Genomic DNA, 72089 nt, shown 5'->3' with positions numbered 1-72089 from the left:
TGGTTTCGGGACCATAATTCTAACAAGTGTGTCATTATTTTATTAATTATTAATTATTTATAGGGTTACTACAAGGTCGTATTCAAATTTAATTAAGAAATTTTAACGTTTAGATAGTTAATTAAGTAAAAAGGACTCAATCATAAAAGCTACAAAAGTTAGTTTATATTAGTCAGATGTGTTAAATGGTTATGGAAATGAAAATTTATGGGCTTAAATGGTAAGTATATCAATTAGATTTTTAGTAGACGGTTTTGGTGGCTATTAACATGAAATTTTATTAATTTTTAAAAGGTAAAGTTGTAATTTGATAAATAAACAAATATTAAGCAAAACAAAAGCTTAATTGACTATCATCTTCTTTATTTTATGCCTATAAAAATCGAAACCACCATTGAAGCTTAAAGAACATTCGACCAAGCTTGTCTTTCATGCATGGTATGTAATTTTTGCCTGTTTTTAGTGATTTTTATGTTTTTGAGTTCGTTTTAGCTTAATTTAGCTAACCCGGGACTAATTTGTAAAAATGTTAAACATTTTGGATTATGTCATTGATGTGTTTGTGGAGTTTTGTGGTAGATTATTAAGCATGGTTGATAAATAGGGCTATTTTGTAAAGTGATTTTTAGTAATTTTGATGTTAAAGAATTAAATTGTTAAAAGAGTAAAACTTCTTGGAATTATTATGAAATTTTGATAAATGTGACCTAAATAAGGACTATATAGAAATCAACTAGCTTGTATTTTGCTTAAATGTGGTTAATTCGTAAGTTTCGTGTGACATTCTATGTCCTAGGTCGCGTGCTCTAAAATTTGCCTTCAAATTCAAGTTTACCATATTTAACCTACTTGGACAACAAGTAACACAATTACCATCAATCATACCGACTCAAAACATGATTAAACAAGCTCAAAACATGTCAAAATATCCATCCTAAGTGCCTAACCAATGTGTCCTCATTGACATCATAATTCAATTAATCAACCAAGTTACAATTCATAGATCTCATGATCACACATAAATGACCATAGAATAACCATTCACTAATAGTATATAACAATAAGACCATATCACATACTTATGAGCACTTATAAATCAATCATCAAAAGTATATATATACTTGAACTAAGAGTCCATCCATGACAAACATCATTAACATGTAACAACACCACAAATAACAAGTAACTCAACTATTTATATATCACTTATTACATACCATATAACCATAAATAAAGTGCTCAAAAGCTACCAAAATATAACTGGATAGTGTGATTTTCCTTGAGTTGATCCGATCGCTCGATTTCCATAAAACGTAATCTACAAGGAAATAAAATAAAAACACGAGTAAGCTTCTATAAAGCTTAGTAAGTTCAATCATTAAAACGATAAAGCTTACCGAATTTAATCATAACAATTTTAATAACAAGATTAAAATCAGAGTTTCCTGTCAACCACAATCCATAACAGGTGAGTTTATACATAAAAAAATACGAGGTCATTCACTATCAAGCCACAATGCTATCAGGAGATTCATGAATAATCTTTCAACAATTCAATAATAAGACAATTAACATAGGGAAACATTGCCCGATGAACGATATATGGATATGAGCACACAATTATCCATCCAAAACACGCAAAACACTCAAACGAGCTAATCCAACTGATAACATGCCTTGGCATCAAGTGCCTAGCCTGTAGGCTAACATCCTTCTAAAAACACGCTTGGACACTAAATGTCAAGCCCGAAGGCTTTACATCTGCCCCCGGTAACACGCCAGAATCACTATAATATATAGCGATAGTCCGCAACAAATGCTGGACTTCGATATATTAAGTGTAAAATCACAAGTCAGGAATCATCGTCTCATCTCAAATCAAACTCGTATTGTGCGCACTATAACCTATTGGCATGCCAATCGTACTCTATCCTTCGTTCATCTGGCTCAAAAGTTATCATTGCTAAACAGTGTCACAAAAAATTCACTATTCCAATTCTCGTTAATTTAATATCAAGTATTTAAATCTCCAATTTTCAAACAAGTTGTTCATTTAATATGCATTTCCAAATGTATTAAACTAAACCAAACGAACTTACCAGGGCTAAACTGCAATAATGGCAAAAGTCTAGGGATTATTCTGCAAGCTTCCCTTTTCCTCGATTATCAACTTGTTCTTGATCTATAATATAATTTTATTACAATTATTAACCTAAATTTCATATATTATTCAATTCAACACACACACACATATATATATATTCTTATTTACAATTTTACACATTTGCCCCTAAGCATTTACATTTTATATAATTTAGTCCATATTACTAAACAAGCCAATTTCCACATAATACACAAACCCAATACTGCCGAATATTCAATTCTTTATATACAACTAATAATTCTAAAATTTCTAATGAAATCCTTCTCATTTTACAAATTAATCAATTAAATCCCTATTTTCAAAATTTATACAAATTTACTTTATAAAATAACTTAAAATCAACATCAAGCACCCTAACCAAACTCTTTCAAGTAGAAAGCTTCAAAAACATCCATAGTAAACTTTCTAAACTTTACTAACTTAACAAATTAGTCCCTGAATTAGCTATATATCAATACAATGATGGCAAAAAACATAAAAATGGGACTAAAAAACTCACACATGCAAGGAAACACCCTAGTCGAACCTTCAAGCTCCTCCTCCCATGGTATATTCGGTCCAAAAATGAAAAATAAAGAAGAAGATGATTGTTTTATTTATTTATACTTTAATTAACTATTTATCATTTTGCCCTTAATTAAAATCATGCAAAACTCAATATTTATAACCCATAACCGTCCAAATTAATTTTTATGGTTTAATTACAACTTAAAACCTCCTACTTTAAATATTTAAGCCATTATGTTAAGGAAATCAATAGTAAGCAATCTTTTTACCTTTTACAATTTAGTCCTTTTTAATTGCTAAACTAACCAAATGAAGAAATTTCTTAACCAAATTTTAATACGACCAAAATAACCTCGTAAATATTAAATAACTGAAACATCAAAATTTGCGGTCCCAGAACCACTATTCCATCACCACTAAAAAATAGGCAGTTACAATTTACCCAGCAGAACATTACAAACTTTGAGTGGACCATCAACCACTTGAATGCCAAGTATAGCACGGTGTTGAGCCCATTTAAATGTACTTTTAACCTTAGCTTATGTAGTAGCTACGGCTTGCTCAATGCATCTTTCTCCTTTTTGAGAGCTTCAATTGCAGCTTGTAGATATTTGATTTCAGCATATTTTTTCTAGCAAACTCTCATTTATATCTTTCTTGATAGCATCAATGTTTGCTTTATGTTGATTTTTCAGTTGAACAACTTCTCCATCATCAGGTCTCTTCAAAGAAGCAATTTCATTACCATGCTTTGAAGTCAACTCTTCCATGCGAGCTTTGAACTCAAGTTTCTACTTATTCAAGTCCTCATTTTCTTCTGTCAGTTTTGTAGCCTCTTTCTTCAATTTTACATTTAATTCCTCAAGAGTTTTAAGCTTTTTCTTCAAAATAGCTTCCATTGAGGTAGCTTTAATAGCCAATTTCTTCAAAATTTCCTTCTTAGTATTTAAATTCTGCAACTGAACTTCTTGATGCCTTAAATATCCACCTAATTTCTGGTGCACAAAGTTCTTCTCATATTCTAGACTTTTAATGGTTTTCTATAAATCCATAGTATTATAGGTGGACCATTAACCTGTTTCGAAGGAAACTTTTCGAACATTTTCCAGGTTGCTTCATTAGGATGAAATAAGGTGGTTGTTCCTTCAAACCCTCACCAAAGAAAATAGCAGGCATAAGGGTTTGTAAGACTCTCTATTATCCGACCAAGGTAAATTCTAGAGGAAGTACTACTTATGGAAGGAGCACTTTGAAAAAGTTCAATAGATGTAGGGAGAACACAAACAAAAGGAGAACTTGTTTAAGTAATTGAAGCACTAATAAAAGAAGGAACTAATGAAGTTGAGGAAGTTGATAACATAGGCAAAGTGGGTGACCCTGAGTTACATGTATTTTGGTGAATACATTGGGGATAGAACCTATATAAAAAGAACAAAATCAAATTGTTAGTTTTAGATAAAATAGTTGGCAAACTAATAAAATGGATAGTGTATCATAATAGACTTATTACCAGAAAATTTTGAGGAAATAGAGCCACTGAGTAAGCTCTGCAAACTTGAAAACAAGCCTCCCAAATGAGCAAACTTATTGCATAAGCTTGATGAAGCAAATGAATAAAAAGAGTAATGCCATAAAATCTGCACGTTCCATAAATTTTATCATTAAATATAAATGAACGTGCACATAATAATAATTTGCCCCCACCATAAGTTTAATGAAGTTAATCGTTTCAATTATTCAAAATTCAAAGTTGAAATTAAATTATTCATATACAAGAGAAAGAGACTTAAACAATATACAACACTTCAACATAAATAAGAGAAAGACAATTATACAATATATGACACTTCGACTAGACTTCCTAATAGGCTCGTGAAGGTCCCTTTATAACCTTCACTTGCTTGGGGGTAATTGTTATACATTGCGTAATGGGCTTTGCTAACCTTACAGGGTACCTTGCGAACTTGATCGTGTATCCATAAAAAATGAACACATGCGAACCTAGGCTAGTTCGCAAATTGGTTCCCAAACTCTAACTTGACAAACCTCTAAGACCATGTGAAGGCCACATAGAGAATCAGGGTAATTGATTACTAGTCGCCCTAACATGTCTTATCTTAGAATGTCACATCACTGTCATTGTCAAGGGTATCAAATTAGACTTCCACGCCAATAATCTCAGGACACGTAGCTAAGTTTGTCTCCCACTATAAAAAGAGTCATGCAAACAATTCACGTAAGCTCTCTTCATCTCATTCTCCTTCCTCTGGAGCTTCTCCTAACCTTCATACTCCTTTCGTTCATTCTATCATCATCTTCTTCTCTTGTTCACTTCACTGGTTAATAATTTTTAAATTATTTTCATCTTAAAACTATTTTCTTGTTGTCTATCTTAATAAGATTCTTTTAGCATATTAACCATAATAATGTAGATACACATAAGCGAAAGGTAGATAGAAAAAATAGTAAGGTATTGAAGAGGGTTAGAGTGGGTATTAAAAATAAATTATATCTCAAAATATTTTAGATAAATTAAGTCTAGGGTAAAGTACAAAAATGATCATCGAACCATTGACTTCGTTCTATTTTTGTCACTCAATTATTAATTTTTTTCGAATTAGTTAATAAACTTTTCAAAATTAAATATTTTAGTCACTTTCTCGTTAGTTGCAGTTAGATGAGTGACAAAAAGCTGACGTGGGCTTTTTAAATTGATTTAATAACAAATTTAACCCTCTAATATTTACACATTCTATCAATTAGATCCTAAATATAAAAAAAGTTTAACAAATTTAACTCTTAATGTTTATAAAATTTGTCATTTTAGTTCAAATTCTAAAAAATTCAATAAATTTAGCCACCATTTAGGAATGAAAATTTTTTATTTTTAAAAATTTTGTAAATGTTGAGGACTAAATTTTATTTTTGATAACTAAAGAATTATTCTGTTATGGTTTCTAGACCAAAATCTTAACGGAGGTTATAAAAAATTTGCTCGCTATTTTAGCCAATATATAAATAAATGCTTAAAAATGTGTACTTTTTAATAAAATATATGAAGTTTATTTTATCAAATAAAATTTAAAAAATTATAAAAAAATAAAAAATATATACATAAAAATAGGAATAGTTGTATAAAAATCCAATATATATTATATACACGCATTTTTTGTTGAATTTTTATATTTGGATAGAACGTGTAAACAATAGATCAATAAAAAGTCAACATCAACTTTCCACCACTCATTTAACGGCAACTAGCGCAATAGTGACTAAAATATTTAGTTTCAAAAAATTTAATGACTAAATAAAAAGAGTAACAAGTTGAGTGTCTAAAATAGAACAAAATAAATAATTTAATGACGACTTTTATACTTTACTCTTAAATCTATTAAGTATAAAACCAAAATACCACTATTCCTATTTTATCCTTTAATCTATTTATTTCCTAAAGCTTCCTTTTTCTATATAAGATAAAGATCAAGATAAAGGTTAAGGATTTTATAAACAATTAACTAAAAACATGTCATAAATGGGCTTAATATAATTTTGAATATATAAATATAAATAAAAAAGAAAATTGGGTATAGTACAGTGTAAAGGTCACTTCTAATTTAACCCAAGACACGCTTCAATCATTCAACTTCGACTTATATCACTGCTATTATTGTCATGGAACTAATATTTTAATTTAATTACGCCTCTTTTGTTGACGGAAAAAATTCATAGTCCCACGGGTGGTGTCGTTTTTTATTATACTCTTCTCTTGAGCACCTACAATTAAAAACTAAAGCATTGATTTGATGGCATATTTGGTCTGCCATACACCAAGCCTAGTGTTTAGATTTTAATTACAAAAGGTGTCTAGAATGCCAAAAAATGGGGTGTAGCATTCACATTTTCAAGGGATTAATAAAATAATAAAACAACCTATTCATTTCGCTTCTGAGGTAAATACAGCGGTGATAGTAAAATTAAATATTATAACATGAAAAATTAAATGTTTTTCTATTACAATCACAATCTCCATTAAAGTAACAGTAAAAATAACATTGAGAATATCCTAATAAAGTTCAATATAAGTCAATGATCTCCTAACTATGTTGTCAAGTCAGTCAATCTAATTTCTTTAAGATAATTCAATTGTTTGGTCTAATTTAATCCAATTTCAAGATTTATTTCTGAATAGAGATCAATCTTCAAAACTAACCCAACACAGCCAAAATAGCATCAGAGTCGCAACCCGAACATTTTGTTTCAAAAGATTACAAATTTTAAATAAGATAAATTATAAAATTCAAGTAGTGCTAAATGAAATTGTAACTTCTAAATATCATTACTCTCATAATTACCTCAACAATTATTATAATTACGAATTTATATTTATTTAAATAGATAAATTATTTCTTTACAATTTTAAAACTCATATTATAACTTCCACTGTCACCAAATGGATGTACAGTTTAAGAACAAAAATTATTTAAAAGAAATGAAATTTTGATGTCCTTTTCTAGCTTGAAGCTGATCGAATTAAGAGGATGCATTAATTGAATCTGGACTAGGCTACTTGACTTTTTTACCTTCATTTTGACATACTCATAGATAAGATTATGAAATAAGAATTAATATAAAACTTAAATAGTTTGAAATAATGTTGATTGAGTTTTAGCTTGATTGGTCTAGACATTATTGCTAATATAAGAGGACGTGGGATTATAGGTAGTTCTAGACATTATGTCAAAAAGAACAGATATGATTATAATCAATAATGAGAATAATGAGATTGTTAAAAAAAAATTATACCCAAAATATATTTATTGATTTATAAAAATAATGAGATTTTGATAATTCTACAATTGAACTAAAACTCCATTAATAAATGAGACTAACTCAACCAAACTCTCTTAAATAATAGGTTATATATATATACACATATATATCATTCTTAGTTTATATATATATAGGTAAAAATACCATGGAGGCCCTTATAGTAAGAGTTAAATTGTACTTGCACTCTCCAGTCAAAAAAAAGGGTAAATTAGTCCCTATATATACATTAGATAAAAAAACAAATTGGTCTTTCTGTTAAAATTTTCATCCTTTTCTACTGTTAAAAATTGATCCCTATATATCAGAATGAAGTACACATGGCATGCCATGTGTAATTATCTAGTTATTGTGTTAGCAGTGCCAATTATTAACAGTTGAAATGGATGAAATTTTTACTAAAAAAGACTAATTTACTTTTTAATCTAACGTACATAAATTAATTTACTCATTTTTTGAGTAGAAGAGATGAAGTTGTAATATAAGAGTCTCAATGGTACTTTTATCATAATTTGGATAGTGATTTGGTCAATCATTCAACATGAAGATGTATGTTATATAATATGGGATTCTACCTCTCATATATATATATATATGGAATGCATGGTTGCATTTGGTTATTTCGTATCCCTCAATGCTATAAATACTGTATTAGTTTGTGCAATTTAATTAATCTATTTTCAAAATTTTTAAATTTCATTTTTAATTTAAATGATAATAATTAAATCTATTACTTAATAAGTTGTCGTTAAATTTAATATTTTTTAAAATTTAAAATTTTAGTGATAAAATTGGATGGTTAAAAATTAATTAATTAATTAAAATATGGTGAAAGATGAGGTTAAAAACAGAATTTGTCCTCCAATAACTGAAGATGGGAGAATTTTGATTATAGTTAAAATATAAATGGGAAACACACCGTGGGGGGGAGGGGAGACAAAGGCTTAATTAATTAATGTTAAAAGAAAAAGGCATGGGATAGGACATAGGAGTAATGCAGGCGTGCGTGGAATGTGTAAAGAGGTGAAGGGACATTAATAATGAAACGGTGCTAGTCTTTTCCTTTGCTTCTTTGGCGGCTTTTCTATTAAAATTAATCAAGGTCTTCACTATAGCCTAAGTTCGAGTTGCAGTAGCTGTCTCGTTGTTACCACTTTATCTTTCTTTTTTATTTTTTATTTTTTATTTAAAGAAAACCTCAAATACAAAACTATGCATCTCTTAACATATAATGATTTCTATGTTTTATATATACAAACAGTAATCAGAAATATATTATAAAATATTTTTATAATTCAATTTAAAAAAATATTTTTTTATCTTTTTAATATCTATATACTATTAATTTAAGTTTGAGATTAAGTTGGTGTCGTGAGTCAACCCGACGCTAACTTATCAAGAAAATTACTAGAAAAGCCTTATAAGTTAAATTATTAGTTGTCATATAGATGAGGATAAAAACGAACTAAGAGAGAGTAAAAGTATCATGGAGGTCCCTGTACTAATATTTGGATTTCATTTTACCCTCTCTACTAAAAAAAATAAACAAATTAGTTTATGTATGTTAAATCAAAGAGCACATCGGTTCTCTTGTTAAAAATTTAATGAAATTCTAATGTTCAAAACCAGTCCCTTTACGTTAGCGTGGAGTACACATGGCATGCCACGTGTTATTGTTTGGTTATCCATCAATCACGCCGATTTATAATAGTACAAATTGATGAAAGTTTTAATAAAAATGAGGAATTGATTTTTTTATTTAATATATAGGGATTAATTTATCAAAATTTTAATAGAAAAAACAAAGTATAATTTGACACCAGATAGGAAGTAAGATGGTAAAAGGATAAAAGTTTTGAAACAGCGGCTCTTACTTAATGATTTGGTCATGGTGAATTGAAACTATAATGAAAGATACAATGGATTGATATAAAATTTCAAAATTGAGGCTGTTTTTCAAATGTCTAAAACTATTATTTTCTTTGACAATTGTGCCTAAACTTCTTTTAGGATTACATATATAAACGCATGCCTCAAAAAAGAGTTCGTAGAAATTGAGAGAAGGCAGGGAAAAAACATTACAATGTTTTCAACACGTTAAGTTTGGGTCAAAGACGCTTCAGATTTTGAAGAGTAATGAATATTAATTAGTTATATTATTAATAGATTTTTGTGATTCAACCCCATAAGCCCATAAAACCCGGTCTAGCTTTTTGACGAAACACCTGCAGGCATCACATTTTGTTTTGAGTGTCAAATTTATTCTTGATTTCCAATGTTAGAACTATCTCTTTCTCTCTCTCTCTCTCTTTTTATAAAAAAGAAAAATTATTAATAGTGAAGAGAGATCAAACTTATTTCGTCTTTCGAGTTTTATTTGCTTAGAGTCGATAGGTGAATCATATCTTATACATTGGGGGTTCAAACCTTATCATAGGCAAATGATCATCATGTTCTTTGGTAGGTGACTGTGTGCCACACATGATCCAATCCAACGAGACACTTTTGCTTTGTGAACCCGTCGCTTCTTCAAGTAGCTTCTCAATGTATACAGGCTCTCCGTAGAGTCAAGAGGCCAAACTCCGACTCAACCCAAGGATAACACTAACATGTTGAGGAGTTTCATTGCCTCCAAACAGACGATACTTTGAAAGCTTTTTTGGAAGGTGTCTGACCTCCCCTCAACATTAGCAAAGACTAAGTCTAGAATCTTAAGTATCGAACCTTAAGTCTCATAATGTGTGAGTTTATATACCTTGCAAGACATGTTCTTGGTGTGTTATGGGAAAATGAAATTAAAATTTTAAAAATGATATTTAAATAATTTATATATAATGACCCAATTTTTTATTTTAATTATTATGATCTCTACAATATGAGATGAATTCAAACTCAATTTAATGTAATAATTAAAATAATTAAACTATGAAAAATAACAACTTTTTAACTTAGTGGTAAGAGTATTAAATTGTAGGCAAGCTTGATTCAATCTCGTCCCTTCCCCCAATTATAAAAAAATACATGAACAAAAAAAATAAATAAATAGAATGGGTCGATTTATACTTGTTTTGACACATTTTTGTATATTTTTGTGCGACTAATATTTTGGCGATCCAACTATTAAAAGTATTAATATAATTGTACTTATCATACATGTAAATTTTCAAACTGATCCAATATCTCTATCATATCAATCTAAAATATCGTATATATTATGGTTGAATTTTTTTATATAAAATAAATAGTCAAAAAAATTTAATTTACGTCAAATTTGATATGCATTATTTATATAAAAAGAGTATAAAATGAAACAATTATATTAATTAAATATTGATAGTACAAAAATATACAAAATTGTATAAAATTACTTTAATTTTACATCGATTTAAATAATCCCTTCTTATATAAATATAATATGAATATACAACTTTTAACATCAAAATAGTACAGACACCATGTCCAAATTTAAGTACTATAAATGTGAAATTTTATGGTAACATTTTCAATAATATTAATATGAATATGAGACTAAAAAGTTACATGAAAACAAACTGGACATAAATGTTTCTTTTTTCAAATAAAGATGAAAAATAAAAGATAAAAAATGAAAACATGATTATTAGTTATAGATTAATTAAAGGATAAAATATATCGTAGGTCACTGTAAAATAGTATCGTTCTTATTTTGATCATTTTAAATTTTTTTATCAATTTAGTCATTCTGATTAAGATAATTACTTGAATCAATCGCAGCTATTAAAAATTTTGTTAATTCACTAACGGATTATTGACATGACATTTTTTTTTTTACTTTTGACTAAATGTAGGACTTCTCTATAATTAGTCCAAAACACTTTTTTTGGGGGTTTATTTGTAACATAAGAACCACCAATCTTCGCCACCGCCCAATGCTCAACATAAAAGAGGTAAAATGTCATGTCAACAATCCGTTAGTGAATTAATAGAATTTTTAACGACAGTAATCAATTTAAACAATTATTTTAATTAAAATGACTAAATGAACAAAATAATTTTAAAATAACCAAAATAAAAACGACCTCTATTTTAAAGTAACTTGTTGCGGTATAGTTTACGCTTAATTAAATAATCACGACTTTTAACTACAAATTCCATAAAATTGTTGCCCAAGCTACTTGTTTTACCAATAAAAAAAAGAAGGAAACAATGTACTTCAGTTACAAGCGTTTAGATAAAGGTGTAGATATATTCTAATATAAGCGGTAAAAATTTTCAAGCCTTCAGCGATTCACTAAACTGGCTATATAGGTTCTTGAAATCCCAATTCTAGGTCTTTTCTGTTTGTGGATTCATCAAAATTGGGGTCTATATTTGCACTTGGAAATGTAATTTTTGTCAATATATATAGAGATGTGGCTAGGGAAATATTCCTACAACTTAGATAGCAACAATTAAACAAAATATTCCTACAACAACTTAATATGTAGAAATTAATATACCTGTTGATTATAGTTTATAATCAGATATGTTTCCATTCGTTTTATTGCTTAAGAATACTCCTGTTCGGTCGGAATAGCATTTAGGTAAAACTCTTTTTAAGCAATGGCAATTTTAGGAGGTTGGCATGGGTCCTAGCCCCTTAAAATGAAAAAAAAATCTATTTAGGTTTTTTTATAGTTTATAAAATTTTAAATTAGTAATGGTAAAATATACTTTAGCTCTAAAAAATGATAAAAAATTGATTTAATCCTTTAAAAATTATAAAGATATAAATTATTAAAATGATAAAATTATATTTTTACTATTTTAAAAATATATAATTAAATTACTATCCCAAAATATTTTTTTCGCTTCCCCCTACTTCTAAGCAATGACTACAAAATTCGAACATTAAAACGAATATTTGAATATGGTAATTATTAGGTGGGTCCTTGGTTTTTTTCACTGTAGTATATATATAGTTAAATTATGGTTTGAGTCCTTTTATAATTTTTAAATTTAAAATTTAATCCTTATCCTTTAAATTGACACCAATATTTTCACTGCTATTTGAATTAAATAATAATATTATAAACATGAACACACTAAATTATATTAATGCAAACAAGTAATTATGGTGACGCATGAGAAAGTCCAAAAAAATCCTTAAACAAAGAAAAAGAGAAAAAAAACACATTGGTCCTACTACAGAAAAACAACTAAAGATATGTCCCCTACAACAAGAGACAAATTAAACATATGGGACTTAATTGGATATAAAAGCATATGTATAGCATAAATATTATAAGCATTACCAACTCTTATCTCTCATATTTTTATGGTTATAGGCTATAACACGTGATGGTCATGTCATGTCATGAATACTTTTGTCTTCTATTATATGTTGTTTTAACTACAACTTTCTTTTTAAAGAATGATCCGACAACATTATATATTGTTGCATATACACATATAAATATCCATAAAGGTAGGTTCATGTATCTAATCTTAAAACTTGAATTGCTTGATTAATATTTGATGAATATTTGTTTTCATAATGTCTTTTCTCTCTTTGTTACATTGTTTATTAGTATATAAACTATAGCTACACGTGTGGGTAATAAAAGTATATGCATCCATCCATTAATCTTTAATAAACAAGGTAGATTTGGTATATAAGTATAATAAAAAAAAATTATTCGAGATTTCACCTAAAGTCTGACTCGGGATCTGACCTTATATAAAAATTTTGAAAAATCTTTCTTTTCTTTACTAAATTATTTTTCGACTAAATTAACAATAGTGAGTCATTTTTTCTGTTAAAACCATGACCCATCATTTTGTTAGAGTTACGGTAGAAATTAGTGAGTGAAGTGTTTTTTCATTTAGTTGCATGTTTTAAGATGATGTTACGTGAATGAAATAAGGAGACCACAACATAGGTATATTTGGGTGAGAAAGAATTAAGTATATTTGAGTAATAACGATCATCAATTTATTGATGCTCGTATGAAGCATGAGGCTATAACTCATGGAGACCATATTGAAGATTTATCGAGCATTGGATAAATTTCATATAGATTTCGTGAAAAATATTATTATTGTTTCACGAGCTACAACTCCTATTATTGACGAGGTAGCTTTTAATCTCATCCTTTCTAAATAATGTGATACAAGCTTGTAGGGGATGAATAGAGTCAGAGGGGAGTAATGATGTCGATTTGGTGATATTGTCTACTTTGGTTTATAATTATGGATGGTTTAAATTGTGCATTTCAAATGATTTTTTATATGTTGGCTGAATTTGTGTCGGCAAGTTGTTGGCAAGTTGTTATTATTATTTTTTCTAATAGGATCCGGTTATTATTGGAAGTGCATGCTAAGGGGAATTTGAGGCGGGTGATTTGTCTCGATAAATAAAGGTCTTTTAGTGAGGTGGACTTCCTTTGACATTTTTGCCAAAAAAGGAGAGATATATGGCCAACAAATGTCAATGGTTATGTTGTTATTTGGTTGGTTTGGTTAATGTTGAATTCAATTTATTTGTTATTGATGCCTTGATTTTGTTGTGAAAATTGTGATTGTATGGTTTAGTGTGTGATACAGAAGCATGACTTGGATTGGGTACTTGAGGGGAAGTATGTTTTCATTTGCTGGTTGATTTTATCAAAATGCTAAAGGGGAAGATTGTTGGAAACTTTGATCGCTTGTTGCACTTCATGTTGAGACAATAAATAGAACAATAGTTTTGGTGCAATCAAAATTCTTTGGTTGGCATATTTGATTGTTACATGGGCCTTGATTATTGTATCTTCTTAAACCAACAAATGAGGAGAATTTCATGTTGGAATATGGATTAAATATTTTCATCCGTTCGACTAACTTGAAGGAGAATGGAGGAGTTTAAGTTGCCGAAGTTTCTTATCCTTACCATTGTCCTTATCTTGATTAGAGCATTTGAAGCTATTAGGAAGCTTATTTATGAAGGCATTTATAGATTAATTATTCCACATAATTTAATGGATAAATCTAACTTTTAAATAAGAGTTTAAAGTCTATCAAAGCACTATGAAGGGACTTTTGTATCATCCATTTTTGGAGGGCCTATGTTGCATTCTTGATTCTATTTTCTTGCTAATAGTTGAACACTCTGTTTAGGATTCCTTGAAGAGTATTTTGTTAATCGTATGTGAGGATTATTTTGGGGAATGATTTGCAATAATTTCGGTTCAATATAACGGTCACAAATATTTGTTGGGATAGTTTGAGCTTTAGTCGGTTGTTGTATCAAACAAATTGTTGAATAAAATTATTCTTTGAGCGATATTCCACAGATGTAGAATTAGTGAATCCGAACTGCACTAATACATTCATTACTCTTCTTACTTTATTTCTTATTTTATCTTACTGAAAATTTGTTCTATCCCAACTTTTATTTAATAATAAAAGCAAAGAAAAAAGAAAAGCAGAAGACGTGTGGAAAATTTTGGTAGCATCTATAATTTAAAATATATCTTCCAATCCATGGTATTATTGGTACACCTCAGTGCAAACCAATCATCCTTTTATTCTTTTTTATATATTACACTTGAGGTTTTATTGAAACTTTATTTATTTTAATGTATAGTTTTGGGACTACATTGAATTAATACAATAATTTAATGAAGCTTTTTTCTTTGGTTACCTTGTGTGCCGGGCGCTTAAAACATTGAATTAATCCCCTTTATTCATACTTAAAAAAAAAAAAGTTAGTACAGAAATTAGGTATAAGTTGATACATTTTAGTGGTATTGATTTCATTTATTAAAATTATTATGGGTTCTTTTTATCAGGAGTGAAATTAGATTTTTTTTATTTAAAAAGTAAGTAAAATAAATTTTTTACATTAAATTAAAAAAGTAAACTAATTTTTTCAGTTAATATTTTCATCCATTAATTTTATTGTTAGACATTGGTGTGGCTGACAGAATAACAAGACGGTTTTACACCTGACATGTCACGTTACCTCGTGTTAATATAAAGAGATTACTTCTTAATCCAATGTACATGGACTACCTTACTCATTTTTTAAATAAATGGACAAAATACTTTTACCTTCAATAAATCTATCACTATTATAAGTACGAATATGAATAGAAATAGCCATGCCCACTTAGACACCGATGTTGACAATTATAATAACTAGGACAATTAATTGTTTAATTACTTGTTAATTGAATTTAAAAAATTGTATCCAAGCCTTCAGTTTAATCCAGTTAGTGTTGAAAGAAGCATATTAATATGAGTGTAAATACAAGTCCTTAATTACGCAATTAATTTACTTTTCAAAAATCAGCAAATAAAGATAATCAATGATAGCATTAACTATTTTCATTAATACATATCACACATGTCATGTAATAACAAACACCATCATTGATTGCCCTTATTTGCTTGTTTTCAGAGGGTAAATTACTCCTTAATTTGTCTAATTTCAAATAAAAGGATATTTACACCACTAATTTGGTAATTTTTTATGTGTTTAAAATTTTAGGGGTTATAAATATTGATTTTTTTGAGGTTTATGATCATCACTTCCAATGATATCATTTCTACGATTTGAGTTTAAATTTTTTCGTAAAACTATACCTATAAATTATTATTGGTGTATGAACTGAAAATTGTATAAGTTTGCTAATTTTTATTTACATAAATGGATAAAAATATACAACTTGTTTGAAAGATAACAAAATAAGTTGCTTTTCCCAAGGAACTGATAGAACAAACATAAAAAAAAGAAGGTGAAATCGTCAACCTTCAAACTTACAAACCCTGTTCCTATTCGCAATGTCCTGAACACTATATATTAATTAATTACTTTATATTAAAGCTTAAGTGATTAATTAATTAATTAAAATGAAGCTCCTATTGCGGCTCTCTCACATGTTTACTACCTTTAAGTTGAACCCCCATTTTTCAAACCAATATCCTTTTCTACTTCTATAAAAACCCCCACTTCTCTATCTTCCCATCCACTATCAACCCATCTCTCTTTTTTAGTCTCCATTAAAAGAATGGATGTTAAAGCAAGGAGTAGTAGTGGTCCAAACATGGTAAGTACTGAAGAAGAGGACTTGAAAAGAGGTCCTTGGACTATTGAAGAAGATTTTAAACTTATCAACTATATTTCCATTCATGGCAAAGGTCGATGGAACTCTCTTGCTCATTCTGCAGGTAATGTAATATATATATATTCTAAGCTTTCATGAAATTTATATTTGTTCAAGTAGTCACAGTTTCTCATCAAACATTTTAAGAGCTCTCGACGAAGCCTTTTAATACAGTACCACAAGTTGGTTTTTCATGTCTTTTCTTTCTTTCATGAGTGCAAAGTGTTTTTCTTTAGTAAAAAAGAACAGATGTTTGGGGTTTGTTTGTTTTTCTGCATATTTAGACACTATTTGTGGGTTTGGAATGAAGTTTATTGATGATTGCTTCTCAATCAATCATGAAAAGAAGACAGAGACGTATGGGAGAAAATGAGCTTTGTTTTCTTTCTTCTTTTCCATAACATTTATTTTGAGAAAGAAAATTTCATACCAAAAGCAACCCTAGAAAAGAAGACAGAGACGTATGGGAGAAAATGAGCTTTGTTTTCTTTCTTCTTTTCCACAACATTTATTTTGATAAAGAAAATTTCATACCAAAAGCAACCCTAGAAAAGTATAAACATCTTCCTTTTCTACATTAAAATCATGATTTCGCAAACTAAATTTAAAAAAGTTTTGTCTTTAGAAGTCTTTTTTTTTTAATCTAGTTGGCTTTATGATTGAAATAATTTTTTTATTTTTTATTTTTAAGTTTTTATTATTTGGTATACTTGTGATGGATTTTTTAAACTTTAGAAATAGTATGTAGAATTAATAAATCATGAGTCTTAGTTTTTTTAAATATCAATTAAATATATACGGTGGTGTCTTAACTTCATTATTAGAGTTGTCGGTTGAGTTTTAGCTTGATTAGCATGTGCATTGCTGTCAATGCAGGAGGACGTAAGTTCGAATGCGCTGAAACACATTATCCTCTTATTTATAGGTTGGGGAGAGGCTATGGGTAATTCTAGATATTGTGTTAAAAAGAATAGATATAATCAGAACCTATAATAAAATTGATAAAAAAAATCCATATTCTTTCATTGAGAATGTAATGTATCATACTATTACACACAACACTTGTTGATTAAACCAAACATTCTTTTTAGCTGAACTAAACTAACCCTAAAATTTTAATGTTAAACAGGTCTTAAACGAACTGGAAAAAGTTGTAGGTTGAGATGGTTGAATTATCTTCGGCCTGATGTCCGACGTGGGAACATCACACTTGAGGAACAACTTTTGATTCTTCAACTTCACTCGCGATGGGGAAATCGGTAATATGTTTTAACCCATAACTCTCTACATGATCATTTCATAATGTTCTTTGAGTTTTTTTATTCAATTTGTTGTGTATTTTACATATTAGATGGTCCAAAATCGCCCAATTCTTGCCCGGAAGAACCGACAACGAGATCAAGAACTATTGGAGAACTCGTGTCCAAAAACATGCCAAACAACTCAAATGTGACATCAACAGCAAAAAATTCAAGGACACCATGCGTTACCTATGGATGCCTAGGTTAGTTGAAAGGATTCAAGCTGCCACCACCACCACTAACACCGCGTCCACTTCGGCTGCCACGACGAGCAATGCGAGCATTGAGCAAATGATGTTGCCTAATCTGAGTTATTACACTCCGGACAACGCTAGCACTACTGCCTCATCAGACTCTATCGGGACTCAAGTTTCACCAATTTCAGATTCAATTGATTATTACAATGGTGTCTCGACTAATTATAACCCAAATCAAGATTATTTGCAAGCTAACCATGAATCCTTAATAAGTCCCATTGGGAGTTATTGCAACAATGGCGATGGCATGGATTTTGGGTTGATGGAGTTGAACCACCATTGGGCAAGTGATGGTGATGGTGATGGATCGCATAATTTATTGAACGCTGAAGATTTTTTCTTCTTACAGCACCAGTTCAACTTTAACATGTGAAATGCAAATATGTATCTTCAAAAATAGATTGAAAATGGGGGAAATGGAACTTAATTATAGAGGGACCAAAAAAAATATTCACATTAATGTTTTAGAACATATATAGAATTTGTCTTAGTTGAACTTGTAAGAAAAAAAAGAGATTGTCATTCTACTTTTTATTGGATTATTGTAAAAAAGAATTATAAACGAGACTAGAAACATGTTATTTTATCCATCTATTCTGAGAAAATCTATAAACGATATTATATATCTCTAAATATTTTATATAAAATATAAATATGCTCATAAATATTAAAACATAAAAATTAACTAAAAGCGGAATAGAAATTTAACCTCCAATCATTGATGTTTATTTTATGTGTATCAGTTCTACTATGCTCTTAACAATTCACTTAGATAATGGCTGTTTTATGAAATTGTTGAGCATAAGGACCTTTTCACAGCTTTTGTATATATAGGCATGCATATGCACATTTTCCCATAAAAACATACTGCATTCATACATTTTTTGCTTCTTTCAAATGAAGTATTAACATCTTCAATAAATTCATGAGTTATTGAAGAAATTTAAGCATAAATTATGTTAATCAAGAAAGTAAGTTTTCGTTACATCATAACCATCATTAATAAGATTTTTAATTAACATAATTTAAATCAATAAATAAAAAGAAAACATTTGAGAGTTTTATATATTCGGAACACTTAATGAAGAAAAAATTTGCATCCTCCCACTTGGTCAGTATATGCTTGCGTTAGTACTCAAAATCCTCTAAACCTTATTCATGAGAAAAGAAACATAACACATAATACATGATGATAAGTCCTCTGGAAACAAGTATTATCTTCCTTGTATCATTATGCATTCTATTTCTTTAACAATTTCCCATTTACAACTTAATGAATAAACTTTATGTTTATTCTAGGTCCTATAAAAATTGTTATTCTCAACAGAAATGTGTACACCAAATTTGAAAAACAACGCCCAAATAAACAAGAGTTTCATTACTACTAATAATTTATCATAAAACAAAATCATAAGGTGAAACCAAGTCCCATTCATATTACGAGATCCTTAAAGTTCATTGGTGGCATGCCTTTTATTAAAGGATCAGCAGTCATTAATTCAGTGCTAATGTGTTCAATGAACACTTTATTCTCTTTAACACCTTCCCTTATAGGTAAATACTTTATGTTGATGTGTTTACTTTGACTACCACTTTTGTTTTTTTAGCCAAGAAAACATCAATTGAATTATCACAATACATTTTCAATGGCTTAGAAGTAGAATCAACAATTCTAAGCCTTAATATGAGAATTTTCAACCATACACCGTGTGAGGTGCCTCAACACAAGAAATGAACTAAGACTCCATGGTAGAAGTGGCAATCAAGGTTTGCTTTGCACTTCTCCAAGATATTGCTCCGTTAACTAACATAAAAATGTACCCAGATGTTGATTTTCTTGAATCAACACATCTAGCAAAATTCAAGTATGAGTAACCAACTACCTCTAAGTTGGTAGTTTATTTATACATAAGCATGTAATTTTGGGTCCTTTTAAGGTGCTTCATCACTTTCTTTGCAATTCTCTAGTGGTTAAAACCTGGATTACTTTAATATCTTCCCAGCATTCCAACAACAAATGCAATATCAGGTCTAGTACAAACTTGAGCATACATTAAGCTTTCAACAATGGAAGCATATGGAATGTTCTGCATTTGTTCCCTTTCAAGCTCATTTTTTGGGACATTGGTTCAATTTGAACTTGTCACCTTTTAATATGGGTACTACACTAGGTGAACAATCCTTCATTCATAATCTCTCTATTGATATAGGCTTCTTGAGATAAACACAAAAATTTTTAAATCTGTATTTATAAATCTTAATGCCAATGACATAAGATGCCTTACCCATATCCTTTATATTAAAATTCTTAGAGAGAATTGTTTCACTTCATATAGCAAACCTTTATCTTTGGTAGCAAGTAAAATGTTATCCACATACAAAACATGGAAACAAATTTTACTCCCACTAACCTTTTGATATATGCATTGATCTATGATGTTTTCCATAACCAAATGAAGAAATGGCATCATAAAATTTTAAATACCATTGGCGAGAGGCTTGTTTTAATCCATGAATTTCTTAAGCTTGCATAATAATTGCTTACCATCACTTGAGGAAAATCCTTCTGGTTGTTTCATATAAACTTCCTCAAGGTCTCCATTAAGAAATGTTGTTTCCACATCCATTTGATGCAATTCCAAGTCAAAATGAGCAACCAATGTCATGATGACACGAAGAGAATCATTCTTAAACACTAGCGAAAAGGTCTCCATGTAGTCTATTCCCTCCTTTTGAGTGAATCATTTAGCAACGAGTCATGATTTATATCTTTTAATATTGCCTATCGAGTCCTTTTTAGTTTTAAAGATCCATTTACATCCAATGGTCTTTGCTCCTTTAGGCAATTCAACAAGATCCCATACATCATTAGATGCCATAGAATTTTCCACCTCTATCTGATATCATAATTTAATTTGTTTGTTACATTGTTTTTTAACCTGCGCTTTAAATATTCTAAAAGCATCCAACACTTCATCCTTGTTGTGAAATAAGTAGATATACATGTATTATGAGTAATCATCTATAAATGTGATAAAATATTTATGACCATGCAAACTCAGATCAAGATAACGAACATCAGTATGTATGATTTTTTGTACTCTTAACCTCCCGCCATTGATGTTTATTTTATGTGTATTGGGTCTTATATGCTATTAACAACTCATTTAGATGGTATATGTTTTACGAAATTGCTGAGCATAGAAATTTCTTCATAGTTTTTGTATATATAGGCATGCATATACACGTTTTCCCATAAAAAATATTGCATTCATACATTTATGTTTCTTTCAAATGAAGCATTAACATCTTCAATAAATGCAAGATTTATTGAAGAAACTTAAGCATCATTTATGTTAATAAGACATGTAAATTTTGATTACATCATAACTAGCATTAATAATGTTTTAAGTAACATAACTTAAATAAACAAATAAGAGGAAAACATTTATATATATGGAAGACTTAATGAAGAAAAAACTTACATCTTTTTGTTAATTTTCTATTTTATGATATAACGTAAGGCCATGTGTAGTTTCTTGACCGTTTCTTAAAATTTTTTTTATCCTACTAATTATGAATAAGCTTTTTTTTCTCCTTTTTTCTGTTATTAATTTTTAAGGTTATTTATTCGGTAATTGGGTTTATGGAAGGTTTTTTTATTATCTAAAAACTAAAGTTAAAATAATGACTAAATTGTAAATAATGTTAGAATTTTCAAGTATGCAAACTAGCAATAGTTTTATGAATAGAATTTTCAAGTATGCAAACTAGCAATAGTTTTATGAATGTGAACAATACATTGTTAGTAACAACATGTGTGAGTAAGCTGATTGAATCTTAGTTTGTTGGCATCAACATTGTTGTTGGAATAGGAGGACGTGGGTTCGAACGTATTAAAGTGCGTTTATTCTCCTATTTACAGGTAGGTAGGGGTTATATAAAAAAAACATGTGAGTAAAATTCAAAATAATTAGGAACCTCAAAATGAAGTTAATTTTTTAAGTTGCTTAATTTTTTAATGTGGTATATCGGGTTTTAAATATGTTTTCATTTTTTATTAATATTTGATTCAATTGTCGTTAATTTTATTTTAAACATATTAGTATTCAATTGGTTTTGCACTACAAATTGGGATGATGTGCTAAGCAAAAAAAAGCGAGAAATAAAAAATTGATTCGAATTGAAGTATTTGGAATATTTATAAAATATAAATTAAAAAACTACAGTTACTTGAACCAAATCAAATGTTATTTTTATTTTAATTTATAATTAATTTTAATTTTTATGATATAAAAATAAATAATTTACATTTTAAGGAGTGAAAATAACTTAAAAAGTTTATATAAACTTTGTTTTTTTCAAAATAGCATATTGAAGTATTGTTATGACTCTCCATGCATGTATTTCCTCTATGATTCTTACTCTTTATTCAAAATTTTGATTGGATTTTATGTTTTTAATATTTAATAATTTTTTAAATATTATATTTTTAATTGTAGTAATTAACGTAAAATAGTATTTTTATTTGAATTATTTAATATAATTAAAATATATTAATTTATCAATTCAAATTATTATTGTAGAATATTTTCAAATAATAATTAAATCATTTTTAACACATTCAACCTACAATATAGTTATACTTTACGTAATTAATTCAAACTAACATTATTTAAAATAATAATTAATTAACACAATTAATTTTAATATTAATTAAATGATAATTAAGGTGCTTAGAATTATAACTATTTTACATCAATAAAATCAACACAACTATTTTTAAAAATAAAAATAGCACAACTTCTTTTGCATTAAAATTTTTTAACTACTAATTGTAATTATAATTATCATGACTTTGTACCTATATTTTATGCTTAGAGTTCTATTCAAGTAATAACTCTATTTTCAAAATTAACACAATTTTTTAACTAACAAATTTAAATTAAATTATAATTATTTTTAAATATGTAATTATCACAACTTCTATTAAAGTATAATTATTTTAAAATGTAAAATTATCACAATTTCTATTTTATTTCAATTTTTTATTTTTAAATGTGAATTTGATAATATGATGAAAAATAAAAAAAAAGTATTTATGACCGGTTTAAAGTTGGTTTAAATTCATGTTTTTATATATATTATTTATTTTATAGTTGATAAAATTTAATTTTTTAAAAATCGTAAATAGTGTTTCTAAAATTGAAGAGTAGGATGACGAAAAATAAGTTTTTAAAAGTAATAATTATGATTAGAAATGGCGTCATAGCTACTTTAGTACTTTTGAGACATTGCGCATGAAGCTTATAGAGAGCCCTTTTATAAGTGTGAATACATATTTTTCTTAAAAAAAGAGGTAATAAATAGTAAAGTGTTAGACTTATACAATTTTTTTAACATAAAATAAATGGTGACTATCAATAAAATTTGATAATTTACTATTTATAATCTTTTGTTTTTTGAAAGAAAATATGTTCACGCTTGTCCTCACCATTTATAAAAAAGAAGAAGAAGCTAAATCCACAATTATATTCAACTTTTTTTTTTTTACAAATTTTCTTTACATAAAATAATTAATACTAAGAAAAGGAAGTCAACTTCTAATGATACACACAAAGAATTAACAAATATTATATTATACGAAGAAAATGCAAAATTGAGCTTTGAATATAAAGATGAACAAAAAAAATTTATTACTATTTGATTTATCCATTTAGTTTTTGAAATGTTTAATGTTGATCTTAAAATTACGAAATTATTACATACATACGCTATAAGCCCAACAAATTATATTAAACCATGTTATTTATTTTTCCCATTTCAACATAAATCACTAAATCACCTATCTTCTTTATCAAAATAATTAACAAATTTACCATAATTTTTTTCTTCTATAAGAAGTTAGGATTTTTCTAAACAAAATTTTGTTTCTTGGTTTATTCCAAAAAAAAAATCAATTACTAATCCAAAAATTGAATTAACCCTTCACAGCATACCAAACATTTGGGTTAACAACCATGGCGGTGATGATCAATAGAATTTTAGTTCAGTTGGTATCGTTGTTGTTATAACAATCGGGAGAGAACATGAGTTTGAGCGCACTTATGAACATATTATCTTTCGGTTTAAGGGTTTGGAAGGATTACAAGTAATAATAGGAATTGTATAAAAAAGGGGTAAATTACACTCAAGGTTACTAAACTATTAGTAAGTTTATGTTTTGGTCGCTCAACTTCAAATGTTACAAAATGATTGTAACATCTTCAAAAACCCCTTGGTCCTGAATAATATGAGATAAAATTTTAGCGAAATAAGGTATAAGATCAAAGAAAATGAAAGTTACAATATATCAAAAGAGAGTTAAATCAAGAAGCATGACATGATGTATTAAGGAAGGGACTAAATTGCAAATATGCAAAAATTTCTATGGGACAAGCATAAATGTAACATCCTTACAATTGATATATAATAAAAGTAGTAATAAATTGAATAATGTATAATTGATTTTTTGGTAAAATGAGAAATGATATAAAGCGGATAAAAGAGAATATTGATGAGTATAATAATAATAATAATAATAATAATAATAATAATAATAATAATAATAATAATAATAATAATGATTAAGGAGTAGGTTTTAGTATATTGATTTAAAGTAAAGGCTAAATCGTAAATATGTGGAAAGTTTTTGGCTTAAGTGTAAATATTCAAAATTTAGGGGATCAAAGTGTAAAAATGAGAAATTTGAAGGACCAAAAGTAAAATAATCCAATTTACTAAGATATGGAATTGACATGCAGGGACCAAATTGAATAGGTGAAGAATTGTGATGGACTAAATCGTAATTTTACCAAATTAAGTGATGATTCAAGGATGAAATTTTGAAAGATCATAAAGGACAAAATGGTCAATTAGCAAGAGGGAGAGTTCTAGAATGTAATGATGATGTTGATGATATTTTGGTGATTTTTTAATTAGTTAATTAGTTAAATATTATTTTATTAATATTTTACTTATATATTTATTATTATTTTATTTAGAAAAATGGTAGTATTAAAAGAGAGGAATGATGAAGGAAATGGATCATCCTTCCAACGTGAGTGAAAGGGTGAGAAAAGAAGTTTTCTTTTCTTTACAATTTAGTCATTTGCCATGAAAACCTATATTTTTACCCAAAATTTTTAAAAATTTCCTTAGATATTAAAGAGAGAAGATGAAGTAGAGATTCTAGAGAATATGCTCATCAATTTAGAAGCAAGAAAATAGTAGATGAAAGTGGAGAAAATGAGAAGAAAAAGGAAGGAAAGTGGTGAAGATGAGAAATGCATGGAAATGAAGGAGAAATGAAGAAATTCTTGACAAAGGAGATAAGTTTCATACTAAACCTATTTGTATTTCAATAGGTTGAGTTAAAGATGTTTTGATTGAGATGTATGAAATATGTATTTAATCTAAATACTAGAAATAGAAAGTATATGACGAAGAATAGAGACTTAAAACACTAAATTGGTAAGAGAGAATGTGATTTGTATGGTAAAAAGTACTAAGATTAAGAAATGAATATGTAATCTACACATAAACATAAGTGTCTAAATTGTATAGTAATCAAAAGTATGACATTTAGGTGTGAATGAAAGAAAGATAGTGCAAAGAACCATGGAAAAGAAAATATTTTTTCATTAAAACAGTTTGGACAGCATTAGTGACGTAACTTTGAAAATTTACCAAAAATTATAAAAATTTAGTTAGAGATTTAATTAAATATTTAATTAAAGCTTATTGAGTCTAGTTTCATATGGAAGAAACGGAATTTTATAGTTTTAGATATATTAATTTTCGTGAAATAAGGTCGGAGTGGATTCAGGTTCCCCTGTTCTGACTTTGGAAAATCATAAAAAATTGTAAAAAAAAATTATAGTTTTAAATTTATATGTTTAAATTCTTAATGAGTCTATTTTTAAGAAAAACAAACGAAAACATCATTCAAACGCCGTACTAAGAGATAATTAATTTTTAGTAAAGAAATGTCGAAGCCGTCAAATAGCAAAATAGAGACAAATTTGAAGAATTTACTGTACTTATTGGCTAAGTCATAAATTCTGACATTTTTATGGTAAAAAGATATTTGAGTCTAGTTTCAAAAACATCAAGCGAATCTTAATTTTAAATTCTGTAGCTCAAGATATAAATAATTTAGTGACTATGACTCAAGTGGACAACTTTGATATGAACACATAAATAAATAGTGGAATTATAGATAATGTTACATATAAGCATGTTATATACTAAAAGTTAAAGATTCTAACAAATATATACATAAAGGATGTGGAATGGAGAGGAGGAGGAAAAAATATATGAATATATATATATAGTAGATGAATTTGAAATGTTTCGAAATGGTTGCTAGTAATGGAATGATTAATACATGTGAGTATGTTTAAACGAATTGATAAAATAATAAGTGGATAATTGTTAATTGATGTGATATTTAATTCTTTATTAAAATTTTATGAAGAATTAAATTGATTGGCACAATTTAGAAATAAATATGAAATATAGGTAAAGTGGGTAAACCACTTTTGAAAGTGCAAGTCCTCCAATGGTCTTATTTGTAAAATTTTAATATTTGTGTTAATTTTATATACTTTGTTATCTTTGATTGAATATCATGTTTTTTTTTTATGAGGACTTGATATTAGAAATAGATGTAAGTGGATGATATGTAAAATGAAGTAGCGGTTATGACATTTGAATATATATATTCAGGTAATGATATATAAAAATAAATAAATAAAAATAAAACGGGGAACTTGTAAGAAAATGGAGATGATGTCAAGATGATAAGTTCGCCATGTCACGACGTGGAAACCCCAACGTTGCGACGACAATTCATAATTTTTTATGAACTTTACAATTTGGCCTTTGATCAACTGTGGATGTTTTAATGAGCCCCTTTAACTCATTATTAATTCTATCATAAATTCAATTATTACTAAAATGAGTTAATGATCTACATTAATTAAATAATACGATAAATTGATCTGAAATTTTTAGTAGTTGCTTCGGCAACGAATGTGACATCCTGATGCCTTGACTCGACGATCGGGTCAGGTATGGGGGTATTACAATGATCACTAAACTATTTGAAAGTTTTCATTTAAGTTATTAGGTTGTTAAAATCGTTGTTGTATGGCATTCTCTGTTTGCACCGCCTATATCACCTATATCAATCAAAAGCTCTTCTTTCCCTTTTCTTGTAACACCCCCATACCCGACCCAATCTCCGTATCAAGGCATCAGGATGTCACATTTGTTGCCGAAGCAACTACTGAAAATTTCAGATCAATTTATCATATTATTTAATTAATTTAAATCATTAACTAATTTTAATAATAACTGAATTTACTATAAAACTAATTATGAGTTAAAAGAGCTCAATAAGACATCCACAATTGATTAAAGGCCAAATTGTAAAGTTCATAAAAAATTTTGAACTGTCATCACGATATTGGGGTTTCCACGTCGTGACATGGAAAACTTGATGTTTTTAAAACTAGAATCAAATATCTTTTTACCATAAAAATTTCAAAATTTATAATTTAGCCAATCAGTACAGTAAATTCTTCAAATTTGTCCCTGTTCTGTTGCTTGACAGCTTCGACCTTTCTTTACTAAAAATTAATTATCTCTTAGTACGAAGTTGGGATGATGTTTTTGTTTGTTTCTATTGAAAATAGACTCATTATTAATTTAATCATATAAATTTTAACCCATAATAATTTTTTTTACAATTTTTTATGATTTTCCAGAGTCAGAACAGAGGAACCCAAATCCACTCAAACCTTGTTTCACGAAAATTAATGTATCTCAAACTATAAAATCATGTTTCTTTCACCGTTTCTTCCGTATGAAACTAGACTCAATAAGCTTTAATTCCATATTTAATTAAATCTCTAACTAAATTTATATAATTTTAGGTGAATTTTCAAGGTTAAGTCACTGCTGCTATCCAAACTGTTTTAATAAAAATATTTTCTTTTCCAAGGTTCTTTGCACTATCTTTCATTCAATCACACATAATTGTTGTACTTTTGATTACTATACAATTTAGACACTTACTTTTATGTGTAGATTACATATTCATTTCTTAATCTTAGTACTTTTCACCATACAAATCACATGATCTCTCTTACCAATTTAGTGTTTTAAGTCTCTATTCTTCATCAAATACTTTCTATTTCTACTATTTAGATTTAATACATGTTTCATACATCTCACTCAAGACATCTTTAACTCAATCTATAGAAATACAAGTAGGTTTAGTATGAAATTTACCTCGTTTGTCAAGAATTTCTCCATTTCCATGCATTTCTCATCTTCACCACTTTCCTTCCTTTTTCTTCTCATTTTCTCCACTTTCATCTACTATTTTCTTGCTTCTAAATTGATGAACATATTCTCTAGAATCTCTACTTCATCTTCTCTCTTTAATATCTAAGGAAATTTTCAAAAATTTTTGGTAAAAATGTAGGTTTTCATGGTAAAGGACTAAATTGTAAAGAAAAAAACTTTCTTTCTCACCCTTTCACTCACGTTGGAAGGATGATAAATTTCCTTCATCCTTCCTCTCTTTTTATACTACCATTTTCTAAATAAAATAATAATAAATATCTAAGTAAAATATTAATAAAATAATATTTAACTAATTAATTAAAAAATAACCAAAATATCATCAACATCATCATTACATTCTAGAATTCTCCCTCTTTCTAATTGACCATTTTACCCTTTATGATCTTTCAAAATTTCATCCTTGAATCATCACTTAATTTGATAAAATTACGATTTAGTCCTCATAATTTTTCACCTATTCAATTTGGTCCCTGCATGCCAATTCCACATCTTAGTAAATTAGATTATTTTCACTTTTGGTCCTTCAACCTTCTCATTTTTACATTTCAATCCCTTAAATTTTGAATATTTACACTTGAGCTAAAAACTTTTCGCATATTTATGATTTAGTCCCTTCTTAATACATCATGTCATGCTTCTTGATTTAACTTCTTTTGATATATTGCAACTTTCATTTTCTTTGATCTTATACCTTATTTCGCTCAGATTTTATCTCATATTATTTACGACCAAGGGGGTTTTGAGGATGTTACATTTCTTTTACGATATAATTTTATTTTTCATTAAACAACTTTGAACATTACGAATTTGCGAACCAAAATCCAATGAATTTTTTTCTCTAACCTTCAACATTGATCGTCAAATTGACTTGGATTTAAGGTTTCTTCTACTCGTTGATGGGTACTGATCCACCGTACTGATTGTCGAATCATTGCTTGGAGCTCACTAGCTAGACTTTAAAAAAAACTTAATAACCTATTGACTTAAACAAAAACTTTCAAATAATTTAGTGACTTAACTGAAACTTTTGAATAGTTTAATGACTATTTTATAACTTTTTGAAATTGAGTCACCAAAATGTAAACTTATAATATAGTGATCTTAGATGTAGCTTACTATAAAAAAAAGCCACAACGAAGATGGGCCAAACATCCTAGTAATTGGTTAGGATTTTTTTTTTTTGCCTTCATATGATTATTTCTTTGATATTTTTGAATTTTGTTAATGTGTCTTTGAACCGTTGAATATTGTTGTAGGATTTTGGTTGTTTGTTTTTGTTAAAGAGATTGTATAGTTTTTGTTAATGTGAGAAATTGAAACTAATATATAAAGTGTTTGATGAAAATTTGCATTGGAGTTGTTTTTATCATGAATGAAAAAAAATGAAAAGATTTGATTATTCTGGAACCGAACAAGTAGCAATATTTTTTTTTAAATCCCTGAACTTCTTGAAGGAGAGAAGCAAAGCTTGTTGTACCTCTTCTAGACTTAGACACATGTTAGCATGATAGGGCACCTGAGAAACTTAAGACCAATCTTTCGGTTGGCTCAAAGGCCTCGGTGACCAACCTTCCTGGACCCTTGCTGTCTATCTGAACCTTAACCTCAGCAAGGGACCAAATGGAGCCATCTGTGAATGGTAAATGGTTTTGACAGGCACCCCTCTGTGACAGCCCACCATGCCATACTAGTAGACAATAGGACGTCTCCTATAAATACCCTCCTAGACAGTGGAGGAAGGATCTTTAGCCTCTCAAGCAACCTTTTAAGAACATATCATCCTCAGGTTCCTCTACTGTCTTTTGCCTATCTTCTTGTCTCTTTCTAGCTCTTCGCCTCTTAAGGTGAATTGACTACCTTAATACCACCACATCCTCGTTGTACATTGTATCAACAAAATTGATTCTGATTTTTTTGTTATTAATTATTTTGATAAAAAAAAGGTGATTTGCAATGCTTTTAGAACCAGAACAATAGTCAAGTTGGTCAGGTCATTGGTTCACGATCCGATTGGTTCAAATGATTTAAAGAAAATAAATTATGAATTTAAAAAAAAATTAATATATATATAAATCAATTCAACTAGTTTTCTTAGCTTAATTCAATTAGTCCGTATCAATTCACAGATCAATTAATTTTATACCTTTCGTTGAGATATCGATCAGTTTAAACAATACTGATAATTTAAAATTTTATCCTAACATAAAAAATAAGCCATGTGGCTTAATATAATTGATTCCGCCTAGAAAACACCTATGTAATAACTTTTCCTCTATTAATTTATTAATATGATACAAACTTCCTAGTTTTGACATCATTATTCCATCTTTAACTTTCATGGTATGACAGTCTTTTACATAATTTGAAGGCGTAATTATGAATTTAACCTTTCAATATTTATATTTTTTATTAAATTAATTTTTTAATTAAATTAAACTTTTAATTTTTCAAAAAACGAGTAAAAAGGCTTTTCTTAATGAAAATGATGACTAAAATATTGTTTGTATGGCAACTCGTATGATAGTCTAGGTGCAAATCATGTTAACATAAATTTATTTTTCTTATATGCCATGTCAATAAATAATTTAAAATTTTAAAAATATATAATTTAAAAAAATAAAAAAAATTAGCATGAAGTGCATGTGGATTGTCATGTACGTTCACGTATTTAAAAAGTTAACATTTTAGTTAGTATTCTTGTTAAAAAAGCATAATTTCAACTCTTTTTTAAAAGGTTGATGGTCGAATTTGACTTTTTTTTTAAATGTTAAGGGCCAAATTTAGCTAAAAAATGATAAATTTAACACATATATATATATATAAACATTAAGGGCTAAATTTGACATTATAAATTTTTATATTTTATAATCCAAAGGTTTTCTTTTTTGAAAATAATAAAAATTTAATTTTAATTTAATTCTTCATGTTTAAAAAAATAAATAAATTTAATAAATCTTTTGTTGCATAAAATATAATTATTTATTTATGCTATAAGTAAATCTTTAAATGTAAAAATAGTGTTGAATAAGAAATAATGTTAGTAGTTTGTGGCAAATAAAATAAATGAAAATTTCATGTATATAAATAAACAAAACCAAAACTTATGTATCATAATATATATTGAACTAAAATTTATATATAGCCTTAAAAAAAGATATAAAATAAAAATTCTATCATACGTGTATGCGTGTGGAAATAATGTATTTAGAACATACAGGTATGTTAAAAATAAAAATCAATAAATAGAAAAACCAATGGTTTGAAACTAATTAATAATAATACGTGAAATATGTACAACATTAAAATAAAGAAATAGATTAAATTGTGAGTAAAATAAAATTTTAAACACATAAACACATCATACTAGGAATGCTAAATAAATACAATTATTTATCATGATGATGCCATTAATCTTGAATTGATGTTGAATTAATTTGTGACACCAATTCAATCAGCAGCATTCTTAATATATGCAATTGATGGAGCTAATAAAATGCTTATAATAAAATTCAAATGTATAACAAAATCAAAATAAAACTTTGGTTGAATAGTAAATTTAAAAATTTCCTAATACAATTGACACAGGTTTAATTATCACCATATACATATTTTTATTTTTTACTAAATATGAAAATACACACCAACTTAAATAATAGTGATGATGGTGTAACCCCAATGCCCAGTAAGATGGTAGCCTTGTGGGTTATGCCCAATACTAGCACAACCCTATTATAGCCTTTTTCAATTAATTAACATTCAAATGGACTGATGATAACTTTCGTTTAATTTTTATATTTTAATTTGATTAATTTTAATTTTTATATTTTTGAATTTTGAAATTCTTGTCCTGCCCTAAAACGATAACAAGTAAATTCATAAGTTGTAAATTTTACTCTTTATATTCAAATTTCAATTTCAGTTTAAACAATAGTTGTTAAATCTATTAACATAAACACTATAGCTATTTATAAGTATTATGTATAAATATCAAATTGATATACCCATTACACATGTGATAATATATTTATCGCATCATATTTTATAAATAGTAGATTTAACTTAATGAATTTAACAATTATCATTTGAATCATGAATATAATTTCAAAATTCAAAAATGACGAGACTAAATTAGACTTGTTCAAGGGTTGAGTTACTTGCCCAAGCCTGAAGAAAATTTTAGAAAGTTTGAACAAAAATATTAGACTCGAAAAATGGACTCGTACAAAAAATTAGGTCTATTTAAAATATGAGTCTGACTTACACTCAAACATTCAAGGTTCGGGTCCAATCCAACCCATTTTTTAAGTTTGTAACATATTATATTACATTATATTATATTATATTATGAATATGCAATTTATAACACATAAAAATTAATTAAGTAAAAATATATAGTACTATAATATAAATATTAAAAAAATTGTTAAGTATCCAGTATATAAAATTTAAATAAATGGAAAAAATAAAATATTAAATTAAAAATAATATAAATATATATTTTTAAAATAAAATGAGCAGAGTTTAAATAAATTTAAATTAACTAATTTCAAATATAAACGAATTTAAATGGGCATAGTACCGGAAAATGCCCATTTCCTAAACTAATTTCAAATATAAACAAATTTAAATGGGCATAGTACCAGAAAATGCCCATTTCCTAAAGTATTTATGGAAATGGGCCACTCCAAAAAATAATTATTCGAATGGACCGAAAACACTAAAACGTGCTAACGTGGATGCATTTTCAAGGGAAAACATAGTAATAGTTGAGTATAGCAAAATATTAAAAAATAAATATAAAATGAGTATAGTAAAATATTAAAAAATAAAATATTTAAAAAACTACTAATAGTTGAGTGATCATTTTGTAAGTTTTTATAATTCGATAGTCAAAAAACCATAGTTAAGTGACTACTAATGTAATTTAATCTAGCTATAAAAATATGATAAATAATTATTATATTTTATTATTATATTTCTATAAAAAACTTATTTAACATAATTATATACTATGTTTAAATAGATTATCTGTCTAGTCAAAATACATCTGAAATAAATTTATCAACATTCATTAGGTGATGAAATTTAAATTAAAATTAGGATTAAAAAACCTAATGAGTATAGTAAATATTAAAAAAATAAATATTTAAAAAAAAAGAGATATCAATTTTTTATTAATCAAACATTCATAACATAAAATAAAGTAAATAACTAAAAATTAAAAGTATAACTTCTAAATTGAAATAATGGAAAATTATTTTAAAAATTAGAATCGCATGGATATTAACTTCAAACATTAAAAATTGAACAGAAGATTACCGCATGTACAAGTTTCATATGTGCAAATTGTTCTTTCTTTTTAATGGTCATTTTATATATGCTAACAATTCTAAAATGCAACAGGATTAAAGATATCAAAAGATAATTTTATAATATGAGAAAATGTTAACAAAATATTAAAAAAATAGAACCTCTGTAAGTAAAAAAAAATTATAAAATATAGTGTAGCATTTTATCTTATGTTGTTAGTTAAAAGAGGAAGGAATCCCACATTGTCTAGGAATAAGTTGCAAACCTATTCATGAATCTATATATACACATATCTCACATCTCACATTACTTAAGAAAACAAGAGAAATGAGACTTTGAGTTTATATAAAGATCTGATTTGTAAGTTTTATTTCCATATTAATTAGTGTTACTAAAAAAAATGGTGCTGTCACTTTGCGTCTTTATAAAGACTTATTCTCATAAATTTTTAAAAATTTAGTCTATTTTAACGTGTTTTTGCTGACACGAGAAAAAGCACATCCTCATCAATATACTTTTTTGCATTTTTCCCTAAAAATGTGTCCATATCATCACATTTTAATATTTTTGGTCTATACCCATTATTACTTTTTAGAGCGGCCCATTTCTATAAATAATATCGGAAATGGGCTTTTATCGGTACTATCATTTTAAACTGATACATATTAATAAAACATGAAATATACTAATTTTATGGTCAAACTAATCTCCTTCAAGCCTCAATTACATGGGGGATCCAACCAGAAGCATATAAAACCATAGCCACACGCGCCATCATAAGCTGTAACTGTCACATCACTACAAAACAAAGCGTAACACAAGTTACGTGCACGACACTCTCCCGTCTCTGGTCCCCTTATACATACCCATATCCAACTATGCCACGTGGGGGCATACTGTCTTTCCAAGTCACGTATCCTGTCTCTCAACGATAATTAACCACTCCATTTCTCACACTTACACTTATCAAAATGTTTGTAGTCTTTTTTGAAGTTTTAATCTCAAATTTCACAAAAAAGAAAAATACAAAAACCGATAATGGCGTTTGCCGCGTTGTTTATTTCGGCGACGAAGCTCGCCGGAATAATCATGACGGTTTCTATCGCAGCTAATGCTTTCTCTTTCTCGCGTTACCGGAAAAAGCATCTCCGACGGTTCGATTCTCCCATCGTTGAATCCTCCGATACTCTTGCTGATTTTAATGTCAACGGTAAGTGAACAGTTAATCAATCAGACTCTATTTTTCTTCCCTCTGATTGCTTGAAGTAATGTTGTTTATCTATAGCCTTTGAACTGCATTTGTGTGGATTTAGAGTGAAGCTCTCCAAGTATATGAAAAGTATACTCATGAAGTTGCTTGCTTCTTCTTCTTCTTCTTCTTTTGCTTCTTCTTTTGGATATTTTTCTATTTGATTGGAACGATAAAAGAATATAAAAAGGCTATAGTATTTTAGTGAACTTTCCTACTCTTTGATAGAGAAACAGTGTTAACTATAGGTCTAGGTTTGGTACGAGGAACGAAAGGGAAAGCAAATCGCCATTTGTTTTGTACGTAATTCAATAGGAGTAGTCTTTTTTGGTTTGTTTAGTAGAAATTAAATACGATTGGAATGTAAAACATTTTTTTAGAATTAATAGATAAAATTTGTGTTTATATAAAAACATAACTTTAAATAAATTCTGAAGTTTGCGAATCGTTTGATTTACTCAATAATTTTATAATAAACTATATGCTAATCGGATTGTTAGTCTTACTGAATTGGATTGCTATTATTCCTTGATTGTATCAATTGGAAGATCATTGGGAGATAGTGATTTCTGGTAACAGAGGAGAGAAAAAGGGGATAAAGAAGAGAAGGTTTTTATCTTGACTGTATCAATGGAGCTAATATTTCTTAGTTACCTGACAAATTGAGGCATTTTAACTTCCATCTGATTGTTAAAAAATTGTGTGCTATCTGATGAATTTTATGTGTTTAGGAGAGGAGGAAGATGGGTTTTTCTTTGGATTAGCAACAGCCCCAGCACATGTGGAAGACAAGCTCAATGATGCTTGGCTACAGTTTGCTGAAGAAAATCCTTGTCATAAATCAGAAAAAGGTGATGATGATATGATGGAAGCTGATGCAGTGATTGGTGCTGCTGATGGTGGCTCGCATCAAGCTCCATTAGCTAGGAAAGAGTCTAGCAAGAAGAAGAAGCCTCTTAAGGTTGCCTTGGAAGCCATGATAAGAGGGTTACAGAAGTTTGTAGAGGATGAGTCTGAAGAAGAGACTGCTTCCAAGGAGGAATGCAATCATAATGTAGCTGCATGGCACAATGTTCCTCACCCGTAAGCCTTGTTAACTGATAAATGATGCCTTTATTTACAAGAAAGGTTTATCCTACCCCTCACTGATTTTTGACAACGTGAGAAATGAATTGCTTTAATTGTTTCAGGGAGGAGAGATTAAAATTTTGGTCTGATCCTGATATAGAACTGAATCTGGCCAAAGATACTGGCATTAGCATCTTTCGGATGGGAATAGACTGGAGTCGAATCATGCCACAGGAGCCAGTTAATGGGATTAAGGATGCTGTAAGTTTGATGTAACTTTACAGTTGTAACGATGCTTTCCATCTATTGTGTTTCCATTTTTCATTATATGGGCAGAAGTTACAAATGGTAGGAAAGTTTAGCATACTAAGTCAAGTTGGTGTCATTCTGACTGACTTCGGATCTAATTTTGGTTTGGTGTGCAACTGAAACATGGTTCTTTGTCCATGGGCGTGACAGGGGAATATTTCATAAAAATCTGAAAGTTATGGCAATAGCTCAAATACTTGATAATGGCTCAAATATACCCCAGTTTCTCTCTCTCTCTCATAATCACGTCCATACTGCACATAGGGGGTCCTACGATTTCAGTAAGTAAAAGAGACTCAAGTTGAAGGGTACTTAGAAGGCTATCATACTGGTGATGAAAAGTAATTGTTTTTGGTTGGTTGTTGCTCAAATTTAAGACACCTGTATGGCATCCAAGTTTAATTGGTTTCTTATATTCAACGCCAATGGGTCCACATTTAGATAGGTAGTATGATGTTGCTTTTCAGGTAAATTTTGCAGCATTGGAGCGATATAAATGGATCATCAGCAGGGTTCGCTCTAATGGAATGAAGGTGATGCTCACACTGTTTCATCACTCACTGCCCCATGGGCTGGTGATTATGGTGGATGGAAGCTGGAGAAAACTGTTGATTACTTCATGGACTTTACCAAGTAAATATTCCGTCAAATAGTAATTTCTGTTATGTATTTTTGCTGCTCTGATCATACTTTTCTCAATGCAATCAAGGTTGACTGATGACAACTCTATTCTCATCTTTCTCTTGCATAAGCCAACAGAGAGAGAGAGAGAGAGAGAGAGAGAGAGAGAGAGAGAGAGAGAGAGAGAGAGCTTTATAAACAATCTTTAACGACTTTTGATTTAAATATTACTAAAAGAAAGGTAAACTGCAGGAGTTAAAACACATAGTTACTAGGTGAGAGAGTGGTAAGAATTCAACATATTGGTGCTCTTAACTGAAATCTAAATCGGACTTTGAGGCAGAGATTAGGCTGCTAATTCATATTTCATGAGAGCCACTTTAGGCTATTTTTAATTTAGGAACTTCTGGTTTTGTTTGTCCTGCCTGTTTTCTAACTCCTTTTTTGTGTGCTTATCATGCAGGCTTGTCGTCAACAGCGTATCAGATATGGTTGACTATTGGATAACATTTAATGAACCTCATGTCTTCTGTATGCTTACTTATTGTGCAGGTGCTTGGCCCGGAGGCCATCCTGATATGATAGAGGCTGCCACTTCTGCTTTACCAACTGGAGTTTTTAGACAGGCCTTGCATTGGATGGCCATTGCACATTCAAAGGCCTACGACTATATCCATGAACAAAGGTTTTTCTTCCTTATGAAGACTTGAGAAAAGGATTTTTTTGTCAAAAAAATTAACATATTTCTAACAAGTTAGATATTTTTGATACTTGAAGTTGCGAAATACTGCATGTCTCACCTGTTTGACAGATTTCCCAAATATATGACATTCTAATTACCATTTCATTTCAGCAGCACATTATCAAAAAAAGTGGTTGGAGTAGCACATAATGTATCATTTACAAGGCCATATGGTCTCTTTGATGTTGCTGCTGTTACATTGGCCAATTCTCTCACCCTTTTTCCGTATGTGGATAGTATATGTGACAAGCTGGATTTTATAGGCATAAACTACTATGGACAGGTTCGTTCCTTTTTCCCATTCATCTTTTTCCTGTTAAAAAAAATGTACTATTCTTCAATATAAACCTATTGAGATTATTCTGCTGGCCAGGAAGTGATATCTGGAGCTGGACTAAAACTTGTAGAGACTGATGAGTATAGTGAATCAGGGCGAGGGGTTTATCCAGGTGGTTTGTTTCGCCTGCTAATAGATTTCCATGAAAGATACAAGCACCTTAAGGTTCCCTTCATCATTACGGAGAATGGGATTGCCGATGAAACAGATGTGATCCGTAGGCCCTATCTTTTAGAGCATTTACTTGCTGTTTATGCAGCAATGCTCAAGGTTTGGCTTTGAATTTTAGGAAATCTGGAGTTAGGTTTTCTGAAATTAGTTAGTCGTAGAACCAAGTACTAACCTTGTTGTTTATTACAGGGTGTCCCTGTGCTCGGTTACCTTTTTTGGACTATTTCTGACAACTGGGAATGGGCTGATGGTTATGGTCCCAAGTTTGGACTTGTAGCTGTTGATCGTGCCAATGGCCTTGTTCGGATCCCACGTCCTTCATATTACCTCTTTACCAAGGTTATTATTGTATTCATAAGGATGTTCCATCATTGGCCTTCCTGTTGCTACTCTTATGTGTTAGTACTGAAACATCATAGTCCATATTGATTTTAGGTGGTAACCACAGGCAAAATTACTCGTGAAGACAGGGAAAAAGCATGGAATGAACTTCAAAAAGCTGCTAAAGAGAAGCAAACAAGACCTTTCTATCGGGAAGTTAATAAACAAGGTTTGATGTATGCAGGTACTATCGCAGCTCCTTATTGCATGTTCATATTACTCTCCTTTTATTGACATTAGTTCTTGGCATATAGAATCTAAAACGATTGATACTGTTGGCTTGCATCCCTCTCTAGGATGATCCATGATAGCTACATGGAAATAAAGTTGCTTTTGAATTTGAAATCTAAATTTTAATAAATACACGTAGGAGGCAATTGGCATAACCTTAAATACATTTCATGCATGTCATTATACTATCTCGCATGCTCACTACATTTCTCAACTAGTCACTTGAAAATGACCTTGTGGAGTCATGTTAAAAAATTTTCCTATAATTTGCAAATCCGAATTGATTTGTATTTTCTGTTGATGGTTTTCTTTTTGTCTTTCTCAAAATGCTAAAGTCCCAATAATAATATTTCTATTATTCCTTTTATCATTTCGATTTTGATAGGAGGCCTTGATGAACCTACACAAAGGCCTTTTATTGAAAGGGATTGGCGGTTTGGACACTACGAGATGGAAGGACTGCAGGATCCATTAAGCCGTTTATCCCGATACCTTCTCCGTCCTTTCTCCCTCAGAAAGAAGAGAAAGCATAAGAAAGTTAATTCTGAATTGGTTCTTGAGCCCCTTGAGCTAAGTGCCTGATAGCTTATCCATGCTTTACTTATATATCCTTCAACATTGCTATTCAACTGAGGAGTACTACAATTTTAAATCTAGGTATATGAACTCTAGAATAGCGCCAAGCAGTCAGTATAGGTACTTTTCCCTTAGAAGCTAAGGTTCAAGTTCTTGTAATGAAATAAAACATGTCTGATTTAAACCTGTTTATGTAATGAAACAGGTACTATTCAGCTGTAACTCTTAAATATTTCTGTTCATGGAAGAAAGAAACAAAACTGGAAACTTTTGTCTGTTTCCCCTTGGTCAGTGGTAAAGGGAGAGAAACCAAGATTTGGTGCCCCTCTCTTGTTCCACGTGGAAACATTTTTGTGATAGTCAACCATTATTTGCAGGCTCTGCAATATGGAATCAAAGAACCAACCATTTCAGTGTGGAATCATGTGAATATTGGATAGCTGTGGCGTTCGGCATACGTAAATTGAATTTTGGAGATACGACTTAATCCTCAAAATAGATTATCGGACTTGTTCATGGGCCATATTCAAATTATGGCCTAAGATTGTTTTATTTTCTTAGTATAGGCTCATCTTCGGCCTACTCGGCTTGTCTACCTGAACTCAAGCGGGGCCAATTAAGTCCAAGTTGGGCTAAATCTACTAGGTCAAGTGGATTCTTTAACCACACATACTTTCGTAATATGGTAGGTAAATGTTTTAGTTTTGGTTTTGGTTTTGGTTACCCAATCTTCTCTTTTGCTGGAAATTGGAAAATATCTTCTTCAATCATACACGGATGGTAATGGTACTAAGCAACATCTTTTGGGTATAAAGACAAACTTTCCTTTGAAAATGAATGATTGACCATTGGAAGTGTGTGCTTAAAGTTGAGGATAAAGTTTTACATAGAAATCCAATTTTGATAACAATTAAAGCAATATAATTTTTTGTAAACATGCCCTTCATTCTTTCAAATCCTTAACGTCAAAAACTACATTATGAAGTCCATTCGAGTCCTCTGAAAAATCTACAACAACATCCAAATAACGAGTCAATGCCGGGCGGCTCCATTATAAACAAACAAATCCATAAAAAAGTTCTGTCAAAACTATTGCTTGAAAGTGCTCTTTATCTTGTCCTCAACTAAAACGTGGTTTCCAATCGATATCAGCCATTCAATTTTCATGGTTTGAATTTTTTAAGCCAAGTTAAACCTGTAATAGCCCCCCCCATCTTTTCCTTAAATTCTACGCCATGGTGAAATGCATTAAATCTTTCTTGAACTTGTAGATGATTTGTTCAACTTTGAACCAAAGATGGGCCCTAGATCTCCACCTAAAAGAGTTTCCATTTCTCACTCATTCACATCTTTCTTCCTTGGTTTCTTAATTCCTTGCATTAATGCTGCACCCTTGGGTCCAGAATCCGATAGAGTAATCAAGCTGCCGAGCCAGCCGGCGACGCCATCGATATCGCAGTTTTCGGGGTATGTCACAGTGAATGAAGAGCATGGAAGGGCACTTTTCTACTGGTTCTTTGAAGCACAGTCTGAGGCATCTAAAAAACCTCTCCTGCTTTGGCTTAATGGAGGTTTATATTTCATAGAATTTTCAATTTCTAGAGAAATATATGCAATCATTTATTTAATGATGAATGTATGTATGTATGACTCTTGTTTTATGCGTTGGGTGTTAAAGGACCTGGTTGTTCATCAATAGCCTATGGTGCAGCTTCGGAGTTGGGTCCACTAAGAGTTGGTGAAAATGGTGTTGATCTTCATTTCAACGAATTTGCTTGGAATCAAGGTTCATCCTCTCTCTCCTTTATTTTGATGAAAAAAGAGAGTATATTATCTTCTTAGAAATTATAATATTATAAATTAGTATAATAATTAAAGTTACATTTTAACCCCCTTAAAAATTTATTTTTTAATTTTGATTCTTGTCGTCCAAGGGCCAAGCTGCATGTCAAGCCTAAATATCACCTAATATAATTCGTAAGATTGGATAAAAATATTATATATGAAATTGATATTAGACAAAAGAAAAAATGTTTAAAACATGGTCGAGTGTGAATTTCAATATTTAAGATTCAAATTTTGCTCGATTCAAACAATTTTATAATATATATTTTAATTTTAAATTTATATATTATGTAATTTTTATATAAAATTAAATAATATTATAGTATAAATATTATAATTTAAAGTTATAATAAAGAAAAATATATAAAATTAGTAAATATAAAATAAAATTTAACATATATTTTATTAAAAATTTTAAAAATATATATAGACAAAACTTAAATCGAATTAGATTAACTATTTTTATTTTTAAAAAAATTAGTAAAAAAATAAACTTCACAAAATTTAATGGGCTAAGAGATTGAAGGATATGTCGTATATGATTATGACCTAAATTTGTCCTGTCCCGGCCTGCATGTCCTATTATATAAAAAATATATATATTTCTGAAAAGAGACTGACAAATTCATAGATTTGTATCCATAGAGGCGAATTTGCTGTTTGTAGAATCTCCGGTTGGAGTGGGCTTCTCTTACACCAATACAACCTCCGATCTCACAAAATTGGACGATGCCTTTGTTGGTAATTCCCAACTATTTGTATAGAGGGCGATAATACATCAAAACTTTTATATAAAATTGAACAGTAAAGTAACTAAAACTCTATTTCTCTTTTCATTTAGCTGAGGATGTATACATGTTTTTGGTGGAGTGGCTTCAAAGATTTCCACACTTCAAAACTCGTGATTTCTTCATCTCTGGGGAGAGTTATGCAGGTATTATTTATCTTCCTTTTCTTTCTTTTTATTTATAAATATATTTTTATATTTCAATAAAATTCGAGATTTAATCTATATATTTACAAATTTTAAAAATTAATTTTTTTTATTTTTTTTAATTTAAACATTTAATCTGATCAGAAATAATAGTAATATTTTCTATTAAAATTTTCTAATTTAGCATGTTGACAGGGGCGGAGCGGACTAGTAGGGGCCCGGCCCCTCTAAAATGAAAATTTCCACTTTTAGTTCTTTTATAATTTTAAAAAATTTAAATTAATATATGATAAAATTATACTTTGGCCTCCCCAAATGAGAACAAATTGATTTAATCTTTAAAAAATTATAAAGATATAGACTGTTAAGATAATAAAATTTCATTTTTACTATAATAAAAATATACAACTTTATTCCGGGCTCTCTAAAAATATTTTTTGGTTCCGCCCTTGCATTTTGATTAGGTAATTTTTATATGATGAGATATGTGATTGATAAAAACCAAATATCTCAAACTGAAAATTTTTAATAAAAAAAAATATTAACCTGATTAAATTAGGAATTTTCAAATTAATAAATAAAAAATTAAATTTTAACTTTTAAACTACATGAACTAAAGTTTAAAATTTGTCAAAATACAAGGATTCAAAATAGATTTTGACCTAATATATATATATTGATGAAAGTATTTTTTATTCTATCACTAAATTAGCAATAGAATAATACTTTTTATGATTAAATTTAAGCATCCATGGTAAATCACATTTTAGTTTTAATTTAAATCATTCAAAATAATGAATTACACTTTCAATTTTATATATAATAAGATAAATATATTAACATTCATCATTTAAGCATTTTCATTCAGCATGAGCCTAAAATTAATGAAAAATAAACCCTTTCGTTATTATATATTCATTTAGGCTTTATAATAATAACTATTACCATCGTCATTATTATTATATTTTAATTATAAAAATAGTTAACATATTTTCATTTAATAATTTAAATATGAATACATTATTTAATAAAATTCAAAAAGCATAATAAAATCACATATATCACATATGATAAATTAAAAAAAAATTGTCAAGTGTCTACAAGGGCAACCTAATAGGGTAGGTAAGGCCTTCACCTTCCAAAATAAAAAATTACTTATGTAGTCTCTCTCTAAAATAATAAAATTATAAATTAATATATGATAAAATTGTAAAAAAAATATTCTTTTTAGTCCCTTAAAAATAATGAAAATAAAATTGTAAAAAAAAATATTCTTTTTAGTCCCTTAAAAATAATGAAATTATAAATTGATAAATGATATAATTACTTTTTTACCTCTAAAAAGTTTATAATTAAAATTTGGCTCTCTACCTTATAACAATCCTATACATATTTAATAATTCTTCATGTGTTGCAGGCCATTACGTGCCCCAGCTAGCAGAGCTTGTGTATGATAGAAACAATGACACAACTCGATACCCATTCATCAACCTCCAAGGCTTTATGGTAACCTTTTCTTTCATGCTATAGGAATTATGAAAAACCATACACTCACACACCTTTACATCTTATCCATTTTCATGACTATAGTCAATACATGTTGCAGGTGGGAAATCCAGTCACCGATGATAACTATGACTACACTGGCATTATGGACTATGCTTGGAGCCACTCTGTAATATCAGATGAGTTCTACCATAAAATCAAACAAGCATGTGATTTCAAGGAACTGAATTGGTCCACTGAATGCAATGCTCTTGTTAACCAAGTCTTCGACACATACTCAGAGATTGATATTTATAATATTTATGACCCCAAATGTCTTATTAACACCACATCATCAGCAACTGCTAATAAGGTGATTTTCTATCTATAATTTAGCAAGCTACCTAACATGAAATTATGCACAAAGTTTCTAATGAAAAAGATGTTCCATGCCATTTCGCAGATAAAATTTGATGGGTTAAAGAGAGTGAGGATACTTGCAGAAGGGTATGATCCATGCTATTCTCCATATTCAGAAATGTATTTCAACAGGCCAGATGTTCAAACATCTATTCATGCTGACAGTAGAGGAGAAAAATGGGTGAGCTGCAAGTAAGTATAAGGGCAGTGTTGTTTATATTTATATATATATATTTGATTCACTAACATGACTTTTTCTTTTTTATCCCAGAGATTCTATCTTGAATTCATATAATTTTTCTGTTTTTTCTGTACTGCCTGTCTACGAGAAGCTCATCAAAGGAAAACTGAAGATATGGATGTATAGGTAAGCTAATATTTCATACTCCATTATCATAAAATGGAATATTGGACCATGAATAAGTTCATATATATGAGATATTGGGTTTTTTGGAATATTGGACCAAATGCCAAAGTGGATAAGAGTGAAATGGAATCATGAAATTAGATTATTAAAAAGAATAATAAATGCTCAAAGTCTTCTAAATCGGACCTTCTAGGAGTTAAGTAAAAGAAAAGATTGGAGGTGGTGGGGGCCAAGGGAAGAAATGATAATAAGTTTTTTAACTCTGTTCTATATTAGTGTTTGTTTTAAAATTGGTATATTATTAACACCGGTATGTTTTGGTATCTGTTTTAAGTTTGTCAGTATCTTTTAAGTATTTTTTTTCATATATAAAATTTAATTTTTATTATAATATATTATATACATGTGAATATATCTTAATTAAATAAGTATAAATATGTTTATTTGCTTACAAATTAATCTATATGAGAACATAGTTCGGTATTGATTGAAACAAATTGTGACATATTAAAATAGTCAAAACACACCAAAACAAAATTTAAACTACTTGATACCATCGATAAACCATGGTCTTATTATCTAATATGTATTTTGGTTGGTTGGCATAAACAGTGGGGACATGGATGGAAGAGTACCTATCATAAGTTCCAGATACTGTGTTGAAGCACTTGGGCTCCCAGTCAAATCACCCTGGCGTTCTTGGTTCCACAACAAGCAGGTTCCTTCTTCATTTTCCTGTAAAATCAACCTGCATGTAATATGAATATTTGTGTATATATATTTATATATCAAGTTGGGAAATTGAAAAATTTCAGGTTGGAGGGAGGATAGTGGAATACGAAGGGCTGACATTAGTGACGGTGAGAGGGGCAGGTCACTTGGTGCCTCTAAACAAACCCAGTGAGGCTCTTGCCCTCATCCATTCCTTCTTGTCGGATGAACCACTACCCAACCACAGATAGATGATATACGCTTTAAGGCTAGCATTCCTTGTTTGCTTCACAACACAACCTTTTAATTCTAATCATTAAGATTCAATCTCAACACAAATTAAATTAAAAAAATGGTTTAGAAAAAAAAGAAGAAAAAGAAAGGGTATGCTACAAAGTACAAACCATTGATGAGAATGTAACATATTCTGGTGTTAAAGTGAGTTGGTATGTATGTATTATTGGCAATTCCCTTCGTTGGTTTGTGTTTCAATCAGGATCCTAATTGTCTGTTTCAGAATAAAGCTTTTTATTCTATTTATTTAAAGGGCAAATCCCTCTGTCTTGAATTGTTGTTTAATGTTCATCATACATGGAAATGTTGTCTCCTAAATGTGGATTCCATTCCTCTTCATCCCTGAATTTTGACTGTTGATGGGTATGTGGTTACAGAAAAAATGCTCAAATAATCTATTTAACTTCTTTATTTAAATTACACTATATTAATAACATCTCTACAATGCAATAATGCAACCCAATCGATGAAAGTACTTAATTAGTCCCTCTATTATTAAATAAATCAATTTAATCCCTGTACTATTAAAAGGAATCAAATAAGGCCAAATTGGAATAAAGTCAACATTTACTGTTTAACAAAGTTAATATTTTTAAAGGTTTTATGGTTTGGTAAATGAAATCTTTTATTTGGAATTGAACTACAATTAAATAATAATTTTCAAGATATTTCTAATACAACAAATGTTAACTTTGTTACAATTTGAACTCATTTGATTCTTTTTAATAGTATAGGGGCCAAATTGATCCATTTAATAATAGAGGACTAATTTGATATGGTCCCTAGAATCCAAGGATCTCCTAAGTGCTTTAACCCAAGCCAATCAGAGTTGCTTTAGACAGACATGGTAATGAATCATTGTATTAGTGGTAAATAACAAACAAATAATAACGCAACAAAAAGTAACACTTCATTTGGAAGTCCTTATACTTACTTTAGATCATTTCCTAACCTAACCGATTTTCCATATTTTGAGAATCGGGATGATCGAGGATGACTTCTTCAATTGTTTGTTATCAACTTCAACTTACCGCAGCCAGATGTAGATCTGTGAGATATATGTCTCCAGTGTTATCTTTCCAAGCCATCTGAAAAACAAAAGACGAATATCAGACAAAAATTAGTTTGTCCTTATTGGTCTTCAGAATATATAAATGAATAAAACAAGAGATGAATTAAAGCCCACTTACGCAAAAAGGGTTAAAGTGTAGCTCCGGAAGGACTGGGTGACATTTCGTAAACATATAAACACACTGATCAAAACAAGAAATGAGGCTCGAGTAAAAAGCAAAATTGTGTAGATATGTAACATAAACAAAGGTAACATTGAGACCTACGTTATAGGGATCCATGAGGTATAAGGATGGTATTGTATGTGATATTTTCAAGCTTGTATATGTATTCAAACCAGAATAGCCCCATCTACAAGTTTTATCAACATTTCATCAATAAAGATGGAAATTCTAGGAAACAGGATATAAGTCAAGAGGTGTATATGGTACTGTCAGGGCTATTATCGTCACAGCCATTTGATTTGATACTTTCCCTCCATTGTTCAACCTGCAACAATAACTCCAGAGTATCAAGCAATCGACTCTAAAAGGAAAACACTAATAGGGTATGATCATTGCTATTCCTAAGTAAATTGCATTATTTCATAGCCAGAAAATACAACCAAAAGAGGGAAAATAATTGCATCAGAACTTACAGTTGGATGGTAGTAAGCATAGATCATTCCAATAATCCATATGTAACGTTCAAGGCCTGAGCGGAAATGCCACTCATGCAAGTGAGGAAAGTTGGGCTTTGCAGGATCAGTATATCCTGCAACAGTTTTTCTTTCCATCAGTATGACACAAAATAGTTTAAATAGAATTATACTTTGGAAAGTTACCCACCAAGCGAAAAGGTAAATGGATTCCAGGGAACCTCAAACACTCCAGGCACTTCCCAAACTAGGATAACCACCAAGAAGTAGGCAATGTGTTTTAGAGCAATGACCGACCCTTTCTCCTTGTACTTATTTTATACACCAAGTGCTCCAAAAACTATAAGAGAACACAGTTGCATTAGGCATATATAGTACAACATATAACTATTATTGAGGATGACACAGCAAAAAAAAATAAATTTAGTCATCATATCTTCTGTTCAACCAAATACTCAAGGTTAGAATGTGAAAAAAATTATATTAAGGTTATATACTATTCACTTTAGGGGAACTTATACCTGTGCAAACCTAGCAAGACTGAAATCTTTGCCTACATAATAATATGAGAAGTTCCTAAATCCAGTCATCCACACATAAGCAGCAATGAAAACTTGGATAGCATTATAGATCTCTTTTGCTGCAAAGTAATGGTACATCAAAAACAAAACCTGTAAAATAAAGGGGGAATAGTTAAGAGTAAGACTATTGATCCCGGTGAAGCACAATGCTTGAACGCTTGAAGTATAACTGACATCAGCTGATGGACTGTTAACTTTTTATGCAATCCAACACGTGCCCTATCATAATAAGTAGGCAACAATATTCTGGGAAGAAAATTTTGCAGATTTACAAAGTCATGTGAAAGAATCACAAACCTGCATCCAACCTTTCCACTCAGTTTGGTGTCTGTTCAAATGAAGTATAGATTTCCCTGAAAATGGTGACTTATCATGGTACATTTGAAAGAAGTTATCGCCGAAACTATGATTAGAAGGAAGTAGAGGAACAAGAAGAGATCCCGATTATAGTTCTGCATAGACAATGATGAAAGAGAAAACTTAATTAGCAAGCAATAACAACTGTAATACCCAATTTTAGCCCGGACTCACAAAAAAAAAACTCAAAGTAATATCATTTGGCCCGATCGGAATTGCCCATTACTTGAAAAGGTTGAAGGTCCATCTACAAGCTTATGGAAACATAATCTTCAGGGATATGCAATCTTAGATATGATATGCAATATATAATCTTAGATATGATATGCAATCTTAGAAGATATGATTTTGTAATCTTAGAGATTTAATTTGTAGATACTATTTAATCTTAGCCGTTGATGTAATTGATCTGTACCGTTGGATTTGGGGAGGCTCAACTATAAATAGAGGCCTCTCCCTTCATTGTAGAAAAAAAGAGGGAGGAATAAAAAAAGAAAACGATTGGCAATTTTTTAAAGGTGGCTTACTATTTTTTTTATTTCGATTATTTTTTACTTATTTACGATTTTAAAAAAAGAGAGAAGGTGATACCACTGCGAATTTTATTTATTTATTTTATTTAGGCCCTCCGCCTTTTAATATTTTTGTAATTAAGTTTTTTTTATTTTTAAATTTACCCCTTTATTTATTTTCGATTCCAATTCGATCCTGATTGGACGACGCCGTTTAGGGAAATAGGGAAAATTTCCCTTCCGATCCCTCCATGTAATATGCGCGTTCAATTTGGTCCTTCAGTTTCCATTTATGTATAGATTTGCCTCAGAGTTTTTATTTACAGTTCAAATTAGTCTTTTTTCATTTTCTTTATTTTTTATTAAATAGTTTTTTATTCTTTTTTTAATATTTAATTATTTTAAAAAAAATATATATGTATATATATTTTTCATATACGCATATTTATTTTTTGTAGTATAATATAATTATTATTGTTATTTATTTATATGTAATTATTTTTTTATCTATATGTATATATTTATTTTAGTATACATATGTATGTACACATATTAATATTTTAACTAATTTTTATATATATGAACATATTTATTTTTTAAAAATGCAAATATATTTTTTTATATACTTTATAATTTTTTTTCCTTTATTTTCATAAATGCATCATGTATGTATAAGTTTCATGTCTATGACTTTTAATTTCAATGCATATATACTATGTGCCTTTTATTCTTTATATTTTGTTTATTTTTTTCATTCGATTATTAATTCATGTTTTCGTTTATATGTTAAAATTCATTTTTTTTATTTTGATCATTCATTTGATATTTTGTATGTGATTATTTTTTATTATGTATATTGATTCTATTTATTCATTTATTTATATTATTTCTACGATGCTGTAATATGTATTATTGCATGGTATATTTAATGTAGCATCACATCATTTTTTTACTCGATTTCAAACTTTTCAAAATTGAGATAGTGCTTGTATTTAGGATTTTCAAGGAAATTGAGCCCTAACGTATTGGGTTCCGATTTTCTTCGTTAAATCTAACAATCGAGCATTTCTCTTTAATCAAAAAATAAGAACTCATTATTGGGAATTCAACACGTTGTGTCCTAACGTATTGGATGTGATGCATTGATTTCTCGAAATGAATATTTTTAAAAAATAATAAAGGAAATATTCTGAGTTTGGGATTCTAAAGGAATTGTGCCCTAACGTATTGGGCCGCGATTTCTTAAATCTTGAATAAATGGATATTCTTTTAAATTTTATTGCACTAGTATTTTGCCTAATTCATTTTTGTGGAAAATTAGAATGTCGTGCCCTAACGTATTGGGTGTGGTATTTTCTTTCTCTGAAATGATAAGGGTCTTAATATGTAATGTTTTAAGTTTTTTGCTAAGGATTACGTTTTTCAAATTTTCGACATTAAGACATTAATTATTTAACTAGGTACCAATTTTGGGGCGTAATGAGGGTGCTAATTCTTCCTCATACATAACCGACTCCCGGACCCGTTTTTCTAAAATTTGTAGACCAAAGCTATTTTTTTAGGTGACCCAATCACACCTTAATAAAAGATTGGTGGCGACTCCCAATTTTCATTTTTTTGAAGTCGACAACCTAAAAATTTTGTTTTTCAAAAGATGGTTTCGACAGCTTGGCGACTCCACTGGGGATTTTGAGAGTCGAGCCATAAAGTTGATTAATTTTTGTCTTATAGTCGAAAAATGAAACTTGTTTTAAAAAGCCAGTTGCATTCATTATTTCTTGTTTAATGTATTTAAGTATTGTTTGCACTACACATTACATGGGTTGAATGATTTTACCCTTTAAATGAGAGCGAGAAACTAGTCCTTCGTGAGGTTTTCACCTCCGTGCAGGATAGTGGACCGCTTCCGGGATACATCCGTACTTATGTCTTCGTGAGATTTTCATCTCCGTGCAGCCATAGGGAAATGTATTCCCCTGAACTAAACTCGGTCCATATGAGCCTATAATGGGTGAGGATTGAGGAATCTACTGGTTCGGGTACCTTTACTTTAGAACCGAATCGCATATAATGAGCCTTAAGAGCTTACCTTAGGTAGAACCGCACTAAACTCTGGTAGATATCCGAATAGATGTTTTACTATTTCTTGATTATTTTCTATGTTTATATATGTTATTGACCTTTTGTGTTTTATTTTGATTGCATGACATGGCATTTCATTTCATCATAAAAAAGAGTTGTTGATTCACGTTTAGTTGTTAAATAGAGAGCTTGTCATAAGAAAATGGGTTTCTTGATAAAATGGATGACAATATGGTTGTCCGAATATGGTCCAAGAACACGTGATAAGAGAAGGATGATAATTTAATGGAAGACTACACGGCTATGGCTTCGTTGCCCAAGGATTCAAGATGACAAAGATTATTTGAGAGCTGCTGAACCTTCTTAAAGAGAAGCCAACGAGCATCACGAGGATGAGTGAGCAACAAGTTACGACCTGAATCGAGCAAAAAAGGAGATAGAAGAGACGTTTTTTAAATAGTTCGTGAGATTTATCTTAATGCTCGAATGAAGAAGAGGATCGAATATCTCCACCTATGAGGGCAAGACCATATAAATATCCATTTTATGTAAAGAGATTTGTTTTCTAGTAAAGTTTTCTAAATGGAATTGAATCAGAATCGTCTCTTTATGCATTCATTTCATGCATTCGCTTTACATGATATCATAGCATTAAAATTCATCAAAAATTCTAATTAATTTAAATCACTGCTCAGTTAATCTGGAAACCAACCAGCCTACTAAACACCACTACGGTACTCGATCAAAAACTAAGGATATGGATCAAAGGATGGAAAGACTAGAACAATCCCAAAAGGAAATGCAGGAGCAAATTCAAAAGCAAATGAATGAGCAGCAAAAAATGATAGACAAAATGATGGAATCTCAAGGGAGTATGATGGCTCAGTTAACTCAATGGTTTAACAAAGGAACTGATAAAGGAAAAGGCTATGTGCTCAATATTGAAAGAGACAATGAGGGACCTGTCTATCCTCCGGACTTTACCCCCGACAAGTTGAGATATACCTGCGTAGGTCCTCTGTTACCATTAATCCTCCAAGTGACGCTGCAACGCTAATGAATCTCCAGGCAGGATCAGGCTCTAACCTCGGAGCCAACTTTGTTAATCCTGCTATTATTGATTTCGATGAGACAGCTAAAATGGAGAAAATGAATAATAAATTGCCGAAACACTCGAAGAAAAGTACAAATGGCTGGAGGAAAAACTTAGAGCGATGGAAAGTACTGAGAGCTACCATGGAATTGACGTTAAAGAATTGAGCTTGGTTCTGGATTTAGTACTCCCTTATAAATTCAAAATGCTTGAGTTTGAGAAGTACAATGGAACTAGTAGCCCCGAAGCTCATGTTACCATGTTTTGTAGGCGGATGACTGGGTATGTTAATAATGACCAACTGCTGATACATTGTTTCTAAGATAGCCTCGCAGGGGCAGCATCCAAGTGGTACAATCAATTGAGCCGTACCCAGATAATTCATGGAGAGATCTAGCACAGGCGTTCTTAAAACAATACAGCCATGTGACTGACATGGTACCTGATAGAATTACTCTACAGAGTATGGAGAAGAAGCCTGGTGAAAGTTTCAGGTAATACGCACAGAGATGGAGGGAGGTTGCCGTCCAAGTTCAGCCATCTCTTCTAGAAATAGAGATGACGATGCTTTTCGTTAATACATTGAAGGCCCCATTCATCACACATATGTTAGGGAGTGCAACAAAAAGCTTTTTTGACAAAATCATGAATGGTGAAATGATTGAAAGCGCCATAAGGAGCGGAAAGATTGATGCTGGAGGAAATAACAGAAGGCAAGCCTCAAAAGAAAAGGAAAATGAGGTGAACAGCGTGAATACATACGGTAAATCGATTGCTAATCAACAGAGTTCATCAAGACAAGAATTAGGTGTGAAGCGAGGTACTGAAAAGCTCCAGTTCACGCCAATTCCAATGTCGTACAAAGAGCTGTATCAAAGCTTATTCAATGCGCATGTTATTTCTCCTTTACATGTGAAGCCTCCACAGCCCCCGCATCCCAAATGGTATGATGCAAGTGCACAATGTGATTATCATGCAGGAATTACGGGGCATTCTATAGAAAATTGCATTACCTTCAAAAAAGTGGTTGAAAGGCTTATCGGTATGGACATTGTCAAATTTAGCAATTCATCTAGTGCAGAAAATTCGCTACCCAATCACATTTGATAATGGGGGTGAATGGGATGTATGAAGAAATGTTGAGAGGCGTTCACATCAATGCCATTTTTGAAGACACAATTTGCAAGAGTCCTTGAAGATATTCGCCCTTATCAACTTAGAAGTGTTCTAAGTAATTGAACTGCGGAAGAAATCTCTGTAGTTTTTTAGAGCTTATTTAGAGTAATGTTCAGAACAATTTTGTTATTTTTAGCCTAAAAATGATAAAAATTCCTTTGCGAAATAGGCTCATGTCTGAACGTCATTATTCTAATAAAATACATCTTTGCATTCATTTTTTGAGCCAATATATTTTATAATCATTCTTTTGGATTTTCTTCCATATTCATAGTTATATTGTACAAATAATCATTCTTAAATTCGTACATTCTTTGTATATTCTTTTGTACTCACTATAGGTCCCTAGATATCAACGACATGAGTGATGCTGCTACAGACTCAGAAGCTCCTTTTGAGCGAGACATGTGTTTAGAGGGATCTCATGACTTTGAAGATGACATAGATTGTAGCGTATTTCCGGACTTGTTAAGGATGGTAGAACAAGTCGAGAAACGAATCTTACCCTACAAAGAATCATTGGGATACTTGACTTCTCCATATGTGGGTCATAAAGGTCATTTGGTCAATCTAGCCAAAAGAGTCTAACGATCATTGATTCATCTTTGTGGTCGTCAATTACTTTACTAAATGGGTGGAAGCTGCTTCATATGTCAATGTCACAAAATCGGCAGTTAGCAAATTCGTGAAGAATCAGTATGGAATGCCAAAATGATCATATCTAACAATGTACTAAACAATAGCACAATATCAAAAGTTTGCAGTCTGTTCAAGATTAATGCCATATCGCCAAAAAGGGGATGACAAAAAAAAAAAACAAAATCTACCAAGGCAATGTCTTTCTCTTGGGTCCATTGCGGTTTTGCCTATTGAAGACAAGATTCTTTCTCTCTGAGTTTTTGGATCCAATACCGATTGAGGAAGAATGTTCAAAGTTATCCGTCATGGTCAAATACGCCAAAAGTAAATGATGCGAGCTCACAAAAAAGGTCCGCCCTAAAGGATTCATTGAGAGGGACCTGGTATTGAAGAAGATCCTTCCCATACAAAAAGAACTTCATCCCAAGCTAGGAAGGACCTTATGTGGAAGGCCTTATCCGGAAAAGCATCGACTTTGATCAGAAGGGATAACAAGGACATGCCTAATCTTACGAGTTCAGATTCAATAAAAAATATTTCAAAAAAAAAGCGTCAAGATCAAAATAAAAAAATAAAAGTGATAAAAAGAAAAAGAAAAAGAAAAAGGAAAGAAAATGGAGAGGCCAAGGTGAAAATCCACAAAGGACGCCTTGAGACCTATTTTTGATAATCATTTCCTTTTGAGCTATGCTTAGAACCAATTGTATTCTCATCCATTGTTATACCCTTTTTGCAAGAATGTTGCATTGGAATAATGATTAATGGACTAATAAAACTTTCACATGGGAAGTTTTGTATATTATTCTAGAAGTTTCTAAATAATATAGGAACCTGAAACATGACTATTATTTAGAACACACCAAGTTTAAAGGTTGGAAATCTGGAAAGGAAGAGTCTAAATTAGAACCTTTTCTTTGGATTTTGTTGTCAAAAACTTTGAGTGAACAAATGACATGATGATGACAAAGCTTAATAAACAAGCAAGCAATGATCACAGACAATAGAAAGAGGTTTCCTCGGAGAAGAAATCCTTCATTTGTGCGTGAGCCTTTGGTACGACACCTTGAGAATGGTGTAAAGGACCAAGGAGTTTCACATTTTGTATCCTTGAATTACAATAGGAGAGGATTGAGAGAAAGCCAGATTTTTCTACCCTTGGATCACAACGGGAGAAGGATGGTCCAAATTTTGTGCCCCAATGGATTAAACTTGGAGGTTCACAGTGGGGGGCAACCTGGCTAAATGTTTCTTCAGTAAAGCCAGTCAAGCAAGAAGGCGTTGTAGTACGCCAGTCACAAAGCCTTAATAAACTTCGAGTAATGACAACCTAAGCGAGATCATTCTCGGAAAAATAAAATTTTGCATTCATGTAAACACCATTCACACATGTCTAGTTAGAAGCATTTGATGCATTTTGATCATGCCATCCTAATCATTAGGCATAATTAGGTTCATTATACAGGTCATGTTCCCCAGAGAATAGATTAGTGAAAATAGCAGATCTTGCCTTCCTGCATCGATAGCGAAGCAAATCGAAAACAAAGCCTTGCCTTCCTCGATTGTAGTGGAGCAGGTTAAGGATAGTAGATCTTGCCTTCCTGCTTGACAGCGAAGCAGATCGAAGATGGCGGATTTTACCTCCCTATGGTTACAGTGGAGTACATTGAAGCCAGTAATTCTACTTCCCTAGACAACAGTGGAATCGATTGAAGATTTCAGATCTTATCTCCCTAAGCAGTAGTGGAGCGGATCGAAGATGGCGGATTTTACCTCCCCGTGGTTACAGTGGAGTACATTGAAACCAGTAATTCTACTTCCCTGAACAACAGTGGAATAGATTGAAGATTTCAGATCTTATCTCCCTAAGTAGTAGTGGAGCAGATCGAAGATGGCGGATTTTACCTCCCTGTGGTTATCGTGGAGTACATTGAAGCCAGTAATTCTACTTCCGTGGACAACAGTGGAATAGATTGAAGATTTCAGGTCTTATCTCCCTAAGCAGTAGTGGAGCAGATCGAAGATGGCGGATTTTACCTCCCTGTGGTTATCGTGGAGTACATTGAAGCCAGTAATTCTACTTCCCTGGACAACAGTGGAATAGATTGAAGATTTCAGGTCTTATCTCCTTAAGCAGTAGTGGAGCAGATCGAAGATGGCGGATTTTACCTCCCTGTGGTTATCGTGGAGTACATTGAAGCCAGTAATTCTACTTCCCTGGACAACAGTGGACTAGATTGAAGATTTCAGGTCTTATCTCCCTAAGCAGTAGTGGAGCAGATCGAAGATGGCGGATTTTACCTCCCTGTGGTTATCGTGGAGTACATTGAAGCCAGTAATTCTACTTCCCTGGACAACAGTGGACTAGATTGAAGATTTCAGGTCTTATCTCCCTAAGCAGTAGTGGAGCAGATCGAAGATGGCGGATTTTACCTCCCTGTGGTTACAGTGGAGTACATTGAAACCAGTAATCATATCTCCTTGGTCAGCAGTGGAATAAGTTGAAGATTGTAAGTCCTATCTCCTTGATATTGCAGTGGAGTAGATTGAAGCACCAATTCTTATACATTTGAAGATGCAATAGGATGGAATGTGGCTGCTTGAAGAAGAAGAGCACTAAGATCCAGCGTGACTGGGCAAAAATTGGCCATTTCTAAAGTCTTTGCTCCGTTCCTGTTACACGACAACGAGCAAAGAGAGGCAGCTGTAATACCCAATTTTAGCCCGGGCTCACAAAAAAACCCAAAGTAATATCATTTGGCCCGATCGGAATTGCCCATTACTTGAAAAGGTTGAAGGTCCATCTACAAGCTTATGGAAACATAATCTTCAGGGATATGCAATCTTAGATATGATATGCAATATATAATCTTAGATATGATATGCAATCTTAGATATGATATATAATCTTAGATATGATATGCAATCTTAGAAGATATGATTTTGTAATCTTAGAGATTTAATTTGTAGATACCCTTTAATCTTAGCCGTTGATGTAATTGATCTATATCGTTGGATTTGGGGAGGCTCAACTATAAATAGAGGCCTCTCCCTTCATTGTAGAAAAAAAAGAGGGAGGAATAAAAAAAGAAAACGATTGGCAGTTTTTTAAAGGTGGCTTACTATTTTTTTTCTTTCCATTATTTTTTACTTATTTACGATTTTAAAAAAAGGGAGAAGGTGATACCACTGCAAATTTTATTTATTTATTTTATTTAGGCCCTCCGCCTTTTAATGTTTTTGTAATTAAGTTTTTATTTTTAAATTTACCCCTTTATTTATTTTCGATTTCAATTCGATCCTGATTGGATGACGCCGTTTAGGGAAATAAGGAAAATTTCCCTTCCGGTCCCTCCATGTAATATGCGCGTTCAATTTGGTCCTTCAGTTTCCATTTATGTATAGATTTGCCTCAGAGTTTTTATTTACAGTTCAAATTAGTCTTTTTTCATTGTCTTTATTTTTTATTAATTAGTTTTTTATTCTTTTTTTATATTTAATTATTTTTAAAAAAATATATGTATATATATTTTTCATATACGCATATTTATTTTTTGTAGTATAATATAATAATTATTATTATTTATTTATATGTAATTATTTTTTTATCTATATGTATATATTTATTTTAGTATACATATGTATGTACACATATTAATATTTTAAACTAATTTTTATATATATGAACATATTTATTTTTTAAAAATGCAGATATATATTTTTTTATATACTTTATAATTTTTTTCCTTTATTTTCATAAATGCATCATGTATGTATAAGTTTCATGTGTACGACTTTTAATTTCAATGCATATATACTATGTGCCTTTTATTCTTTATATTTTGTTTATTTTCTTCGTTCGATTATTAATTCATGTTTTCGTTTATATGTTAAAATTCATTTTTTTTATTTTGATCATTCATTTGATATTTTGTATGTGATTATTTTTTATTATGTATATTGATTCTATTTATTCATTTATTTATATTATTTCTACGATGCTGTAATATGTATTATTGCATGGTATATTTAATGTAGCATCACATCATTTTTTACTCGATTTCAAACTTTTCAAAATTGAGATAGTGCTTGTATTTAGGATTTTCAAGGAAATTGAGCCCTAACGTATTGGGTTCCGATTTTCTTCGTTAAATCTAACAATCGAGCATTTCTCTTTAATCAAAAAATAAGAACTCATTATTGGGAATTCAACACGTTGTGTCCTAACGTATTGGATGTGACGCATTGATTTCTCGAAATGAATATTTTTAAAAAAATAATAAAGGAAATATTCTGAGTTTGGGATTCTAAAGGAATTGTGCCCTAACGTATTGGGCCGCGATTTCTTAAATCTTGAATAAATGGATATTCTTTTAAATTTTATTGCACTAGTATTTTGCCCTAATTCATTTTTGGGGAAAATTAGAATGTCGTGCCCTAACGTATTGGGTGTGGTATTTTCTTTCTCTGAAATGATAAGGGTCTTAATATGTAATGTTTTAAGTTTTTTGCTAAGGATTACGTTTTTCAAATTTTCGACATTAAGACATTAATTATTTAACTAGGTACCAATTTTTGGGCGTAATGAGGGTGCTAATCCTTCCTTATACGTAACCGACTCCCGGACCCGTTTTTCTAAAATTTGTAGACCAAAGCCATTTTTTTAGGTGACCCAATCACACCTTAATAAAATATTGGTGGCGACTCCCAATTTTCATTTTTTTGAAGTCGACAACCTAAAAATTTTGTTTTTCAAAAGATGGTTTTGACAACAACATTTTAGGTGATACTCGTTGCAGTGAATTTTAAAATGCATGGCTTGTTACAACATTTTGTAAGAAGAATATAGTGTTCAGTAGTTCATACTTCAATTCAAATTGTTTTTCTTTAAACCTTTTAACAAATTCAGCATTTCCTCTAATTTAAAATCTATTTTGGCCACATGATTATAAGAAGGAAATGCATCATGAATTTTCATGATGAAGTACTCATATTCACCTTTTTGGAAGAGGCAAACACATCAGTGCGGTCGTAAATGTAATACTACGCCAAAAGAACACCAAATTCAGATCTATATGAACATAATTAAGAACAGAGAGCAAGTTAGATTACATACTATTAATTCTCAGATATAAATGCTTCATATATTAATCAGCAAAGTGAAATTCGCTTGCATAGCTCGAAGTGTCAGCCGATTCTTAACAAGAAAGTCTCATCCATCATAAGAAACCTTAACATAAAAAAAGCATAGAAATTAAGCCACTGATCAACGAAAATCGAAAGAAATGAGAGCAAAAACTAAAATTAAAAAAAAATCAAAGGCTCTGATTGTTGTTCCAATAGGGTCGAAAGCGTGAAATTATTGTACTAAAAAATCACACAAAGTTCAATTCCCAGGGAAGAGAGGTGGATCACATGGATCTCTTAAATACCAAGTCTTTCTTTAGTCAGAATATCCCTTCTATAATAATTTAATAGCACAATTAAATACTACTATTATACCCTCAAATATTGAAAGAAAAATAGGACAAGAAAGAACACAAGAGTTTTAACGAGGTTCGGTAAATTATACCTACGTCCTCGGGCACTAACACCAGATGATAACTTTACTATCTTCAAAATATTACAAACAAATAGAATTCCTTAAGAATTCTCAAATGGGATAAGAAAGAAAACTAAGAGAGAAAGATTGGTTGGGATGGTGTAAATGAGAAATGGTTAGGCCTATTTATAGTTGAGGTTCAGGGACTAACTTGCAAATGGCCTAAAAAATTAGGGACCAAAATTGCAATTATCCCATTCAACTTTAAACAACTTGCCTACCATTTTTTTTTCTTTCGGTGCCACTTGCACCTCCCATTTTTTTGACTTTTCAACAATCTCCACCTAGAAGATTTGATTAGGATAATCACATCTTCACACACTTCCTTCAACTCCCCAAATTCGATAAAGTTATATTTTGTAGTGCCTCCAAATGCGCTCTCGAGCGCCATACACCTGAAGGTGCTCAAATTCTCAGGATGTTAATCAAGTTCAAACAATGATTAAACTTGATTGTTGTTACCACCTTGGTCATCATATCTGCGGGATTATCTGCTGTCGGAATCTTCTGAAGTAGAATTTTTCCTTTTTCAAAGACTTCCCGCACAAAGTGATATCTTACGTCGATATGCTTAGTTCTTGAATGATAGACTTGATTTTTCGCTAAATGAATAGCGCTCTGACTGTCACAATATAAACTTATGTGACTTTGAACAACTCCTAAGTCTTTCAACAATCCATTAAGCCAAATAGCCTCCTTAACAGCTTCTGTAACTGCCATATATTCTGCCTCTGTAGTAGACACAGCTACTGTAGACTGTAAGGTAGACTTCCAACTCACTGGGGCTTTCGCAAGAGTAAACAGATACCCCGTAGTTGAACGACGTTTATCTAAATCACCAGCAAAGTCGGAATCAACATATCCAACTACAAACTGACCAAGTGCTTCATCCTGTTCAAAAATTAAACCAACATCTACGGTTTTTCGAAAATACCGTAGAATCCATTTCACAGCTTGCCAATGTCCTTTTCCAGGATCATGCATATATCTGCTCACAACTCTAACAACTTGTGAAATGTCAGGCCGCGTACAAACCATCGCATACATCAAACTCCCAACTGCATTAGCATATGGGACTTTTGCCATATATTCTCTTTCTTCTTCAGTTTTCGGAGATAATTGAGCACTAAGTTTCAAATGAGAAGCAAGTGGGGTACTTACATGTTTTGTGTTTTCATTTACACCAAAACATTGTAATACCTTTTTCAGATATTGCTTCTGATTCAAACAAAGCTTGCCTCTCTGTCTATCTCTACTTATCTCCATGCCGAGAATCTTCTTGGCCTCACCTAGATCTTTCATCTCGAACTCTTGATTCAACTGAGCCTTCAGCTTATCTATCTCTTTTTGGCTCTTCGAAGCGATTAACATATCATCAACATACAAGAGTAGATAAATGAAAGATCCGTCATGCAGCTTCTGCAAATACACACAATTGTCATAGTTGCTTCTTGTGTACTTCTACCTTCTCATAAAGCTATCAAATCGCTTGTACCACTGCCTCGGGGATTGCTTCAATCCATATAGCGATTTGTTCAGCTTACAAACCTAATTTCTACCACCAGCATCTGTGTATCCTTCGGGATGAGTCATATAGATTTCCTCTTCTAACTCACCATGCAAGAAAGCCGTCTTAACATCAAGTTGAGCTAGTTCCAAATTCAACTGTGCTACCAAGGCCAACAAAATTCTAATGGAGGAATGCTTCACAACAGGGGAAAATACATCATTGTAGTCAATTCCCTCCTTCTGAGCGTAGCCTTTAGCTACCAATCTTGCCTTGTAGCGAATATCCTTCTTGCTAGGAGATCCATCTTTCTTTGCGAATACCCACTTGCATCCGATTTCCCTTTTACCTTTCGGTAATTGTGCCAACTCCCAAGTATTGTTCTTCAGGAGAGACTGCATTTCTTTATCCATGGCGCTTTTCCATTTATCACTTTCTAAGCTTTTCATTGCTTCTTGATAAGTGATAGGAATATCATCAACAACGGGAAGGGCGTAGGCCACCATATCAGTAAATCGAGCAGGTTTACGAATTTCTCTCCGTGGCCTTACAACTGCAACTGGTTCTGGTGTACTTAGTGGTTCTTGGGTCAGAACCTCTTCAACCTCTTCAACCTCTAATTCCTCCATTGTGGCTGGAGAATTAGACTTATTAACTGGGCAAATCCCCATCTGCTCAAACTCCACCTGTTTTGGAGTACACTCCACCTGCTGTGGAGTATTGCTCGTCTGAATATCTTTATCTGCTACCTTTTTCAATGTGGCAGATTCATCAAAGGTAACATCTCTGCTACAGATCATTTTCTTTGTGCTTAAGCACCAAAGACGAAATCCCTTCACTCCAGAAGTGATTCCCATAAAGAGAGCTTTCTTTGCCCTCGGATCTAACTTTGACTCCTTCATATGGTAATATGCAGTGGATCCAAACACATGTAAGGAATCATAATCTGTAGCCGGTTTTCCAGACCATACCTCCATAGGAGTTTTTCTTTCTAATGCAGATGATGGCAAACGATTAATAAGATGGCCAGCGTATGTCACAGCCTCAGCCCAAAATTGCTTGCCCAACCCAGCATTGGACAACATACATCGAACTTTCTCCAGCAATGTTCGATTCATACGCTCTGCCAATCCATTCTACTGTGGTGTATCCCTAACTGTGAAGTGTCGAACAATACCATACTCTTGGCACACATCGAAGAACGGATCACTTTTATATTCCCCTCCATTGTCCGTCCTAAGCCGCTTGATTTTCTTGCCAGTCTGGTTTTCGATCATAGTTTTCCATTTAAGAAAAACTCTAAGCACTTCATCCTTAGTTCTCATGGTATACACCCAAACTCTTCTGGAAAAGTCATCAACAAAAGTAACAAAGTAGTGTTTTCCTCCCAATGAAGGTGTCTTGGAAGGCCCCCACACATCTGAGTGAACATATTCCAAAATACCTTTTGTATTATGGATAGCAGTACCGAATTTCACTCTCTTTTGCTTTCCCAGAACACAATGCTCGTAAAATTTTAATTTGCAAGCCTTTGTACCTTTCAACAATCCTTGCTTTGCCAGAATTTGCAAGGATTTTTCGCTGGCATGTCCCAACTTCATATGCCACAACTGCATTGAGTCCAATTCTTTGTTACCGGAAGCTGTAGCGACTGCTCCAATAACTGTACTACCTTGGTAGTAATACAAGTTATTTTTCCTGATGCCCTTCAATATCACAAGTGCGCCAAATGTCACTTTCAAAATCCCATATCTCATAGTAACAACTGAACCATTGGATTCCAAGGCTCCCAATGAGATGAGATTTTTCTTCAAACTGGGCACGTACCGAACATCAGTCAGAACTCTGGTTGATCCATCTTGATTCTTTAATTGGATAGAACCTATCCCAACAGTTTTACAGGCATTGTCATTGCCCATATAAACAACTCCTCCATTTAGTTCTACTAAATCAGAGAACCACTCCCGGTTAGGGGACATATGAAAGGTACAACCCGAATCCAATATCCACTCATCTGAATGGAACGACGATGATGATGCAACCAGTGATAGTTCAGAGTCACTAGTATCATGCTTTGCAACACAAGCATCTACAGCAGCTTTTCCCTTATTCTTCAGCTTTGGACAATTTTTCTTCCAGTGGCCTTTCTCATGACAAAAGGCACATTCATCTTTCCCGAGTCTGGACTTTGACTTTGATCTCCCCTTCTGAGTTTTCTTCCGAGTGTATGAACGACCTCGGACTACTAAAGCTTCTGTATCTCTGATTGAGTTTTTCTGTTTGTCCTTCTTTATCTGTTCATAACTGTATAAGGCCGCACAGACTTCGCTCAGAGATATATCACTCCTGCCATGAAGTAGAGTAGTTTCTAAGAACTCAAACTCCTCAGGAAGTGACCCCAACAGCATCAAAGCCAAATCTTCATCTTTGAATGTCTCATCCATATTTAGCAAATCAGTGACTAACTGATTAAATTTGGTGATGTGATCATTCATTGTGGTACTTGGGACGTAAGTGAAGCGAAATAGTCTTTTCTTCAAGTGGAGCTTATTTTGACTATTTTTCTTCAAAAATTTTTCTTCAAGTGCCACCCACAACTTATTTGCAGAAGTCTCTTTTGAAAAAGCATACATCTGCTCTCGAGAAAGGCATGATCGAATTGTGCCACATGCCAACCGATTGATCGCCTTCCAATATTTCTCCTGTACATCATCTGGTTTCTCTTCATCAATGGCAATGTCTAGACCCTGCTGAAAAAGGGCATCTAGAACCTCACTTTGCCACATACCAAAATGGCCCGTGCCATCAAAGATCTCCACAGCCAGTCTTGCATTTGCAATTGTCGGTCTTGTCCACATGGACGATGTTGAAGCTCCTACACCGACCGTTTTCTCCATAATCTTTCAATATACCTAAGGAAATCTTTTCTGATGTGGAAGATCAGTTCAAACTGCAACCACAGAGCATACTACGATTAACCTTCGACTCTTGATACCACTTGTTGTTCCAATAGGGTCGGAAGCGTGTAAATTATTGTACTAAAAAATCACACAAAGTTCAATTCCCAGGGAAGAGAGGTGGATCACATGGATCTCTTAAATACCAAGTCTTTCCTTAGTCAGAATATCCCTTCTATAATAATTTAATAGCACAATTAAATACTACTATTATACCCTCAAATATTGAAAGAAAAATAGGACAAGAAAGAACACAAGAGTTTTAACGAGGTTCGGTAAATTATACCTACGTCCTCGGGCACTAACACCAGATGATAACTTTACTATCTTCAAAATATTACAAACAAATAAAATTCCTTAAGAATTCTCAAATGGGATAAGAAAGAAAACTAAGAGAGAAAGATTGGTTGGGATGGTGTAAATGAGAAATGGTTAGGCCTATTTATAGTTGAGGTTCAGGGACTAACTTGCAAATGGCCTAAAAAATTAGGGACCAAAATTGCAATTATCCCATTCAACTTTAAACAACTTGCCTACCATTTTTTTTTCTTTCGGTGCCACTTGCACCTCCCATTTTTTTTGACTTTTCAACACCCCTTTTAATTTGACTTTTCAACACTGATGACAAACTTAAAAAATAGAGACAAGGAAGATGTTGAGAATCGAGCTTTAGGAGAAGCTGATTGAAGACCTCCGCCTTCCAATAAAACCGCTCTATCATCCTCTTCAACGGCATTGTTTCCGCTTTCAACGAAACTCACATCAGATTGCCTACTACGAAAATACAAAAACAAAAGTTACTTGTTTTTCACCAACAAATTACCGCTAATTGTAACTGCATTACAAAGAAAAATGTGGAATTGAGCGCTTACGCATTGGATGCGAGGGAATCTTTATTGTACTACAATATTCTGCATAGATCCAAGCTGAAATCATCGAAATATACCGAGAAAAAAAGACACCTAGAAAAAGAATTCAAAATTCAAAAAATAATTTTAAAAATGTAAGATCGAAGGACATCAGAGAATGCTGAAACGTACCTGACCAAGAGTGATCGGACCAACGATAATCATTAATTTGGCAACTTCCGGGAAAAGAACAACTGAATTTTCTTTTGAATATAATAAAAACTTAAGTTAAGCCGCCAAAACAAAGTGTTTTTGGTTTTTTTTTGACAGAGCGTATTTGAGTGTACTAGACAGTGAGTTAATAAATTTAAGGCAAAATGTACTAGTTTACATTTTTTTTTCGTGAGGTACCTTTTTTTAGCTAAATTTTGCAAAAAAAAAAAGAAAAAAAAAAGAAAAAAATTTCAAGAAGAGTATATTTCCAAAATAAATCATTATTTTTTTAATAAAATTATAGACTAAAATGTTAAATTTTTTAATACAATAACCTGCATAGTAATTCACATTTACTTCATGCTAACTTTTATTTTTATATTTTGATTTTTTTGTAATTTTTAAATTATTTATTGAAATAACGAGAAATAATGTCACGTTAGCATGAAATATATATTGACGGTCATGTAGGTTACGATGCCAACATTATTAAAAAATTAATATTTTAGTGAACATTTCTATTAATAAAAAAATGACTTTTTTAAAATATTAATGCCCAAATTTAGCTAAAAAAAATAAAGGTTAAAATTACAAAAGATATAAATATTGAGTTTGACATTATGCCTAAATTTAAGAAGAAAAATCTCATAGAAATATGATTTTTTGGATGAACTAAAAAAGGTTAAAATATACCTCCCACACTTGGAATTTAGTCCATATACATTTACTTTTAGGAATTTAATTTCTCTACTTTTTAGATTTCAACATTTAGGTTAAATTATTAACACCGTTAAAAATTTTTCATTAAATTTGTTGGCTTGACATTTTGTTGGTATGTATTGTTGCATTCATTTCAAGGAATGAAGCAGATCTAGTAAGATAGACTTCATGATTTTCATTAATACCTTGTTATTTTATTCAAGCATAAGTAAATATTCAGAATATATCTTAAAATATATTTTTTTATAATATTGCTACTACAAGAGTGCATTTGAAATATGAAAACTTAAAACAAATTCTCTAACAAGTTCCCATTAGTAAGACATGAGCACATTTGAAGCATGAAATGCTAAAACAAATTTTCATTAGTAATATTTCCCACAATAACTTAATTGACAACTTATTTTAATTACTGCAGAGCTACACTCAATCTGAATTTTAAAATCTTGCAACTTCATGTGCATCTTATCATAATGAAGTTTAGGTAGGAGATCTTACAACTTCAAGTACATAAAATCATAAACATGCTATAATAAAATAAATTATAGTAAAATATACCTGGAGATCTTTAACATCATCGTCATCACCCTAGCACTATTACAAGTATTAAAATAACTTTGTTTTCATAATAACATTTATAAATTAATAGTAAAAAATATTTATAACACAATCAAAATTTTTTGTGTATGATGCTTTAAAATTATCTGATACAAATTGTATCAAATTTCAATACCAATCAATCCAAAATTTCAATAATAACATGTTAATAAGAATAAATTAAATCCTATTGAATTTCCCTTTAATCACCGTATCAACAACGCTTTCCATTACAATTTTAATCCAATTTCAAACATATTTAATAATAAAAATTTACTCATCAAAGTTTTTCATTTAATATAATGCATAATAAAATTCAATTAAAAAAACCCTAATTTAAAAAACATTAAAATAAGATCTTCGACAATTTTATCAAAAAAAGATAGTGGGGAAATTAAATCAAATACAATTATATAAATTTCTAAACACCAAAATCTATTTGGCAAAATAGAATTTTAAATGTTTCTTGGCAAGAGAATAACAAACACATTGAGTTTGAGCCGTAAGGGGGGAGGTTTATGAACTTTTGGGTGTGTCCTGACACCTAAGTTCGAGCCGTCACGTGTTTTTTTTTTAATGTGTGAAAAAAAAATCGAAAATAGGTCAATTATTCAAATAGTTATTTAATTATTAAAATTTTTTATTTTAGGTACTTGAAATAAACTTTTTTGACTACTCCGTTAAAATCACAAAAGGTAAGTTGACATGATAGTTAAAAAATCGATATAATAATAAATTTAGTTCTCAATTTTTACATATTATATCAATTTAATCATGATTTTAAAAAATAACCCTCAAAATTTACAAATAATCTAAATTTAATCTCAACTCTAAAAAATTCAAAAAAATATATAAAAATACATAAATATTTAAAAAATATAATAATAAAATAAAATTTAATATAAATATAAATATTAATGTTAAATAAATATAAATATAAATATAAATATATTAATATTAAATAAAAATCCCTTCTCCACCACCGTCCCTCTGCCCCTCACTCTTTGCTATTGTTGCTGCAAATTTATATTAGGTTAGGGTGGGAGGGGATTTTTATTTTATTTAATATTAATATTAATATTAATATTAATATTAGTATAAAATCTAAATTTATTATTATACTTTTTTGAAAATATTTAAGTATTTTTGTATATATTTTGAATTTTTTAGAATTAGGATTAAATTGAAATTATTTGTAAAATTTGAGGGGGAGTGGGATAGGGTAGAAGGGGGAATTTTTATTTTATTTAATGTTAATATATTTATTTAATATTAATATAAATTTGAATTTATTATTATATTTTTCAAAATATTTATGTAATTTTATACATTTTTTTGAATTTTATAGAATTAGGATTAAATTGAAACTATTTTTAATATTTGAAGGTTAATTTTTTAAAATTATGACTAAATTGATATAATATGTAAAAGTTGAGGGCTAAATTTTTTATATATTGGTTTTTTAATTGCCATGTTAGCTTGCCGTTTGTGATTTTAATGAGAGTGACCAAAATGACTAAACTATGTAACGTGAATGCTTAAATTGCAAACTTTTTTATTTTGAGTGCCTAAAATGAAAAATTTTATATTTGGGTGACTAACTGTGTAGTTTACACTAAAAATAAAGAAAATAAATCAAATATTATGTTGATGACGTATTATGAAATAAAGATAAAAGAGAGTAAAGAACAAATAAATTGGGAAAGCAAAAGAACTATGATATTTTATTGATTAATGAGTATATTTACAATGGTTCTCCAAAGTCTATATTTATAGGCATAAAAAATATAAATAAAATAAAACTCTACTTCTAATGAATATTAAAATCTTAATGTACATCAAACTTATCTTGATCTTAATAGATATCCACTTAATAATAAAATATTCGTAACAATATTAATATTAATATCCATATGAGTTTTGTATTATTTTAATAAATAAATAAATATATTTTTGAAATGAACTGAGTTGGACTTTATAATAAAACAAATCAAAGTACAAGCTAACTCATTGAAGATGGACCTACAAGAATGAAGAAACAAACAAAATTAAAAACAATAACCAAAATAATAAACAAACGGAATTGAAAAAGGAAACAAATTAAAAGCCAGCCTAGACTTAGATGGCACCCACTCTCCAAAAGTAAACCCTAGAAGCTTGTGTCGATGCCAGATTCCTAAAAGGCAAATATTCTCAAAAAACTGATCTTTTGCATTTCTTTGCCTTTCCTTCTACCCAAACATTCCCCTTTCTGCTATCAATCTAGTTCTCTTGGTCTGAGGAGCAGGATCCCACTCCGGTGTCGTTCATCATTTTTAAGTCCAGGTATTTCAGGTAAAAAAACCAGTTGAACCATTCTACATCAGGCATTTCAGGTAACAACAGTACCCACTGTAAGTTTAAGTTATTCCATATAGTTGCTAAAACTTGACAACTTCTAAACACATGATGTAGGGTTTCGGGACTACTACCACATCGGGGACAGAGACTGTCCCCCCCACTCGCCTATGATGCAAATTAACCATAGTGGGAAGGAAGTTTCATGTTGTCGTCCACATATGGATTTTTACTTTTGCGGGAATCTGTAATTTCCATAGTTTCGTATAGAGGTCTTTAAGAGCATAATTTGTATAATTAGGCTAAAAGGCATCTTTATGTAATATTTTATAGACGGTTTTGACTGTAAGATCACCAGATGGGTCATTTCACCAAACCAGGACATTCTCATTTCTCTCTTTCGGTAAATGAATTTGCAAGACTCGGTTTGCAACCTTATCGGGGAAGGTACTTCTGATCAAGTCTTCTTTCCATATCATGTTGTCACTATAAATATAATTTGTCACCACATTCAAACCTCTTAAATTAATATTTTCATGGATATGATAGGATGGCAAACTTGGCAACCATGCATCCCCCATTATGAAAATATTAGCGCCAGAGCCAATTCTCCAACAAAGCTCACTCACTAGCAGACCCCTCACTAACCACACTTTTTTAGGTAAACGAAGGTAAATTGCCTAAATTCATATTGAGAAAACTAGAATTCGGATAATATTTTACTTTTAAAACACGAGATAATAACGAATTAGGATGATTAATCAAATTCCAACCTTGTTTTGTGAGTAAAGCGACATTAAATTTAACTAGGTCACGAAAACCCAACCCTCTCAATTCCTTCGACTCACTAAGATGCTCCCAAGAACACCAATGAATCCCACGTTTCCCTGGTCCTTTTTGCCACCAGAATTTAGCCATGATTTTTTCCATCTCATTACGTAGGGCTTTTGGGAGTAATAAACACGCCATAGAATAAGTAGGAATCGCTTACAATACTGATTTAATGAACACTTCACGTCCCTCTTCTGATGAATAGCGAATACTCCATCTTTCAATACATTTTTTGAATTTGTCTATTAATATTTGAAATGGCTTCTTCTTGCGTCGCCCCACCATGTTAGGGAGACCAAGATATCTTTCCAGATCGCCAGAATGTTGTACACTTAAAAGCCTGAAACTAATTGTCTGTTATACGTAAAAGTGTTGGTGCTGAAAAAAAAGTAGACTTGTTGAAATTTATGCACTGACTCGAACATTGCTCATACTCTCGTAAAATAGTTTTTAGCACACTTTCCCCTTGAACAGATGCATACTCTCGTAAAATAGTTTTTAGTACATTTTCCTCTTGAACCGATGCCTCACCAAACAAAATGGCTTGTGCACCCTTTAACCAGTCGTCCCAAATTGCAATTCTCATTAGTGAAGATAATCCTTCACTGCATAGTAGAAAAAGAAATGAACTCAAAGGGTCACCTCGTCGGAGACCTCTACTAAGACAAAAATATTCCCTTACTTGACCATTTAGAATAACTGAATACGATATGGTTGAGATAAATCTCATTATAAGCTTCACCCAACGATTATCAAATCCCAACTGAATAATCATGCCCTTTATGAAACCTCATTCAACTATGTCATAAGTTTTACTCATGTCTAGTTTTAATGCCATAAATCATTTCTTCCCCACTCACTTTTGACGAAAAGTACATAAAATTTCATAGGAAAGTAATACATTATCAGATATTAATCTACCAGGCACAAACACACTTTAAGATTTATCAATACAACTAACCATTACACCTTTGATGTGATTGACCAGAACTTTTGCAACTATTTTGTAAATAACACTGCATAAACTAATGGGTTTAAAATTTACCAAATTCGTGGGATAAGGGACTTTTGGTAAAAGGACAATATTAGTCAAATTTACTGAAATAGGGTCCATACCTTCATTAAAAATTTTTAAGCAAAACTCAGCAACATCTCCTCCAACAATGTGCCAGAATCTTTGGAAAAAAGTTGTTGGAAACCCATCATCTCCTAGAGCCTTCGTAGGCCCCATATTTTTTAACACTTCTCTTACTTCGTCAACCATGAAAGGAGTTGTTAACTGCATATTTTTCTTCTGAAAGATGACTGGCACGATCCCCCCAAAATTCGAGACATCTCTAACACCATTAGAAGTGAACAGATGTTGAAAATAATCTCGCGCAATATTGTCCATCTCGTCGACCTTTGTCATTTCCTTTCCATCTCCTCTTTGTAGGGATTTGATTTGATTACCCGATTTACGGCTGGAAGCATACTTATGAAAAAATGTTTTGTTCTTGTCCCCTACTTTCAACCAGTTTGCACGAGCGCATTACTCCTAGAAACGTTCGTCTTTATCAATTTCTAAGCTGGGATGGATTTTGGTATCAATGATGCGCGCAAGATTTTAGTCGTTAACATCTTCTTCTAACAGAGCCTCCAGCTATCACATGAGTTTCTCTTTTATTCCCTTACGTTTACGAGCTATACCCCTCGACCATCGAACAAGGCTGGTTTTCCAAAAGAGGACCTCGTGAACCATCCTAATACGTGCAGGCAGTATCTTTAAAAGAATTCTCCAAGATCCACCATGCTTAAAATTGAAAACTCATCCTTGTACGATTTTTTGTAATTTGATCAATGTGAATGAGTATTGGGCAATGGTTAGATAACAAATGAAGATGATGTTTAATAAAAGCATTAGGAAACATGTTTATTCACTCAACACTAGCCAATCCTCCATCCAACCTTTCTCAGATGTTTATTTCCGGTAAATTTCCCCTCTCCCATGTGTGCCATGCAACCTCCATGCATCGCTCATCTCTAGGAAGATCTCCCTTCTTTTCACACGTGTATATTATCTCATTAAAATCCCCGCAGACTAACTAAGGAATTCCTTGATCCTGACCCAAAAGCTGAAGTAAATCCTATTACTCCTCTTTACTACGGGCATATAGAGAGCTATAAAAACTAGTAAATCTCCACCTACACACTCCATCGTCTTCCTCAACCTCCACATAAACATGAATGATGGAGAAACTTTTTAAACTAATAGTGACATTTCCCTTCCATGCCAAGAAAGCCCTCCTCTTGATTCCTCTGCTGCTACCTCAATACCATTAAGGAAGCCACACAAACGTCTAACTTTCTCCATTCTAACTTTATTGATTTTTGTCGCCATAAAGAATATAATTTGAGGATTATGTAGTTTTAGTATATGCCGAAGCATTCGAACAGCCCTAGGGTTTCCCAAACCCCGGACATTCCAATTTATAATTTTCATTGCAATTGGTCAGCTTGCCTTTTGGCAGCCGCCGTTATAAATTAAAATTTTCCCGAACCCTGCTTAGTAATCTTCTCCATCCCACCTGTGGCTAACGTTGTGCGATCTTTACCCAAGGTTTGTCGAGGACATTTTTTTCCCTTCTCCCCCTCTAGCAGCACCCCCTCAGAATCATGCTTCATTGATGTCTCCTCAGATACAAGAGATGGGTCCCCTATTA

The 72089-nt window shown here is 30.9% G+C and overlaps 3 protein-coding genes and 1 pseudogene across 3 annotated transcripts; 3 read left to right on the top strand and 1 right to left on the bottom strand.

Annotated features, from left to right (window-relative positions):
• Positions 1 to 16383: 16383 nt before the first annotated feature.
• On the top strand, positions 16384 to 18749 carry LOC121220814 (transcription factor MYB108). The gene is made up of 3 exons (XM_041100339.1): positions 16384 to 16669; positions 17735 to 17864; positions 17957 to 18749. The coding sequence occupies exons 1-3, from the start codon at positions 16510 to 16512 to the stop codon at positions 18534 to 18536; spliced, it is 870 nt and encodes a 289-aa protein (XP_040956273.1). The 5' UTR covers positions 16384 to 16509; the 3' UTR covers positions 18537 to 18749.
• Positions 18750 to 34848: 16099 nt separating this feature from the next.
• LOC107888961 (beta-glucosidase-like SFR2, chloroplastic) lies at positions 34849 to 39995 on the top strand. The gene is given in 11 exon segments (XM_016813238.2): positions 34849 to 35099; positions 35870 to 36221; positions 36329 to 36467; positions 36983 to 37076; positions 37079 to 37148; positions 37600 to 37821; positions 37990 to 38161; positions 38252 to 38485; positions 38576 to 38725; positions 38822 to 38951; positions 39384 to 39995. Coding segments are annotated over 11 exon segments (1932 nt in total). The 5' UTR covers positions 34849 to 34927; the 3' UTR covers positions 39581 to 39995.
• A 148-nt stretch (positions 39996 to 40143) lies between these two features.
• Positions 40144 to 45904, top strand: LOC107888962 (serine carboxypeptidase-like 26). Its single transcript, XM_041100338.1, has 10 exons — positions 40144 to 41145; positions 41253 to 41360; positions 42065 to 42160; positions 42261 to 42353; positions 43771 to 43859; positions 43960 to 44211; positions 44302 to 44450; positions 44530 to 44625; positions 45238 to 45343; positions 45441 to 45904. Exons 1-10 carry the CDS (start codon positions 40872 to 40874, stop codon positions 45585 to 45587), a joined length of 1410 nt encoding a protein of 469 aa, XP_040956272.1. The 5' UTR covers positions 40144 to 40871; the 3' UTR covers positions 45588 to 45904.
• A 7-nt stretch (positions 45905 to 45911) lies between these two features.
• LOC107892652 (protein REDUCED WALL ACETYLATION 2-like) lies at positions 45912 to 64914 on the bottom strand (annotated as a pseudogene).
• Positions 64915 to 72089: the final 7175 nt, after the last annotated feature.

This window comes from Gossypium hirsutum, chromosome D09, assembly GCF_007990345.1.
Source record: "Gossypium hirsutum isolate 1008001.06 chromosome D09, Gossypium_hirsutum_v2.1, whole genome shotgun sequence".
In the NCBI taxonomy this organism is placed as follows: domain Eukaryota; kingdom Viridiplantae; phylum Streptophyta; class Magnoliopsida; order Malvales; family Malvaceae; genus Gossypium; species Gossypium hirsutum.
This window is presented reverse-complemented; position numbering and strand designations above follow the sequence as displayed.

Bases quoted from the DNA above. Each gene is read 5' to 3' on its own strand.
- LOC107888962 (XM_041100338.1), top strand. From the start codon at position 40,872: ATGGGCCCTAGATCTCCACCTAAAAGAGTTTCCATTTCTCACTCATTC. The intron at 43,860-43,959 runs GTAACCTTTTCT...TACATGTTGCAG, and splicing joins TCAACCTCCAAGGCTTTATG to GTGGGAAATCCAGTCACCGA. The intron at 44,212-44,301 runs GTGATTTTCTAT...GCCATTTCGCAG, and splicing joins CATCAGCAACTGCTAATAAG to ATAAAATTTGATGGGTTAAA.
- LOC121220814 (XM_041100339.1), top strand. From the start codon at position 16,510: ATGGATGTTAAAGCAAGGAGTAGTAGTGGTCCAAACATGGTAAGTACT. The intron at 16,670-17,734 runs GTAATGTAATAT...AATGTTAAACAG, and splicing joins CTCTCTTGCTCATTCTGCAG to GTCTTAAACGAACTGGAAAA. The intron at 17,865-17,956 runs GTAATATGTTTT...TTTACATATTAG, and splicing joins CACTCGCGATGGGGAAATCG to ATGGTCCAAAATCGCCCAAT.